Below are 72,089 nucleotides of genomic sequence, written 5' to 3' on the forward strand. Positions count from 1 at the left end.
GTATCTGAAGAAAGTTTTGATTGTTACAAGTGGGCTGGAGTGTTACTGGCATCCAGTGGGCATGGGATGGCCCCCACAGGAGAGAATTAGCTGGCCTAAAATGTCCAGAGCATCGAGACTGATAAAATGTGGGATAAGGTGTGGATGTGGAGAGAAGGAAATGCTTTTACACCGCTGGCGAGACTGTAAACTAATACAATCCTTTTGGAAGGAAGCATGGAGAATCCTCAAAGAACTCAATGATCCTGCAATCTCATTACTAGGCATCTACCCAGAAGAAAAAAAAATTCTATCATAAGGACATTTACACTAGACTGTTTATCACAGCTCAATTTACAATCGCCAGAATGTGGAAACAACCCAAATGCCCATCAACCCAGGAATGGATTAACAAGCTGTGGTATATGTATACCATGGCATACTATTCAGCCATCCAAAAGACGGAGACTTTAAATCTTTTGTATTAAACTGGATAGAGTTGGAACACATTCTTCTTAGTAAAATATTGCAAGAATCCAATATGCTCAATTCTAATGTGAAGCCAGTAGACGATCTAATACGTACATAAGAGAAAAACTAAAATCAATTCAAGGTGGGGGCTGGGAGAACAAGAGAGCAGGGAGAGGGGAGGACAGAGGGGGACAGGGGTGCTGCCACTTAAGGGGCACAATGTTAGGGTGGATGGCACACCTCTTGGGGGCAGGACACAATTATAAGTGGGACTCTACCTAACAAATGCAAACAGTGTAATCTAATTCTTTGTACCCTCAACCTGGGGAAAAAAAAACTGAGATAAACCAACATTGTGTCAACATTGTCACTGAACAACTGCACTGGGCTCTGCACTGGTCCCCAGAGTCTGCCCTTCCTCCATGCAGGCCGTTCTCCAGATGGCGGCCAGACGGCATCTATAAAATACAAACCAGATTGTGCCACTTTCTCCTTAAAACCCACCATGGCTCTCCTCTCCTCTCACCTGCTTGGCAGTGGCGCTCTGATTTAATAGCCTCCTGCCCCCTTCTCACACTCTGACCCAGCCAGGCAGTCTCGCTGCAAGCGGGGCCTTTGAACTTGCTTCCCTGCCCGGGGTGCTCTTCGCCATCCATTTCGCTCCCACCCCTGCACAAACACCTCAGCTGCAGAAAGGAGAAAAAGAGTCCCCCCCAAGTGCTACACTAGACAGCGCTTGGCACAAAGTAAGTATTTGTTGAAGGAATAAATAAATGAAATGAAGCCCTGCGCCCTTCAACTTCCCGCTAACTCACCATGGTCTCGATTTTAAAGAAAAGAAGTTGTCAGAAAGCCTCACGATAGCGGAAAAGGGATGAGCCCTTTTCTGAAAAGGGAGCCAGTACGGGACGGGATGTTGGAGCTCTGGGTTCTAGTCCAGCTGGATCAGGAGCTCTCAGAAGTGTCTGAAAGTCTAAGTCTCAGATTATTTGTCAAATGGGCAACGAAGTCATTCATTCAGTCCCTCATTCATTCAACAAAACATGTACCGAGCAACCACTATGAGCTACACACTGACATGGGTGATGGAGAGTCGGCAGGAAACGAGGCAGTTGCTGCTGTCATGAATTTCCGCACATTGACCGGCACACGTGCACACACACAACCACACTGCTCTGTCGGTCAGGGGTCATTACAGCCTGGCTGCCTTTTCCACGCAGAATCCCACTGGCCTAGAATCAAGGTGTCGGCTAAGGGATGTGGTCCGTGTCCAGGGCTCAGGGCCTCTTCCAAGCTCACTGATGTTGGCAGAACTTACTTCCTCCTCACACTCTCCACGTGGCCCCACAAAGGCCCTTAGAATCCTTCCAGAGCTTCCCATCTGACGTCTTTTAACTTCCTTTTCTGCTATTAAAGGCTTCTGTGATTCCACTGGATCCTCCCACAATCTCGCCATGTTTCCATGTTCCAGGAATTGGGACATCTTTGGGGGGCCGTTATTCCATTTATTCCCACGTGGATGAAGACGGAGTGAGCATTCCAGATGGAGGGAGCAGCAGAAGCAACGTGCCAATGTGCTATTTGGTTCTAGGAGCTGCAAGTGGCCACTGTGGCTGTGGCAGCTGCGCCCGGGGGAGAGGATCAGGTGAGGAGGATGACGGGGAGGACAGCGGGGAGGTAGTAGCTTCTAGTTCATGTGAGGCAGGAGACAGCAAGAACAATTCCGGGTCTGCTCTAAGCACCTATGGAAGCTATTGGAGCATTGTAAGCAGGGTCGTAAAAATATCTTCCTCATTCTGTTGTAAGAGGATGACGTTGACTTCTTCATAGCAAAGAGCAACAGTGGAGGCAGGAAGACCAGTGGTGAGGCCATCACGGTGGGGACAATGGCTTGATCCAGGGGTTGGGGTGTATGTTGTGAGAAGTGACTGGGCTCTGGGTATCTTTAAATGATTTCTTTTTTCAGAGCAGCATTTTCTGATGAAGTACAAGATCTCTCAGTTCCCTTCTAGCTAACAACAGAAGGGGTGGCTTCGGAGGACTTCCATCCCCTTCCCCTGGAATAAAAATGAAATCTAAACAAACGCCACATTTCTCCACAAACACAGCACCCAGACTAGTCCCCCTGGCTTCCCACAAACCCTCGCCACACTGAGATGTAGATATAGACATTGGCAGGAAAACAAAACAGACACAAACCCCACCCCCTAAATTTTATACAAAATCAAAAGGTAGAAAACAATGAGAATACCCAGAAAGCGGAGAACCATTTCACTGGGACCTGGAATGATATCTCTGAGTATGCAGTGTGAAATGCTACTCGAAGGTGGAGATTGGAGGATTTGGGTGGCGACTTCCTCACATCACTGGCGTGCTGGGCAGCACGTGGGCCTGGTAAGTTCACACACGAGCCCCTGCAGCTGCCTCTGCAGCTCTGTCTGCTTGTTATGAGATCAAACCAGGCGGCCTTCAGCTGTGGCTTTGATTAGCTATGCCTGACCCGACTGCCTGAAACTCACACAGTAGAAATGAATGGAAAATGAGGCTTGTACTTATTTTCCGTAGATGCATGGTCTGGATTCAGCCCATGAAGGGTTACAGGCCCCTGGACACAGGGCTGGCTTCACGGCCACGCTGTCTATGCAGACTCACAGCACCTTGGTTTAGAAGGGCCCTCCATTCAGTTTAGTGCTCTACACACTCTTGAAATTTCTCTTAAGTTTTCAATAAGGGGCCCATGTTTTAATTCCGTGCTGGGCCCTGCTTGGAAACTGCCTAGAAACCATCTTTCTCATTTTCATTTCAGTTGCTCAAACTCATTTCTCAAACCTTTGAGAGGAGAGGATGACCTGGGGACGTTCCTGGGATTGTGGTGTGGAGGGGGGTAGGTTCTCATGGCAGGTCCTGGATGGCCAAGAGTGAGGACACTGGGACATTAACAGGGCCTCAGCTGAGTGAGACGTCAGGGCAAGCCAACCTGGAGGTCCATCCCTCAAGGAAAGACACATTGTTCCACCCAAGTACAGATAATGTGGGGCACAGATCAGAAACTGCTCTAGCCCCAAACCTATCAACAGGGTAGTCAGGGGTCAGTGACACCCTGATCAAACCTATCCTGAAGCAGGAAGGTAGGGCCACATAATCTGAGAGGAAGAAACTAACCAGGAACCCCTTGGCCATCCCTGGTGATGTTACACCTCTGTCCAGGCTGGCCATGATCTGGCTTTCACAGTGTGAGTTGAGCAGTGATGAGACCTGTGCTGTTCAGCAGACACCATGGTACTCCTGAATCCTAATGAGCACCATCCTCTCTGAGGGGGACCCTCCAGTGATGCACCCACTGACCAAACAACTGCAGATTCCTTTTGAGGAGGGAGTCACCCATGAACTAGAGCCTCTGCTTCTCAACACCTGAGAAAAGATTCACTCCCTGGGTGGCATTATGACCAGCCACATGATTTTTAGAGCCCGGTGCAAAATAAAAATGTAGGGCCCTTTGTCTAGAAATGTTTAAGAATTTCAAGTCCATGATAGCAGGGCATTGCGCCAATGCAGGCCCTTCTGAGCATGGGGCTCTGTGCATCTGTGCAGGTCACACACCCATCCAGCCTGCCCTGGAAGTGAGCTTGGTACCTGGGGATGTCCAGAGATGATTCAGATTCAAAGTCAGAGAGAGGAAATGTGCTCCAGCTCAGGGTTCCCTTAGAGGCCCAGGCAAGATGGGACTGCAATAAAGGGACAGATCTCTGAGCAGCCCAGAGGAGGCCACAGTTGTCTCGACAGCGACTCCATTGTTAGAATAAGACTCCTTCTGGAGAACACTCTGTGGGGACCAAGACTGATTAGATGCATAACATGTTCTAGGCTATTTGTTTAAAAAGGAAAAAGGCTTTAAGGTCACAGCTCCCCAGGATCTGGTAGCAAGTGAGGGACCATCACTAAGCTTCAAAGGAAGGACTTGGGGGACTGGGAATAGTGGAGAGGAAATCTGGGAAGTGTACGTCAGTTCCCCCACTTGTGAAACCTACAGAATGGCAGTACCTGTGCCACCGGGAGGGGTAATAAGTCAATGCGTTTGCTTTGGCCCCTCTCCTCCGGGAGTTGGCTGCGGAGCTGCGCTGGCCTCTCTCTGAATGCATCTGACCCCCTCAAGGCTCTGAATTTCCCATAATGCTCTGCACAGACTCATCTTTTTTTTTTTTATTGTTGGGGATTCATTGAGGGTACAATAAGCCAGGTTACACTGATTGCAATTGTTAGGTAAAGTCCCTCTTGCAATCATGTCTTGCCCCCATAAAGTGTGACACACACCAAGGCCCCACCCCCCTCCCACCGTCCCTCTTTGGGGAAAGCAAAAAGAGGCACAGACTCATCTTTAGGGAAAGAAATGCCTGGACACCTATGAAATCAGTGTTACAAATGCCATCTAGGTCACCCAAGATGAGCTTGGGCTTACCAGTGAGGTCCCCCCAGAGGTGGAAACATCTGGATGTCTTACAGCCCATTGTGGGTGGAGCCAAGACTTGGGTCTGGCCGCGGGCACCAAGGCCACTGCTCTCTCCATCCTGCTTGACTGTGCAAATGTGTGGTTGCTCTTTCTGGAACGACCCCAGGTGAGTGCTAGGAGGGAGGAGTTAGGATTTTCCCCAGGACGGAGACCAGGGCTGGGGGATGTCTGCTCAGAGGCCTCCTGTGACTTCAGCAGAGAGAAGTAGGAAGACAATGACATCTGCGTGTCGTGAGGAAGCACAGCGTGGGGACGGCCTGCCCAGGACTCTGGTCGCACCCTGCACATCGTGTCTGTCCTGTGGTGCCCAGCGTGTGGCCCTGCCAGCAAGTACAACCTTTTCCTGTCAAGATGTCCTTTCCCATCAAGCTCTTCATTTGCATTTGGCTGCACTCTGGCCGCTCCCAGAAAATACCAGGTTTCTTCCTCTTTGTCTATGCCTTCAATGAAAGCTGAGTCCAGCGTGAGATGTTAAGTCCTGGGGACACACACAGGCTTGGGCCACCAAGCTTTTCTGCTGGGCAGGATATTTTATTGCTGAATTTGAGCCAGTTTTATCACGGATTTTAAACTGTCCACAGCTAATGCACCCCTTGCTGCCTACAGCAGTGGGGGACAGACTGCTCCCGCCACGCCCTTGCTCACTTCCTATGCCCCTCAATGAAGGCGGGCAGGAGGAACACAGGCAGCCATTTGCTGTTCCCCCAACATGGGAGACAGTCCTGTCTCAGGGCCTTTGCACTTGCTGTGTCCTCGACCTGGCGCTCTGCTCTCTTTCTTCAGTTAGGCTCACTCTTTCACTTTCTTCAGGTCTATACTTGGCTGTCACTTCCCTGACAACCTTAAAAACAAACAAGTAAAAGGACTCCCAACAATATGCACTTTACTCGGTTTTACTTTCCCCACAGCCCTGATCACCCTGTGATGGATGGTGTGCTGTTCCTTGTCTGACTTCCTCAGCACAGCCCAGTAGGGCAGGGGCTTTGTCAGCTCTGTTCATTGCTCTGTCTCCAGCGTCTGTCCCCTGAAAGGAGCTCACACACTTGGAATGGATGAGCGAATGGTAGAGGATTCTTGCGTGTGAATCTTGCTCCTATGCCAGCTGTGTGACCTGGAGCGAATTATTGCCCTCTCTGAGCCTCCCTCTCTTTATCTGGAAACAGAAACAAGGCTGATCACAAAGTGGCTGAGCCAATGAACACAGACAAAAGATGCAAACACCTGCCCCAGCAGGGGAGCTATGAGGCACCCCCTTCCTCGTCCTCTCTCCCTGACAGCCTCTCCTCTAAGGCAGGGGGGGAGGCAGGGGGACCATCTGAGCCTGTCCAGACAGCAGCAGGATCTCTCTCCATCACCCCACGCCCAGCCTAGTCTCAGAGGATCCCACAGCAAATGGAGCAGGAGAAACGGGCTGGGAGATGGGGTGGATTTATCTCCTGTCACCCTAGCAAAGTACTCTGAGGTGTGCACATCTATAACCTCATTGCTTTCATGAAGACCACTGACAGCCCAGATGGATAGAGACAGACGGGCCGCTCTGCAAGTGTGAAAACCCAATCCCAGGGCTTGGCAGGGGAAGCAGACGCCACAGTCAAGGGCAGGTGCACCCCAGAGCACCGGCTCTGCAGGGACGCCCTCACCCCTCATACCCCGCCATTACTTGACCTGAGGACAAATCCAAAGTGCTCCCTCACCTCCATGACAACCTGAGAGGCGTAAAGAGGAAGAGGGAGAAAGATGAGGAGAAGGTGAAAGACAGGAAGGAAAAGAAAGGAGTGAGGGAGAAAAAGAAACAAGGAAAGAAGAAGGGAAGAAAAATGTAAAAGAAAGATGTATTTTAAACTAGAATCAAACCCACGTATTTTCTTAAATGACTGAGCAGGAACCAAATCAGAGCTTTCAAAGAGAAACTAACCAAACTGTTATTATGATTTATCCCAGCGTCTGATGTGCCGTCAAGAAGTTGGTCTGCTTTTCTCCACTAAGCCTTGCTCGAATGGGCTGCAATATTCTAGAAGGTTCTTCTGGAACCTAATCACACCCCGCAGGTGTGTGTTAATGGCCAGCTTTCCTGAGAGTGAGGAAGACACCTGGGGGCAAAGCTCCAGTGCTGAAACTGACAAAGTCTTGGTGAACAAGGACCAAATAGTCACCCTAATGACAGTGGCCCCCCCAAAATGATGTCTGTCCAAATCCTTGAAACATGGGAATGTGACCTAATTTGTAACAGGATCTTTGCAGATATGATTAAGTTAAGGATTTTGAGACGTGATCCCCCTGGATTACCCAGACAGGCTCTAAATCTAATGACAAGTGACCTTAGAAGAGACGACACACACAGAAGAGAAGCCCAGGTGAGGACAGAGGCAGGGATCGGAGTGACGTGGCCTCTGCCAAGGAACGCCCAGGGCCACCAGATGCTGGGAAGGGCAAGAAGGATCCTCCCCTGGAGCCCCCAGAGAGAGTGTGGCCCTGCCAACCGTGGTCTTGGAGGTGTGGCCTCAACAACCCCGACAGAATGAATTTCAGTTGTTTTCAGCCATCTGCTTCATGGTAATCTGTTACGACAGCCCTAGAAAACAGGGGTAGTAAAGAAATAAAAGGCAAGGCGGACTCCCCAGGAACTCTTGGGACGCATTCTGACTTGTCCTCTCTCTAAAAAAGTTTCTAGTCTCAGCGTCCATAGCTCAGTGGGGAGGGCATCAGCCTTGTACACCGAAGCTGGCGGGTTCAAGCCCAGCCCGGGCCTGCTAAACAACAATGACATCTGCAACCAAAAAATAGCCGGGCGTCATGGCAGCGCCTGTAGTCCCAGCTACTTTGGAGGCTGAGGCAAGAGAATCGCTTAGCCCAAGAGTTTGAGGTTGCGGTGAGCTGTGACATCACAGTGACATAGTGAGACTCTGTCTCAAAAAAAATAAAAAAGTTTCTAGAATAAATTTATGGAAAGGTAGGAATAACAAGTATAATTTTCTAAAATTCCAGCATCACCCCCACTTGCGTACTTAACGTCTGTGGGCAAAGTGGCACGTGGCCCCACTGCCTCATGGGAGATGTCCACTCCCAGCCTCCCTCAGCTCCCTTCCCCCTGCTCCCAGGTCTTTCCACCTTGCTAATGGGCATCTGCATGTCACGGTCCCAGATCTGGGGTCGGGAAGGGAACATCCTCAGCATGGAGATTGATGGGAGATGTGAGGACAGGTTGGGCATCGCGTCTCTGCTGACACTCAGCAGTCATAGGCAACATCCCACCTACGTTTTCTTGGATTCTGCAGTCACCTTTTGGCATCCATTAATCTCAGGGCCAAACTAACAGCCAAAGTGGTTAATCCCACCCCCACAGCCCAGCTTTGAAGTGTGCTCAGAAATCATATTACAAACCCTCCAGCACTCCAGAATACATGCCCCCACTATCATGTTCTTATCCAGCTGCCACACACCAGGCCGACATTTTCCCCTGCCCCATGTTGCCCAGAACCAGGGACCAGACAACCAGAGACCACCCCTGTAGCCCAGAGCCTGCCGCATCGTTCAGGCTCACCAGACGTAAGCTGTCTCCCCTGCCTGGCCTTGTCTTCCTGTGGGAAACACCATGAAGGCTCTGGCTCAGGCTGTCCCAGGCTCCTGTCTTTGCCTCCTGACCAAACCTGCCACTTCCCCACGTGGCCCTCCATGGCCGGCAGGCCCCTTTCTCTTGGGAAAAGTAAGTCACACATTCTTCTTTCAGTGGCATTCACCTCTCTCTGCCTTGCTTCCATAAATTAAAATCCCATAGGTACAACTGGTGCAATTATCACCACGAGCAGGGTGACTCGGGGTTCTGAACAGGGGCACGCCTCTGTGCTTCTGGACTGCTCTTGCCTCTCGAACTTGTACTCTAGGCTCTGTCCCTATGCCACGCCCACCACATGCTGCCATGATGCTCCACTCTAAATGGTAAGACAACTCCAAAGTCATGTGCCTCTATGGTGGACCATATTTCATGTCGTTTAGTTTTCAGAAAGGATCAGCCACCATCTGGGATATGCAACTAGATCCCCTGGGTCCCTTTGATGCCCTAACCAGCCCCCAGCAAGGGAGGATTAAGCTGATGGGCTAGCACACAAGACCTCTCTGAAGGGAGTAAGGAGAGGATTCTCCCAGAAATACTGAGTTGGGTCTGATCCACTAGCCCAACACCACCAAGATCAGTGAAGGCTCATCACACTGACTGGGTTCCTTTCTTCCTGTCAGTGAATGATTGCACTGACCTGTCCTTTTAGAGGGGGGCAAGAATCCAGGTATGGTGTCTTCCCATGAGCTACAGGGAGACAACATGGGTGCTCCCCTTATGGAAGCTGGGACACCCAAAAAGCTTCAAGGGCAAATCTCTTTATTGTTGGTCAGCCCAGAATTACAGCCATATTGGGTCACTATTTCTAAAGACTGTGTATATTTTAAAATCATCTTATATCATTCTCTGGCTTAAGCCCTTCACCTGTGTTCCCCTAGCTTGTAGAATCAAATCCAACCCTTCCCCTGGGCCCACGAGGCCCTGTGTTTCTGCAGGTGCACCCAGGTCCACAGGAAGACTCCTCTCCTTTCTCTCTGTGTCCCGCCTCCTTTCTGTTCCCAGACTTAACTGGACTCTTCCCTGCTTCACACCTCCGCACCTATTCATTCTCACTTCCTGAAATGCTTTGGTTGTCTCCTATAGTGCCAACTTAAACGTCTCCTCCTCAGAGAGTCCCACCGTGACCTCCAGTCTGAAGTGGCCACACCTACCGCCACTCCAGTTCACTTTCTTGTTTTCTCCCAATCCTATCACATATCGAACCTGTCTGGTTTGGGCCTTTACCAAAAAGACCATACGGCAAAGGGATGCCTCACTCAGGGTCATCCCCCAGCGCCTAGCACAGTCCCTAAAACGTAAGAGGTCAAACAAGTGCTGTGTTGATTAAATAAGTGAATTAATAGATAAATGCAAGGATGAATGTACTCTGGGTTTGAGAAGAGGAAATTTTTAAAGACTGCTGCTCTGGGATTCTGCAAAGCAGAATTTAAAAGCTCAGTGATATGTCCATTGTCCACCCAGCTCAGAGGTTTGCAGTAAGGACTAATTGTCATGCTCACAGATGCACAGGTCACCAGGGACTTGCCTGATTCAGGCCGGGTTCTGCTTGGGTGTGACTGCAGGCTGCGGGCTGGGCTCAGATCCGCTCCGTATGTGTTTATCTTGGGCTCAGTCTGAAGAGACAACAGCTCGTCTCTGGATATGCTCTTCTCATGGCGGGTCCCTGAGAAAAAGAGCCAGCCATATTTCAGGAGCACATTTAATGACATTAGCCTTGTCACTTCCACTGACATCCAACCAAAGTAAGTCACACAGCCAGACCCACATCAATGTGGCAGAAAGGGAAGATTCTCAGTATTTGCTAAACAATAATGCAAACTGTCGCAAAACTCACAACCACAAACGGTGGCTCAAGAAACCGGAAGTTTATGGGTGGCACCTGTGGCTCAAAGGAGTACGGTGCTGGCCCCATATGCTGGATGTAGCAGGTTCAAACCCAGCCCTGGCCAAAAAAAGAAAGAAAAGAAAAAAAGAAAGAAACCGAGGTTTAAAACAGGACTGTTTATGATTTAAGAGGCTGTCTGAATATGAAGGCTAGATTGTTAGAAAAAGAGACGGGGGTGTGGAAAGAGAAATTCTTGCATCTGAATTACTCTGAGGGATAAGCCCACGTAGCCAGTGCCAGACCCCTCCAGTCTCCATGCAGAGGGAGACACCTTAGACAACTGACCTTGGAGCTTTCTAGCCCCACTCAGGGATGAGAAGCAAGAGATCCTTCTCCCATCCCCATTCCCTGCTGCACCCCGCCCTGAAACTGCAGCTGCTGTGATTGCCTGAGGACCCCTATCTTTTACATGTTATTATAGACAGCTCGCCTGCTGCTGCAATAAAGAACTCTCAATGGGTTGCCTGGAATTTCTAAATCAGCACCGTAGAGGGCCTGGTGGATAAACAAGACAGACTGCCCTTCACTGGTGATAAGTGCTAGATTCAAGTAGGTGACAGTGGGGTCCTGGCCACCTCAGATCATCAGCTGATCCGAATGTCAGCTCCGGGAGGAAACCTGCTTCCCTTACTATGAAGACCGTGGGGACACTCACTGTAGCTGTAGGAGTACCCCGGCATCATATAGCTTTGAAGGTAAAACAGTCATTAGCTTTCTCTAAAGACCTTTTGGTTCCCAGCCTTGTTCTTGCAATTATGAGATGGAGGAGGAGGGGGATGGATGGTCAGGTATTAGACTGAGTAAATCAAATCGGAGTCTTCACTCCCTGGGGATACCCTCCACGAGCTCACAGGCATGAACAGTTACAATAAAGAGGATGGGTTTTCAGTTCCTCAAATGGCATGTGCATGCTATGGGCAATGCCCTTCCCTGTCTTCTTGTTAGTAATAGTCTTGTCCCACCTGTAAAACAAAGATTGCTCAATGTCCTGGTAAGAGACAGATGTCACATTCATAATGGTTAATTTGAGTAGAGACATATGCTGCGGTTCCATTGATGATCAATAGTTCCATAAAGACATTATTTAAAACTGGTGAGCAGGATGAAGAGAAATCACAAAGCATAGTGCAGGGTCCGGATGGCAAGAGGGGGTCCCGGACAGGACAGGAGGAGGGAGGTTTCTGGAATCTGGAGACAAAAGAGGTTCTATTGAGGAGGCTGCCAGACAGGGGCTGTGTGACCTCCTGGAGTGGGTGCAGGCAGCCTGGGCTCCACCACAGTGGGATCTCATGGGATAAAGACCTCCGTCTCTCAGCCTGTCATCTCCGCTGGTTCTCCCCAAACTATTTACTTCATTACTTCATTAGCTGGGACTACAGGCGCCTGCCAAAACCAGCCCAAAGCCAGAGATCAAGGGGACCCATTTTGCCGGAAGGTGTTCAAAGCATTCAGCGACATATAGAAGTTCAATTGCCACCTTCAATTCCAAGGTTCACTGTGTTTCCGTCATTCAACCCAAAATTAAAAAGAAGAGGGGAATAGTGCTGATGCTGAAAATATCCATCTATGAATATCTGAATTAACCGAAAAAATAGCCCCGTGATGGTTATGCATGCACGGTCTCCATCAGTCGTGTGCTACTCGCTATGGTAATGATAACTGAAGTCCGAATCACATATTTAGCATTTAAAGCTTTATGGTCACAAAAATCCTTTTTAATTCACATATGCTGCGGTTCCATTGATGATCAATAAAAGACTTCCAAGCACAAAAATATGATACGCTCCCATCCAAGTCTGTCAGGGGAGTATGAGCTCAAGGAGAAAAATGCCAAATTTCTGATAATCAGAGCTGAGCTTACTGTGCATGTTTTAAATCAATGACAGTGGATACTGGCCACTATGGTATTAAGTTTCCACCGGACACACTTTAAAGATGAGACGAGTTTTCTTCTAGAATATAATTTTTTTTTCTTTTTTAAGAGACAGAGTCTCACTTTGTCACCCTCAGTAAAGTGCTGTGACATCGCAGCTCACAGCAACCTCCAGCTCTTGGGCTTAGGTGAGTCTCTTGCCTTGGCCTCCCAAGTAGCTGGGACTACAGGTGCCCATCACAGTGCTCAGCTATTTTTTGTTGCAGTTTGGCCGAGGCCAGATTCGAACCCTCTACCCTTGGTATTTGGGACTGGTGACCTACTCACTGAGCCACAGGCACCGCCCTAGAATATAAATTTTAAGTATTACTGGTACAATGACTTAAACTTATCATAAAAAATTAGAAATTAGGTGTGCAGTGTGAGAGGAGTAGAAACATTTTCTGTTTTTTGAGACAGAGCCTCAATCTGTTGCTCTGAGTAGAGTGCTGTGGCATCACAGCTCACAGCAACCTTCAACTCCTGAGCTTAAGCAATTCTCTTGCCTCCACCTCCCAAGTAGCTGGGACTACAGGTGCCCACCACAACGCTTGGCTATTTTTTGCTTGCAGCCATCATTGTTTGGCAGGCCTGGGCTAGATTCAAACCCACCAGCTCTGGTGTATGTGGCTGGCGCCTTAGTGTGAGCTACAGGCGGCGAGCCAAGGTGTAGAAGTATTTTCAACTGTGAAAGGAGATGGGACAGTCAGAAGGGTCTGCCAGAGGAGCCAGTCCCTGCTGTTCACTTTGCCCTGACATTTCACCCAGTCCCCAACCCTCTGCTCCCCCACTTCTCACAGGGTTCAGGGACCGGAGACAAAGTCTTCCTGTCTACAAGTTGTCCCCTTCCACTCCTCCCCAGCTCCAGGAAAAGTCCATCTTAGCAGTTTCTAATATCAATACTGTGTATTTTCCAGGGACTTCTTGTCCTCCAACTTGTAACATTTGGAATTGGTAAGAACATTTTCACAGATGGACTCGCCATTGATTTACAATCCAATTCTCCTATTTTGAGGCAAAAATGACTGCTTTCTGTTCAGTCTGTCAGCTGCTGCAGGTTGGTGGTAAGGAGAGGATCTTCCCTGTCAACCCTCGAGTGGCAGCTACACAGCACCCACCAGCTGTTCTGAAACAGAAAGGCAAAGCGACATGTGTCAGGGTTCTCTGTTGCTAGGGCCCACTCGCACTATTGAAGGAGAAAAGAATTTAGGAAATGAGTTGGGAAGTTCACAGACTCTCTGGGACAGACAGCAAATCAGGCTTTTCTGGGTCTGCATGGCAGTGAATAATATCTGGATTACAGGATGGAACTTTCCAGTGGAGACACCACAGCCTGCTGCGTGGACCCTGGGCACTGGATTGCAGACACCAGTCACGGCTGCCTCTGGAAACAACAGGCCATTATGCCCAGAATAGATTCCTTACAAAGCCTTCATTACCTCAACAGCTCTGTAATGGGCATCTCCCCATGGATGCTGATTGGCCAAGTCCAGGTCACAAGACTGTACTCTCCCTACAGAAGATATTGACAAAGCAAGTTTCTGGCCTCCATATTTGGAGATCAGATGGTGCCTAAGATGGGAAATTACCCAAAACACAGGGCTGTGTTTAGATGTGCGGGGCAGCCAAAACCATGCCAAAGGTCTCCTATAAATACAAAAGGATTTATTCTCTCTCACTTGGTGTTCTAATTTAAATTTTATTTCCAATGTGTCTGAGGACAGTCTTTAGGAAGAATTCCTGATTAATCCTCAAGCACTCTCCATGACTGTATATACTGGATTCTTTGCTTACAAACAGGAGAAAGCGACTCTAGTTAATGTAAGCCAAGAAAAGGAGTTTTGTTGGAAAACTTTGTGTGAGATCTAAGTGAATTAAATCTGGTGAATTGGGTTTTAGGAATGATGAGAGCCACGGAAGTTTCTGGACTCTGGCCCACAAAGCCGAACAGGTATTCTCTCCCCCCACTTACTCTGTGGCGCATATCACTGCCTAAAACTATCATGTGTTTGCTACTCTTGTTTTATTTTTTGTAATTTTTTCCTCTGTCTCTCCAACTAGACTGGGTAGAGACCACATCTACCCTCTTCTTCATCGTACGCCCAAGCCCATATCAAGGGCAGGCATAAGGAAAGCTCTCAGCAAATGCTTGATGAAATGCCTGCATGATGCTTGAATGAATGAAAAGTGGAGCTCTGGAATCTCTAATTCTCTCCTAACTTTAGAATTCTATGACCTCTTCAACCAGAACATGGAGACCTAGAAGACATAGATTTGGAAGCTGGAGAAATAACCAACCTTCCAATTTCCTTTTGTGTTCAGACTCCATCCAACCATCCATCCCCCCAGGAGATAGTCCCAGTCCTTCTTGAAGAATGTGCCTCCTGCTTACAATCAGGTATTTTCAAAGTGCCAAAAGGAGATTAGTCGATGGGGAGTCTCAGGTCCCAATATAGGATATTGGGCTGCATCTGTCACTCCACAGGGGAACTGTCATTTCTACCCAGTTCCAAGAAGCTATGATCTGGGGGCAGAAAGCCCTAAGAAATTATAAACTTAAAACACAGGGAGCTTAAGTGATGGTATGGGAATAGAACAAACTTTGCCTCTGGAGTCCAGGTTGGAAGCATTGATGAGCTGCCCAATTTTCTAAGGGTCTCAAATACTTAGTTAAAGGAAAGTATAAATACCCATATTAAAGCCAACTGCTGTCACTATTTAAAATGTCAGAAGATTATTTGTTTCTATTGCTTGTTCAGAAAACAACCCATGCTTAACAAATGCCCAGTGAGATATTTGTAAGAAGATTCACAGAAATGAACACTATTAAATTCGGTGCCCATTTATTCCTGCAAGCTACACATACACCCTGCTTTACTCTGAATTCTTTCCCAGTGTTTATCCACGTTGTTTCTTTCCAAGTAAAACTTATTACACAGATTCCTCAGGGCATTTTTTCTTTTCTTTACCTTTGCTTGACTCTGGTTAAATAAACTATTGATTTTGTTTTCAAGGTAATTTACGGGGGTAATAGAGATCTGATTTGATAAGTACGACCATAATGTATTCAGAATAAACACACTTTAGAGGTTCGATTAGGATTTATTATTTTTTTTAAATCAAATCAACTAAACAATACTGGCCACCATAGTGATTTCCGGGTGGTTTCGATGGGCATGAAGTTGCACATGACATTAATAATGCAGAGACAAATTGTCAAAAGGAAAATTGACATTAGGGGCAAGGGATGCTCTTTCAAACACATGTGTTCTTCAAGAATAAATTAACATAGAGGCCATCAAAGTAAACTGCAATTTTTTTTTTCTTAACATGGAAAAAATGTTTATATGTTAAGTACAAAAGGGACACAAAATTGTACATTCAGTAGGATGACAACTGTGTAAACACACCAAAAATCTATGCCCAGAAATGTCTAGAGGCACATTTAACACCAGAAGATTAACAGTGGTAGCATTTGGGTGGCAAACTGATTCTTTGTAAAATTCCCAAATTTTCATTAATAAGCAGGAATTACAATTGTAAAAGGAAATAAAAAAGAAAAAAAAAAAACTCTTCTGGCTGGTAGTTAAGCAGTGCAGTGTTGCTATCAAATATAAATCAGTGGCTTTGGCCCTGACTCTTAAGAAGGTAGTGAGCAGCCCCTCCCCACAGGAGAGCTTAAGTACCTAGGGTCTCTACTGAGGCACCTAAGCAGCCTCAGCACTCAGCTTCTCTTGGATCTTATTCTGTGTCATTCCCATCACCGTATCATCTCCAGTCACTTCTAACTGCATCTTTTTCCTTTCCTTCCCATCTCAGGACGGCTTTGCAGCCACAGGGCCCAGAATTAGAGGTCATAAAGTGGCATGTTTTCAAAGAAATGGTGTCTCAGTTTTGGACAAACAGGCACTCAAATACAAATCATTTATTTTCCTGCTGCTGGGCAAGTCAGGCTTGGTGGCTGCTCTGGTTGCAGATATGTTAAGTTATGCAGCCTTTTTTGTTAACCTAAAGTTCCAAGCACTGTGAACAATTACTCCTATCATGAATTTTCTGCCCTAAAAAGCCAGCAGTGTGCAATAACAGCTCAGATCATTTGGTTTCTAGAAGTCCCTCCACTCCTAAGAAGGCAGAACTACACAGTAAGTGGCATCATGGCAGCTACAGATTTGAGTCTACATTTGGGAAATATGTATACCTCTTGCACTTTCAGTTTGAGAAATAAGTCAAAAAGCAATTGCTTGGGCGGCACCTGTGGCTAAAAGGAGTGGGCGCCGGCCGCATATACCAGAGGTGGCGGGTTCAAACCCAGCCCCGGCAAAAAAAAAAAGCAATTGCTTAAAAAAGAAAGTGCTAGCAATTCATAGCCAATTCCTACTGCTAAATAGAAGCAGTGATGGCCTGATTTACTTCTAGCAGCTATATGTTTATGGGCAAGTCAAACTTTGTTGAGCCTGTTTGTGGATCTACAGGGAGTACTGCTTGCATAAATGTTTGTTTGGGAACTTAGTAAACTAACACACCACTCATTCTGCTCTAAGGCTATGCAGGGGAAAAGGCCATGAGCCTGCTGCAACTGACCTCAACCCGGGCCTGGCTAGAGCCCCATCCTCTCCCAAGAGAAAGCAAGGAAAAACAGCAAGAAAGCAGATGTACCAATGGGAGTGAAACATAAGTGGCAAAGCAGCTTCAGATAAACTGAAAATAGTCTGGGGCCAGCATCCTGTCCCAAATGCTGCAAGCCAGACACAGAAGCCACCTAAAGAGTAACTGTCACATAACAGGTGCACACAGATCATCAAGGGGCAAAAAAGGGGCTAACACTACAGAGAGGGCCCCAAAGGGCAGCTTGAGGAAGCCAGGGACTCATCCCAAGACCCTCACTTAGCTGCCATGGAAATAGCAAACACTAGAAGCTTTGCTTCTTCATTCAGTCTCCCGAAGAGCAAATGGTAATAAGGAAGACTCACTAACACTCTAACACTGTGGCAAACACTATTAGCAAGGATGCAATCTTTCTCCTGGGCTGTAGGACTCTCATCTCCTTTAGCAAAACCCTCGGAAACTACAGATGAGATATATATATATACACACACACATATGTATATGAATATATATGCATACATACACCTATATGCATGTGCGTATGCAGATATATTTAAATGAAGGTGCCCACACCTTTTAAAATTACAAACAACAGAAATCAAAGGTCATATATAAAAAGGCTAAATATAACATATAACACAGGCCTAGAACCAGCTCATGGTTGGGAGCTGGGAAAAAGGGTGGTATCATCTGGAGACTATGTACACAACTTGTGGTCGGCAGGGAAGGCATCGGTGTAAACAACTCAGACTCACTTCACAGTACTGGCCCACAGGAAAGCGTGATGTATCTCATGTACAAAAAAAGACTCCCACCTGCTTTTGTATAAACCAAGCTCAGCAGGCACCCAGGAGAACCATGGGTCTGTCTTGATGACAGGGTACTGCACAAGAACTCACCTGCTACCTCCTTCCTCCCTTTCAGGCTCATGAGCTCTTTTCCACCCAACACCCAGAGCCTGATGCCTGCCCAGATCACCTACCTACCCTCACAGAACTAACTGCATGGCTTCCTGACAAGCAAGGTCCTTCTCTATCTGTCCCTTTCTCTGACCCCAAAATATATGAAGACTTATTTCTGTACATGTTTAGCATCTAAGACACATAATGGCTGGGGAACAATGCCACAATTGCACAGGGAGACCCAGTACAACACATGCAGGGTGAGGGCAGGGGGCCCTAAGCTGCCCTAGCATCCCAAAACCAAGACTGTGGCTCCCCATGCATTTATGGGAGTGGAGAAGAGACGTGCAGAACAGATGACTTCACTGGCTCTTCAGCAGCAAATACATTCAAAATTGAAGGTGTCTTGAGAGTCCCACTATACCCTAATCGCAAGTCTGGGAGAAGCTTGGTGCAGTGACGGCTAAAAATCTTAAGTTCCAATTGAGTCTGCTGCATCAAGAATCCTTCCGAAGGTCAGCAAAGTCACTTTTTTTGAGCAGATGCACAGCACATCCATGGGAAGGCCATGTAAAAGGATGTTCTCCAACCCAATCAAACAATCCAATCCCACTATTATCTCAGTCCCCTCTGACTTTTCTTCTGCTGAGAAGAAAATAGCTGTACAGAAACAGCTGAGAAGCATCAGGGTCAGTCATCAATGGTGGGCAACCAGAAGGCCATGTTGGAACATGCACTGGCAAAGGTCATGTACTTGGGGTTGAACTGCAAACAGGTAATGGGTCCTGTGTGTTTACCATCCAAAACAGCTACTTTTATACCGCTCTCTACATTCCATACATGGATCTTGCCGTCGTCTGAACCAATCATAATAAACTGAGAGTTTGGAGTAAATGAAGCCTCCAGTGTGACAGCTTTGCTGTTAGCATAACCCCCAAGCGTGTGCACCACCACTCCCTTAAATGCATCAATAAGACGAATAAAGCTGCCATTGGTGGAGATGAGGATGAGCTTGCCATCATTGCTGAACTTAAGCCCTGTCCACTCACAAGTCCGATCATACTGCATCTTAAAGGTTGCAAATGGCCCCTTATCAAAAGAACGAAGGTCATAAAGTTTGACCATTTCAGAGTTGACACCTGCGGCAAAAATTAACCCTTCTGGATCAAAAGAAAAAACGGGCTTGCCCTGTTGATGTATGAGGCCCTGGCAGTTAGGAGACCGGAGATCCCAGCGTCGAATGGTCTTATCGAGAGACCCAGAAAGGAAAGTGTCATCCACAGGTGACATGGACAAGGCCACCACCCTTTTGTTATGTCCAGGAAAGTATCTGATGTATTTGTTGTCGTGTAAAGACAGGTAACGAATAGTATCGTCTATTTTGTTGGAGCTGTAAACAACGGTGCTCGCAGCATGAGTGTATCTGATGAGGTCCGCACCGTATTTCTTACTGTACAGGGTCCTCTTTGGTTTGCCCTCCTGACAGTCATAGAGCACGATGGAGTCGTCGTCGCTGCTCGAGATAACCGTCTCGCCGTTAGGGCTGAAATCCAAGGAGTTAATCTTATCTGAGTTCTCACGGAACACCTTGGCGACACGGAAGCTCCGCAGCACGCCGTCGGTGAGCCTCATGGCGGCGGCGGCTGGAGGCCGCGGCGGGCGGCGCAGGCCGGGTGGGGCCCCGCGGCACAGGCAGCGGGCGGGCGGGCTGCGAGGGGCCGACCCCGGGGGGCGGGCAGGCGCCGCAGGGGCGGGAGGGCGGCCGATAGCTCGAGGGCTTCCTTCTCCTCCCGCTTGGGCAACGCTCTCCTGCCGGGACTGCCGGCCGAGCTGACGGTTCGCCCTCAGAGACGCCTCAGGGGCAACCGGCGCGGCGCCGGCTCGTTGTGTCCGTCATCTGGAAGCGACGGGCTGACGCCGTAAACCGCAGTTTTTAAGACGCCCTCAGACCTTATTCTCGGTGGACCAGGGAAGTCCAGGGGCGTATTTGTAGGGCGGCGAGTCTATTTGTCCACCCTCAGACAATGAAGGTCAGTTTTCAAAGAGGTATATTCTGTCTATTGGATACATTGGTTGTAAGTGACAAGAATTCCAAGTCTAACTGGCTTAAGATGAAAAAAATATATATATATATATACTTATACTGCTATGTGCCAAGGAAAAGCCGGTAATAGAGCTGGCCTTGGGCACGTCCGATTCCAGAGGCTGACTGTCTCTTCCTGTGTCTATTTCAGAACAACTCTGTGGACATCACACCTAGGAACCTGCCATTCCCACAGTGGTTCCAGAAGCTTCAGTCTTACGCCTTCCATTCCCGCGTTTCTCAAACAAAGGCCCAGAATGAGCTCTGATTGGCTCTGACTAGATCACGTGCATTCCTGAGCCAATCACTGTGGCCAGAGTCATGTGGACCCTCATTGGCCAAGCCTGAGTCACGTGATCTAGTGACTCAGCCGGACTGAGACCAGCAAAGCCGTGGAAAAGATGGAGCCCAGAGGATTGTTCTGGAAGTACAGGGATGAATGCTGGGGAGGCACAAGACATCTGCCCACCACATGCTCATCCAAATAGGTTGTTCTTCTGGGTCAGCCGAAAGTTCGTTTTCCTTGTCCCCGGCTGGCCTTTGGTGCCTGGGCCTCATTTCCCCCAGCCTCAGCCCTCCACAAGACCACAGGCTCTTCCCTGAGTCTGACCTTCATAAACAGGACTTCTGCTCGCTTCCTTCCCTTCTCCACTCTTCAGCTCCAATTCCCAGGAATATCTCTTGTGCCCTCTCTGCCCGCAGCTCACTCTGCTTTCCTTACTGATGCCCTGACTCTAGGTTTCCAGCTGTGTCAACGTTCAATCACCTGAGCTCTCTCTTCCTGCTATCTCTGACATCAGGTTGGCAAGGGGTGAGCCCACTGAAGACAGCCCTTCTCTCTTGTTCACAGAGGAAATACTAAATGTGAACCCACTGTTTACTCTATAAATTGTTCTGTGACCTCAGGCTAAATGTAGTAAAACAGTGTCCCAATTAGTTTTCCTGGAAACAGAAGAAAGCAAGTGGCTTGCATAGATTAGATTAGATAGATAGCTGCTCTTTAACTCACAGTGGGGTTAGGTCCTGATAAATCCATTTTAAATTGTAAGTATCATAGGTCAAAAATTCATTTAATACACCTAACCTACCAAACAGCACAGCTTAGCCAAATGTACTTTAAAAGTGTTCAGAACACTTAGTTTTGCAAAATTATCTAACACTAAGCCTACTTTATAATAAAGTGTTGACTAGGTCATGTAATTTATTGATTTTACTGACGGAAACAACAGAATGGTTGTATGGCTACTCAAAGTAGTTTCTACTGAGTATCACATTCACAGCACCTTAACGTTGAAAAACTTAAGTTGAACCATCATAGATTGGGGACCATTTACACATTATAAATGTGTGTATATATGTGAATATATAGATAGATAGATATAGATATAAATACATGCACATACCCTAAAATTATAGAATATACGGAAAGATTCTTCTTTTTATAAGTATTGAAAATTTACCACTTACACATTGTAGAACAATAGTACATTATAATATTATTCTTAAACACACACAATAATTTATGTATGGTTGTAAAACTTCACAATCACTAGCATTTATTGAGTAATATTCTAAGCTGTTTACACTATTAATGTCATTTACTTCTCTTAATCAGGAAACTGAGGCAGAGAGAAATTCAATGAGTTTCCAATGATCACACAGCCAGTAAATGATAGAGTCAAGGGCATGCATGATAGCATTGACCTTCATCCTGTCAAGTTAAGAGTGGTTATGTGACTAGTTCTGGCCAATAGAATGTGATGGGAAATGTGTATGTCATCTGGGAAAGATGCCATTACTACCTGGTACTGTAAATGTTTTGATTTCTTGCACTAGTGATACATTCTAGATGGTGAAGAGCTGCCATCATAGGTATATAAATGAGAGTGTTGTGGCGTAGAGATCTCCACTGTCCTGAGATGCAACCTTGTTGCCTTAAGCTGCTGAGATTCGGGAATTTTTCCTTTTGTGTTACTGCCCAGTAACACCAGATGTCAAAGGGGACTTTAGCCTCATGTAAACGTTTTTATTATTTTTAATAAGGGAAATCTATTCATGTATCACATGTGTAATTAAAATGGCACTTAATAAAAGGAAACCGCAGGTGTTATAATGACAGTAGAATAATTAATCCTGACCCTGTGTCCTTAATTTCTTAGTCCATTTTGTGTTGCTATAAAGGGATACCTGAGGCTGTGTAATTTATAAATAAAAAAGGTTCATGTGGCTCATGATACTAATGGCTGGAAAGTTCAAGGTTTGGCATCTGCACCTGATGATGACCTTGGGCTGCTTATAGTCATGGGGGATTGTGAAGGGGAGCCAGCATGTGCAGGTATCTTCTAGAGAGAGGGAAGGAGGGAGCGTGGGAGGAAGGGAGGAAAGGAAGGAGTGAAGGGCGGTGCCAGGCTCTAACAACCAGCTCTCTCAAAAACTAAGAGAGAAAGAATTCACTCACACCATGCAGGGCAATAATCTATTCATGAGTGGTCTACCCCACCCCCACCCCATGGGGATCAAATTTCAACATGAGGTTTATCTGAGCCAAACAGCCAAACCATAATACCTAATAAATTAAGATACATAGTGATTTGTGTGTTCTCAATGGTTAATGATTAATAAACAAAACTTCATTTTTGGTTGTAAATCTTTCTAAAAGGTTATACTGGTGTTCATCTCTCTATTCTTCTAACTCTTCTGGTATTTTTTTAAGGTAAGCTATGTCACCTCAAAGTGTTATTTAACTTCTCAGCTGTTCACATCAAAAGAAATGATCTTTTCTTATCAAAGGCTTCTATAGCAACTCCTCTGTGCCAGGCATGTTATGCTTTATAAATATTAACTCTTTTAAACTTGACAATTACCCTTTTAAGTCACATATCATTATTAATTAATCCCATTGTGAATGAGTGAGAGAGCCAGGATTTGGTCCAAGGCAGTCTGGCCCAGAGTCCCTAACTTTCATAATCATATGATTCTGTTTTTGTATACCCCAAGGATCTAAAAGAGTGTTAATTCCATAAGTCCATCAATAATTATTTGAGTGAGTAAATGAATGAGTAAATAAATTGCACTTCCCCAAGTCCTTTCATTTACATTATTTCAAATGAATGGTGCAGCAGTCCATTGGCCATTGGCTATGATTATATCCCCAGGTTACAAGTGAGGAAACTGAGGACATGCCCCTTCCCTCCCCTGGGGGCTTCAACTGCTCTGGAGCTTCCTCCCTGACCCTCCTTTTCCTTTTTACTCCCTTTTTGGTGTTTTCTTTGGGCCTCCCTGTATTTCTCCCTGTCTGTGGCTCTCTCATCCTCTTTCTCTGTCTCTGCACTTCCCTCTCTGTCCAGCAGCCCATAAAAACATGCCCAAGTGGCCAGCCTCAGGGGTGCCTAAGGCACTAACAGAAATGACTGAAGTCTGACAATCTGTCCATTCCATCTCATCATTCACAGATGCTGCCGAAGTTCCTAGCATGTGCCAGTCCCTGGGAGTGTAAGGCCAGTCTGTCTTTTCAGGAAGCTGACAGCCTATGGGAGAGAAACATGTGTACCATTTGACCAGAGCTCTAAGAGAGGCGTGAGGGTGCCCAAGATCCCCTATCTCCCAAGGGTTTCCTGAACTCTGCCTGGAAGGTCATGAGTGTCTGCACAGAGGTCATGACATTTGATTTAGGGTAGAGTGTGGTAGTCAGAGTGTGGGTTCTAGAGTGAGGTGCCAGCCATTCAAAAGGGGACCCATGTGTGTAACCAATGGACACACCTCTCTATGACTCGGTTTCACATCTGTAAAATGGCAGACACTAAACTCAGGGCACCCACATCCCGGAGTTGCTATGAAAATTATGAGTTGGGACGTGTTATGTTTACAACAGTACTTGGCAATCATAAGTCCTCAATAAATACTGTGGCAGGAGAAAACACACAAATGGATGAGTTGAAAGCACCTTCCGTGTCTGTACAGCAGGTAAGACCAGAGGAGGACAAAATTGTTTTTTTTTCCCCCCTTAACAACCTCCAAATGCCAATGACTCCCCTGATACACCCCTTTCATGTTGGAATTCCAATATTGGCATGATGAGATACAAGTTTTATTTCATTTTAGCCAAAAGCCACACAGTCAGAATTGACATGTGCCTTCTGGGGTGGCTTCTACTAACCATGTGATCTGGGACAAAATACCCACCTGCCTGCCTCATTTGTCAGATGTGAGTAGTCATGGGGACCTGAGTAAATGTATGGAAGTTGTTCAGGGGACCTCCAGTGGACCTTCAGTATGAAAAAGAAAAAAAACACCCAACCATGTGAATTAGTACACAAACAAATGTTTGGTGTGATTACCACTGAGATCTGGGGGAAATTGCTGTTATAGCATATACCTTTCTCATATGTCTAATAAGGGGTCATGATGTTGAGTGCCCAACACTTGTCTTAAAGCAATCTTGGCAGGAACACTCACTGTTCCTACTTGGAGTGCATGTCTTTAAAAAGATTCCGGGAGTGGGATGTGGAGTCACGGTGCATGCTACACCTCTTGGAGGTGGGACACAATTATAAGAGAGACTTTACCTAAAAATGCAATCCGTGTAACCTAATTCTTTGTACCCTCAAATGAATCCCAAATGATAAACAAAAATTCATAATGATTATTTAATTTTTACTATATATATATATATCTTCTTGGGGGGCCCTAATGGAGAGGGGTAGCTAAACTTTTTTTTTTTTTTTTTCAGTTTTTGGCCAGGGCTGGGTTTGAACCCACCACCTCCGAAAAATGGGGCCAGCACCCTACTCCTTTGAGCCACAGGCGCCGACCAAGGGGTAGCTAAACGTCTCTTTCTAAGCCGTTTCTTTGCACCACCACTAGTAAAGAACATTAAACGAAGAACTCAGGTGTTAGGGGATTTCTTAAGGGCTGACTCTTATTGCGACTTAATTAAGAAGCTCAGCTGAGAAGCATCAGGCTATTAAACAGAGGCTGCGGAGCCGGGTTGATTCAGGGCTGTGCAGAGACACAGCCTTTATTAGTCTTCCCGCCTCCATGAAAGCAAAGTAGGTTTGTGTTCACTCGGGGACTAATCCATTAGTCACTGTAAAATCTCAGAGGACAGGCAGGTCCATTTCAAAGCTAATTTGCAGTTGGCTTTTCATTTTAGTGGTTCTGGAATGGAATTCATCTACCTAAACCCCAGAGCGTTTTGGTTACTTCATGCAAATATTTAGTACCCACAGAATAATTTCTCAGTAACACTAACAATTTGTTTTCTTTGATATCAGCTTCATTTGTCAATGCTATTGACCCAGGCCCATAAAGCAATGTCACACTTGGCCCCTTTGTATTGGTTTTATGCAAATGACGTTTGAGATTTAATTCTGTGGAAATGTTTAGGGAGAAAAAAGATAAGGAGAGAAGTTAGACCAAGACTGGAGATGAACAGAAAAGTGGAAGCAAGGGAAGGGGGAAGAGGAAGAGGAGGTGGGGTCTTGACGAGAAGGGAGACAGAGGGGAGGGGCAGGAAAGAGTGTCCTGAGAGTATTAAAGTGGAATTTCTGGGCGGCGCCCATAGCTCAGTGGAGAGGAAGTCGGCCACATAGACCCAGGCTGGCAGGTTCGAACCCAGCCCCAACAACTAAACAACAATGACAACTGCAACAAAAAATAGCCAGGCGCTGTGGCGGGACACCTGTAGTCCCAGCTACTTGGGGGGCTGAGGCAAGAGAATCACTTAGACCCAAGAGTTTGAGGTTGCTGTGAGCTGTGACGCCATGGCACTTTACCAAGGGTGACATAGTGAGACTCTGTCTCAAAATAAATAAACAAACAAACAAACTGGAATTTCTTTGCAGATGGAGGGGGATGGGTGCTTAAGGGAGGAGGGATCCACACCACCCCATGCACCTGGTGGTCCAGGAGGATGCAAATCAGACAATGAATGACTTTCAAGGGGTCACACTAGACCCACATGATTTGGTTCTTATAAAATGAACACAGAAAGAAAAGCCAGAACAACAATTTCATGTGTGAAGCAAAGGTGGCCTGACAGAGGAAGATTACCAGGGAACGCAAGACGTTTTACAAGGGTAGCAGGGCGAGGACAGTTCATAATCTTCCAACTCCCCTAGTCCCCAGAGTGACCTGCCAGACAGCCTGCTTGCTGGGTGTCAGCATGTCTATTCTCTTCCCACATTCCCTTTTTCAATCTTCCATCTCTCATTTTACAAAAGATAGAGTTTTCCACTCATCCAAACCCTTCCCATGGTGGTCTAACTCAAGGGGTACACATCTCCTGGGCCTCAAACAAAGGGGTGACTCAACATGTTGGGATGGACCTGGAACCAGGGCCCCTTTGCTCAAGATTCCACAGGGCTCACCATCAGCACTTAGAGAGATGCATGTCCAATATAAATATTCTGTGTGTGTTGTAAGATCATCACGCATCGCTTCTAATGTTTATTGTTTTCATTAGTGGGCTCCTGCTGATAATGCCAATCATAACTCAGTACAAAATACATTTTTTAGCCCTTGGAGTCCTATGTTCACTGTAAATTTACAAATTACATATATATACAGCATATATGTGTTGGAGGGTGGTGTATATATACGGTCAGCCCTCTGTATTCATGGATTCTAGATCTGTGAACTCAACATCAGATGGAAAATATTCAAAAAATTGTCTGTACTGAATACCTACAGACCTTTTCCTTGTCATTATTTCCTAAGCAATACAGTATAAAAACTATTTTGATACCATCTACATTATGCATTAGGTATCAAAAGTGATCAAGAGATGATTTAAAGTATAGAGATGTGTGTAGGCTATGCCCCAATACTACAGCATTTTATATGAAGGACTCCAGCATTCATTGACTTTGGTCTCCTTGGGAGGTCCTGGAGCCAATGTCCCATGGATACTGAGGGATGAGTGTCTACATACACACAGATACACGTGGTTCAAAGGCCACAGGAGCAGGGTGTTCACCAGACATTTCATGTCACATCCAGGCCTTCTGACAGTGCATTTTTTTCCCAGTGCATCTGGATCCTGACTCCAGGGACCCACTGGAAACTGCCATTTTTGCAAACAGTTCTGTGGCCTAGATGCCATCCTGCCTGAAGTGCAGCTACTTCACAGCCTAGCTCCCTACTGAAACGCTTTCATGAATGTTTCTTTAAGCTTCCATTCAGCATCCAATGTGGTCTCATCCGTTTCATTCATCTTGGTTACATTCGAATTTCACTGTTTCATTTCTTCCAAAAGAGCCCTTCATTGGTCACCACCATTGATATGTTTAGACTTCTCCACTTCTAATGGCGAAAGTTGGATTTCTGTTCGGAGATGGTTATTCATCACAAATCTGAATTTTTTAATCAGTGTATTATTTATTTGAAGACAAGGTGGATGGGAAACAAGCCCAGCCCTTTCTGGTTTCCAAACGCCAGGTGGAGTCCAGTCTGGAGCACAGCTCTTGTCCTACCCCCCAGCTTTGCCACAGGGCAGTCGGATTCTCATCTTGGCAAAGCTTCATATTCTTGTGCGTGATGGGGTGTGGTGGCCATCAGTGAGATTTGCTAAATATGTTAAAGGCCTCCTGCCTACTTTTTGGGAGAACTGCACTTCCTCGGCACTTCTGATGTTTGGTGTTGTCATGCAACTGGTTTTGCCAATGACATGTGAGTAAAAGGGGTCCATGTCATTCTTGAGCCAGTGTTCATTAAACTCCTTGACACATGGTCCTAGATACATGTTTCAAGAGGAAGACCAGGGCTCTGTGTGAATACAATGTGCAACCCCCCTGTCATAATAGAGGGGAAATTCAGCATTTGTGAGAATGAATTGTTTCTTATTTTAAGCCACTGAGATTTGGCGAATCTTTTGTTACTGAAGCATAAGCTAGCTATCCTGATTGCTACACAGAGTCACTCACAACTCATTAAAGCTTCAGATGTTAAATCTTTTAATTGAAATGTTCAACTATATGCAAATCACTTTGGTAGCTATATTTTTTCCACCTACAGAAACCCAGTCCTTCACCAGGTCTGAATTTCACATCTGCCTTTTGGAATAAATTCCGTGAAGTTCCAAGCTTGCATTCTCTCCTCTCCGACAGGACCTGCCATAGTCCTTTGAGCACTGGGTCTGTGCTCACTATGCCAGTCCTGACAACTGAGACCTCTGTGACACTTCTCAGAAATCCTATTTTCTGCTTTGACCCAGGGTCAGAGACACTAGTCCATAAGCAAGCCTGGTGTCCATCAACAATTGCTTTAAATAAGAATGTGAAAGAAAGGGCTTCACAGGAGAAATGCCAGGTGCAGTGAATGGAGACCAGAGAAAGAGAGTCATTAGCCCAGGAAATCAGGAAAACCGATTAGCAAGACCAAAGGACATGGCCTGAAATCCAGCCAAGCAGTGACAGGCTCAGATGTCACCCTGCAGTGTCAGTTCATTCTGCGTCAACAGTGAACCCCGAAGGGTGGTGGGAACCTTCCCTCCTTTAAGTCAGCAACAGCAAAGACAAAAAAAAAAAAAAAAACACCATAATTGCAGAACAATTAAAAATCTTTTTGTGACCAGGAAGATACTTTTCTCCCCAAGCATGTCATTCTGTCCCCACTGTCTGAGTCCTTAGCAGATCAGGGATCCAGCATTTTTAAATGTTCAGTGGAACCAGAGCCCCCAATCCAGCATCAAAATCCTAAATGAGGTTGGGTCCTCTTGGGAAATTCTTAAGAGTACGCATCATCACATGCCAAGCGAACTGTAGGCCTAATTGAAACCACCTAAAGCTACTTGGGTGCTCTGCCTTAAAGGTACAGAAGGACACCTGCAGGAGAAATAAAGGTGAGAACTGATGACTTGGTGACTCTGCTTAGAGAGCCAGCTGAGTGCAGGTGCTGAGTAGTAGTAACCAGCTACCCCGGATGATCTCAGACACCCTCTCTGAACCGTTACCTCTCTCCTGGTCTGCCCCGTGCCTTCCAGCCTACTCTTACAGATTCTTCCAGACCAAGTAAAACCCTCATATAATTGGATTTTATAAGTCAGCACTCTTGGTTTTTTGAGTTAAATAGATTTAAAAGAAAGAAATTTACAATATCAGATACCTAAAACGTGCAAGGAATAGTTTGTTGGCTTAGACACAGCTGAATCCAGAGGCTCAGATGCTGTCCTCAGGTCCCAGCAGGTGCCTACTGGCTCCTCAGCTCCTCTCTTTGCCTCTCAGGGCCATTCTTAGAGGGCACCTCCTGCCATGGCTGAAGGACAAACTAAGCCCAGGAGAAAAGGGCCTCTGTCAATCCAGATGCCCCAACAAAAAGTCCCGTTGCATCTCATTGGCTCTGAGTGTGTCACATGCCCATCCCTGGACCAATCAGAGTTGTCAGAAAAGGAGCTCAAATGGTCTTCGTGCACCTGACACAGAGTGTCGGTACAGCCGTTTGGTGAGAGGGTGAGAGAGGAGAATGGCTTCCTAGGGAAAGTAAGATTTGGTTCTCCAAAGATGGCACAATGGCGTCTCTGTAGAGAAAAGAGTCTCTGTAAAGGAGAAGACAGTCATGACACTACAAAGATCATATTCATTAAAGATATTTATAAACTGAGGTAAGATGCGCAGAAGTGAAGTTTCACTCTGCCCTGTCTGAAGGTGAAATGTATTCACCTATCACCTGAGTTGACTTCTCAGATTAGGTAACTATGACCTTGGAGAGAGAACTCTTGAGAGTGTTGGGACACAGAGCAAGAAAGTCTAGTCTGTGGAAAGTAGTAAAAAGTGGAGAATGGACTGGGGCTGAGGTTGGGAGCATGGGTTTTCTAGAAGAGAATGTGGAGGGGGTGCTGTTTCCCAGACAAGGGAAAGTAAGGCAAGAGGCAAAGAGCCGAGGCCAACTGTGCCCCTCTCCCGTGGGACCAAATGACAGCCTCTCTCCACCAGCTCCAAGTGACCCTATAGTCTGGGATCCTAGTTACAAGCAACATAAGGCAGCTCTGGTGAGGCCTAAATAAAAACAAATTGACAGAAGGGCCACAGTGTGGAAGGAAAGTTGAGGGAACATTCTCTAGAACAGGCGTCCTCAAACTTTTTAAACAAGGGGTCAATTCACTGTCCCTCAGACCATTGGAGGGCCGGACTATAGTTTAAAAAAAAAAAAACAACTATGAACAAATTCCTATGCACACTGCCCATATCTTATTTTGAAGTAAAGAACAAAACGGGAATAAATACAATTCACACCGCTTCATGTGGCCCGCAGGCCGCAGTTTGAGGACGCCTGGTCTTGAAGAACAAGCACTGAGTCGGCCCTGAAAGCAGCTGACAATCTTGTCAGGGTTCCAGCCAGGACCAGAAGGTGTGTCTATCCTCCACTGATCCAAACACCCAGGTGAGAGGGTGCCCGATTTCCTCTGTGGGGTTGAATGCCCACCCATGGCCATGGTGGAAGAGGGAAAAGCTGCACTGGTCCACGGGTCCACCAAGGCAAGACCCAATTTGTGTAGAAGCCATTCCTCAAAGCGAAATCAAGGTGCTGGTATTAAGAACCTGGTGAGGGGAGATAAGAGAGTCAGGGCATAGATGCTGGCCTTCAAAAAAAGTTCTAGATATAAAGCACAATTGACCATTGACTGTTTGGGCCCCAGACCCTTGTGTCTAGTTGCTATTTCTTCTTGGATTTTAGGCAAAGCCTGAAAAAGCCACCCCGTTCCTCTCACCCATACATACCTGACAGCTAGTCTGACCCAGGCTCTGGAACATGCATTACAACCTCGTCTGGGACAGCAGAAAGCATGTAGCCAGCCTGGACATCCATCAGCTGGAGGCACTGATGTGAAATCCTTTGCAGAGGCTGAAATGTAACAGCAGAAAAGCATGGTAAATACCAAATCCTGGGGGTGGTTTTCTGCAGGAAGGAGGTAACTGTGATGATGGGGAGTTACACAGAACCTTTGATGGTACTTGTAAACTCGGCTGCCTCCCATGGAGTAGTTTGTTGCCTAAAACTTTTCTGTATGTTTTCAAACCAGGCCACAAGTACCCAGCCCATGCCCAACCTGTCATCTTCTTGGCCCTGAAATGATTTCTGTCCCAGCGAGTCTGTGTACCCTGCTTAGGTGACCTCAGCAGAGTGAGGACCCTGGACTCATGCTCCTCAGTGGCAGGCTCAGGCCAGCTCCCTCCTCCCGACCCCTCTGGGTCTTTTTGAGGGGTGGACACGTCCTCCTCCCTGCAGCGCCTCAAGGCATTATGTCTTGTCTGCTGACCATCAGCCAGGACTGGGGCTGTGCCGTCTTCCTGCTGGGGCCTAGATGTCCTCCATCTGCCCAGAACCAGGAGCTGACCCAGTGCCAGATGTGATCTGTGCTCCAGTCTGAGCAGAAGCCCCTGACTCCACAGAGAGAGGGATGTACCCTTGGGGCAGGGGCCAGTCCAGGCCCCACCAGTGTCCAGCATGGTGTGAGGCTGCCCTTGGCCCCACCAGCCCGTCCTGGTTCTGGATTCCAACAGCCGAGCTCCTCCCTTGTGCTTTTCTACCTTTTCTTTCCTAACTGCAGCATCTCCCAGGTAGATGGTTGATGGAGCCATTTCTGTCCCTTGGAGCAGGGGTGGAACAGAGCTCAGAGTGGGGTCAGGACAGGGGGAGCTGGGAGGAAGGAGACAGGCCCTACAGCAGGTGCTGCCCAGTTGTCCACACGCCTTGCCCTACCTGATGGCTCCCAGGAGTCAGAAGTGGTGGCGGGGGCAGGGGAAGAATTGGTTTATCTAAAAGTGAGTGGTTTGTGTCACCTGCTATCACTGAGTGTTCTTGGGATAAGCCTGCCCCAACCAGCTAGACAAGTGGTTCCTATTGAGCGTCTGAGGTGAACAAGAGGATCCTTGAGTGGGGCGGCTATAAATTGGAGCCGAGTCTCAAATGAGTCTTCATCCCTGGTCCAGCCAGAGCAGCTCTGTTTTTCCTCTTTTGAACAAATTGAGTTTTCCCATAAGATTTCATTTGAAGAAAGTCTTCACACCCCAAAATTTTGAGAATAGATGCTTTGGTCTGAGCGGGCATGATTTGATTTCAAAGCTGCCAACAATTTTTCAGCAGGAAAATTCATTGTCCTGGTTGGATTCACGTGCCCACTAGTTTTAGCCATGTGCGTAGTTATCTATCATCGCATAGCAAAATACCCCACATTTTAGTGGCTCAAAGCAACACATTTACTACCTCACAGTTTCATGTGGCTTAGCTGGGTCCTCTGGCTCTGGACCTCTCAAGACTATAACCAGGGCTGTGGTTTCATCTCAAGGCTCGCCAGGGGCTGGAGGACCTGCTTTCAGGCTAATTCAAGTGGTCATTGGCAGGATTTAGTTCCTTAAAGAGTGTGGATCTGAGGGCCTTGGTTCTTCACTGGCTGTTGGCTAGAGGCCTCCTTTGGTTCCTTGCCCCAAGGGGAGCTCAAAACATGAGCTGGCTCCCTCAGAGCAAGCAGATGAGGGGGCAAAAGAGTGTGAACAAGACATTGAGTCACAACCTTTTGTTCTATGCAAATCTCAGAAGTGACACCCCATCACTTTTCTTGTATTCTATTTGTTAGAAGAAAGTCCCCGGGTCCAGGCCACACCCAAGGGGAAGGAATTATGAAAGGACATAAATGGCAGGGGATGGGACTGTGGGGAGCCCTTCTAGAATCTCCCACCACACTCTATCGGACCATTTCTTAAATCGTGAATGATCGACAAACTGCATTTCTATTTCCCTATTTTAGGAGGTATCTCTTCCTGGAAATAGCCTGTGTTCACACCATAGTTGTGAACAGAATTTTTTTTTTTGCTTTGCTGGCCTGAAACTCCTAGAAAAATGTAACAGATCAGGCAAAACATTCCTCATTTGCTGGCTGGATCCTGTCTCTGTTTTATCTTAACTCACGCTTTTATGGCTTGTTGCAGAGAATGGGAGAATTGGGGTTGGGTTGTCTTACTCCCGCCAGCTTCTTCAGGGAGAAAAAAACTTGGCTCCAGCGGAGTCCCTCCTCCTAATCCCCAGTAGGAATTTGACATTTTCATTTTGCTTTTCTAATTCCCTCCAGTCTTCACGTGGCCTGAGGTGGGGGTGGGGTCCTTCTAGCAGAGGGTTACGATAATCCAGCCCAGTAATAACAAAGACGTGCCCGAGGGTTTCAGTGGAGAGTGAAGTGTCCCAAGCCCATCTCTCTTCTAAGGTGATGAAAAGCCGATCTGGGCATGGTACCAAGTGTTACTTACCAGATTCCCAGTGGCATCTTCCCTGGCGCCTGGCCTGCTGGTGGCGCTTGCTGAGGGGGGCTCCGTGCAGAGAGCAGAAAGGGTGTCTGGGCACCAGTCTAGGTGGGTTCAGGACCCCCGGCGCCATTCCTGGCTGGGACCCCTGTTTGGTTCTGGCAAAGACTGGGGCACCATGGAGACAGAAAAACAGGCAAAGAAAATGACTCATCTGGCTGAGAGCCCAGAAAATGTATGCTAATGTCTTCATATAGACAAAAATAAGATTACAAAGAGACTGATAGCCAAAAAAAGCCAAACCACAAATGATACTTCTCTTTAATCCAACCACTTAGAAACCCAATAATTTGGGGAAACACAAAGTATCAAAGACAGAACCATCGCATTAGTGAAGCTGCTTTTTCAAGTCAATTTTTTCTTTTCCATAACCGAAACTCCAGTGTGCTAGACATCACCAGCGCTCGCCGATGTTCCAGGGTTGCCTCTCCTCCTGTCTCACAGGAGGGCCACACTTCCATCCCCACGCGTGAAATTACATACGGACATGTAATCTCACTTGGCCAAAAAATCCGAGGAAGTGGCATGCTGTTTTGGTAGAATTATTGAAGAGCTGGTATATGATTCCGTGTGGTTTCCTGCCCTGCTGTGATGGTCACAGGGTATGTACTAAGGCGATGACATTGAGATGGTGACACCTTGGTCAGTCTAGATCTCTGAGAGATTAAAATGAATGAGGCCTCCCACCCTGTCAAATGTGTAGAATGAATGAGTTTTGTTATTTCCAACCAAGGGATTTGGGTGGTGTTCTTTGTTACAACATAACCTTGCCAATCCTACCTCCCAAATCCACCATCTTGCACACTAATAGACTGTCTATAGATACATTAAAAGCTTACAACTTCCCCTCCAATGAAGACTGGTTCTCAGGCCCTCCTACCAAAAACATAGAATTGATACAGACCAGACAGCAGTGGACTTCAGCAAACAGGAATTGCTGCCCCCAAACTTAGACAGAATAAGGGGAAAAGAGCAATTAAAAGCTCTGACATTGGGGACAGACACTTTAATGGTTCTGTCAATGGAGATTTAAACTTGAAAATACCCAAGGGTACACTTTCCAAGGTCTATATTTCAAATGAAATGACAAGAGGAATGAACCCGTGGGACTTAGGTGCTTGGTACCATTTGGGAATTATTTGAGCTAAATAATTCTGTCATACACAGCGTGATGTATATTTTATTTCAATCTTATGAGAAATAGGAAGGAGAAGCTGAAGAAAAATATGTTCTACACAAGAGACTAGACAATTGATCATTAACCACAGCCTCAGAAATCAAAGGAGCTCAGATTGCTTTTGTTCCCATAATGGGCTATCAAGAGGCATGAGAAGGTTAGAAAATTACAGGTATAAAGCATTAAAACTGTCCTTATATTAGAAAATAAAAGCATAAGCTCAGAGTAGTAGGCAAGTGTTGCTTTTGTCGCACAGCATATATTCGTACTACTTTCAATAAAATTAAATTCCTCTTTTATTTTCCTGGGACCAATCCCCAGCCCCTACTAGAAAGCTCTGCTTGTCCCCTCTGCCCCTAACATGAATCTTATGGGCTTAGATTGGAAACCTATTTCATTCTCCCAACCTGAGTGATTGGTTCAGAGAGTGACGTGTAGCCAACAGAGGTCTATAACCTACAGCCCCAGAAACCTGGTGGATTATTAAAAACAAATACAGTAGAACCTCCATAATTGACCATCTCTCTACATTGACCACCTCCTTAAGTTGACCTAATTTTCATAGATGGACACACGCCACCTGTACTCACTGGAAGTTCCTTATGTTGACCACCTCTCTAAGCTGGCCAGATGGTGGGTGATCAACTTGCAGAGAGGGTGTTCCTCCTACTCACAAGTCTGCAGGTCAACAGGTGCATCTCTGCTCCAGGGTTCAGGTCAGATTCAGCACCACGTCTCTATACTGAGCTTACAGGATGCTTAGAGCTGACTCCACTCATCCTTGTACCACGAGAGCAAGAGCCTCAACACCCCACACAAGCGTAGCTAAAGCTGCTTCTCTTGTCACATCCACTATTGGCCCAAGACCAAAGTCCTTGGAAGGAGGATGTCACTCTGTTGGCTCTCCAGGGAAGCAGTGAGAACAGAGGGAAGGGTTTAGGAACAACAATCCAGTCTACTGCACCCACGTGGCTCAGAAATGTTCAGTTATATGAGTCGATGTTAATATATCCCTTTATTGTTGAGCTGGGCTTTTGTGTTATTTGAAGTGCAGGGGATGCTGGCTGAGACTCCAACACACTTTTTAATTTCTCTTTGAGAAGAACCTCAAAAATTCCCTAGTGAAGCTGTATTTGGTGACAGATCCATGACAGAGACAAGGATGAAATTCTAGGGCTCAACCCCTTCTTATTTCTGAAGTGGTATTTGGGCACTGGCTTCCCGCTATGAGCAACCACATCAGAAAAATTCAGTCCAAGGCCAAGGCCACCCTGAATTAAAGGAGCAACTGAACCAAAGCTTTGCAACATCAAGTGAGCTTTTTCCTTTTAGACATCTATTGTCACTAACACACGTAGTCCTCTTGTCCTTGTGTTGAGTCTGTTATATTCATGCATGGATTTAGACCAGATAGTTGCACCCTACCTCCAAAAGGAAGGACTCTGTAACTGTATTTGATCCTCTCTTCCCATCCCTCAAAACATCTTGAATTTGAATCGGAGTCGATCCAATTGCTAAATATCGGCCAACATCCTTCAGGGCCAGGACCTCTACAACACAGGGGTCAGAGGACACCTCTTGGGGCTGGCCCAGTAGGGGCTGACCTTAGATCCTTCTCTTCCAGGCTGTGAGATCTAGGCAAAGGGCTTCATCTCTCTGAGCCTCAGCCTCCTCATCTGTAAGATGGGCCCATCACCCTCCATCTCATGCAATGTGACTGATAGCACAGACCCCAGAACCAAAGTGACAGCACTTCCATCAACACAGAAATGGATTAACAAACTGTGGCATATATACTATTAGCCATAAGGAAAGATGGAGACTTTCCATCTTTTATGTTTACCTGGATGAAGCTGAAACACATTTTTCTTAATAAAGTATCTAAAGAATGGGGGGAAATATATCTAATGTATTCAATACTAATATGAAAACAGTATATAAAAAATTACACACTCACGTGAACAGTAAAACACAAATATAGTCTAGCAAGGGGGAGAGGTGAAGGGGGAAGGGCAATTGGCAGGTTCTCACCTGGTGTGCACTATGTGAAGGTATTCAGCACACCCCCCACCCCAAGGGCTCATCTACAACTTGAACTTTACCTTGGAAATGAGAACAATGTAATCTAAAAATTTGTAGCCCCATATTAATTCAAAATTTAAAAAAAAAAGTGAATGGCTGGAATCCAGGCACCTCCATTTCCCAGCCTTGTGAGCTGGACACGTGACTTCACCTCTCCACTCCTCAGTTTCCTCATCTGTAAAATGGAGATGATAAAAGTCTCCACCTTACAAGGTTAATGTGAGAATGAAATAGGTTAATAAGTTGAAGCCCTTAGAAAAGTTTCTGACATGTTGATCGCTCAATGTGTGTTCCTGTTATTGTCAAAATTGGTAGTAGTAATTCCCTTCCCCTAAAGAGCTTAGAAATAATCATCTTATCATAAGTACAGTGACAATTCACATGGTTCAAATGAATAGTAATCTTTATTAAGTGAGTGTGTTCTGTGCACCTGGCTCTCTGCTAAGCAGCTTACATGCATTCTTTAATTCATTCTGACATGGTGTTGGTGGTGAGGACGCACTCGCCACCATGCTGATGAGAACACTGAGGCTCAGAGATATCTAGTGACTTCAATGATTATGTTCATGCAACAAATTATATTTAAACAGGATTTAAACACAGGCCATCCTGATGATTATCCTGTTTTTGCAGGAAAGTTCGAAAGATAAAACATATCCTCATTGATATGTTTGTTCTTTCATTCATTAGTATTTATTGGGTCCCTCCCATGTGCCAGGGCTATAAGGCAGAGGTGAACTCACCTCTGTCTACCCATCCATCACCCACCTGCCCATCTATCCATTCTTCACTCCCCATCCCATCATCCTCCCATCTGCACATAACACCTGATGGTTCCGGGATCTGGTGTCTCTATTACTAGCCCACTCTTCACCATTCATGTGAGTCACTGAAAACTACTGTGTCCAGACTCTATTTTTCAGGCCACTAGGCTAGTCTCAAAAGATCCTAAGACTCACACCCTCTCCAAAACATGAACACCACCCCTGGATTCCCAGTTGGCCACTGCTTGGGGTTTTGATGCATCCTCTTGCTGCTCAGAGATGGACCATGACCTGGCGGCACAGCTGGTCCATTATCAGGTTCACCTGGCTGCCTCCAACGGGTCAAGTTGTTTTCACATCCCAGGATATCATAAATGCAAGCTGGGCAGCTGGAGTCTCACAGTATTTACATCTCAGCTCAGGCGTTTAATCACAGGCATCTGCATTTTTTTGAAATGCCATGAATTGATAGTGGCTTAAATTTCAAGATGTATTTAGTTTGGGCTTCTGGGTTCAGAAACATATTTAACCCATAAGCTCCTTCGAGAATATTTAAGCGATCTTATCTTGTTAAAGTTGGGCCTTTAAAGAAAATATGCTGGGGGTACTAAAAATATGTTTACACATTTTAAGAGATCTTGTTGGAAGTAAAATGGATCATTCCTCCAAAGTGTACTAATTACAGGTAAAATGGATGTGCACCGCATTACCCTTGACCAGTAAGGGTTCCTTCGATTTAACTTACAAGAGTAATAAACACACAGATAACATCTCTCTTAAAATGTGTATACATTTTTGGCACCCTCTGTATATATTCAATTCCTTAGTGAGCTGGATCCTGAGGATTTTTGTTGTGTAAATAAAGTCTAGCACTTAGTTTTGATTCTGTGGTTGCCATTCCAGTTGATTAGCATGGTTCATATGGGTATTTTGTTCAATTCAGGTGATGAAAAATGCCGAGATAGCTAGCTGGATGGATAGATAGATAGATGTACAGTAGTCATATTTAGAAAATTTTAGAAAATAGCACTTTAGAAAACAATGAAGGTGTTTGATGTATAATGCAGGTTTTCTCCTTGCGGAACTCTGAGGCTTCAAGTTCTCTCAGTAGCTGTGATTACCCCACTGTGCTTCTTAGGGACAGGATTGTGGGTCTCTGTCACCCAGATCCCATTTAATACATTCTGAGAAGAAAGGAAGAGGAAGAGGAGGAAGTCTGGGACAAATTCTGCTGCTCGCTTTCTTTTAATGGAAGATGGGAGATGTAAAAGAAAAAAAACGTGAAAAGAGGAAGAAGGATGGAGCGTAGGGAAGAGGGAAGGAGGAGGTCAAAGCCGATTCTAAAGAAAACTCTGGGTTCAGAAAACAGTTAGATTGTGTCAGAGACTCCTAGTGCCTGTTCAATATCCTTTCTATCCTCCTTCCTTTGTAACTGAACACTATTTTGACCTCATATTCACAGCTAAAACCACTTCCCAGGTGCTCTGTCCTCCTGGGGTGGTGCACAGATCTGGCTGGAGGTTATCGGACATAAGTGAGTGGGCGGAAGGTCCAGCTCTTTCAAAAGGAGCTGACAAAGTGCTCTTTTTCCTTGTCTGTCTTCTGAAACTTGGTCATGTTGGCTGAACTCTGGCAGCCACATTGAGACCATGAGGACAGAACTCACAGGGACAGGGGAGTAGGGAGCCAGTAGAAGTTTGGGTGGCGGATGTCATCATGGCACCATCATCCCACCCCTGGACCAGCTGTCTCTAGATTTATTTCACATGAGGAAAAGTAAACATCCAACACCAGGGGGTTTCTCTGAGTGGGAGGAAAGGAGGGTCCCTGTCTCTGGCAGCCAAAGCAAGACTCATGAAACCGTATCCCTATTTTTCAGCTCTAACAGGCCACCTCCTGACACGACAACGCGGACACTTCTCTTCTTTTCAGGTGGGCTCTCTTTTGAATGGAGATGACAGATATTTCTGATACTTTTCCATTTGCATGGGAAATGTCAAATTATGATGTATAATTTTCATTTCCCCATGCTACACAATCCTCCCTTGAAGTCAGTAACTAGAGAGCTCACCTCAGAAGTAATTTCCTGATCATCAAATGTTTTAATATATATATTTTTTTATTTGCTACCGCTGCTGGGACACCTATCGGCATCGATGCCAAACCCTGGAGATTTTCTTTTTCTAAGATTAATACCAGTCAGCCCTCAGACTGACTTCACACATATGCATTTATCAAGCGGCATCATAGAACTCAAGAGGTGGAAGGATCTTAAAAAATCGTTAGAGCAGAGATTTGCTTATGTAGTAGGATGACAGTTTAAAAAAGTTGTCAGGCATTAGGACACATCAGAGTCTTGTTCAGTCCTAGAGAAAACTAGAGATATTCCAGAATATACCCAGGGGAGTAGGCTTCCTGCCTCTCTACCCAAATCCTTCTGACCCAAGCATCTCTGAGGTTCCATTCTTCCCAATTATTTAGTTTGGATTAGCCTTGGGTCTACGTGAAGGGAGTCTAGTCAGAATCAGCTCCAGATCTCTTGTGGGAACTATTGGAAAACAAGCCTTCTCCCCCTATGAGAATCTCAGCAGAGGTGAGGATGCAGGCGCTGAGGCCACTTTCTCCTAGGAGGTCTCTGAGAGTGACACCAACACCAAGATATTCTGATGGCCTCATTTGAGCTCTGAATCTAGCTGGGCTTGATGTCTGACTACAGTCACCACACAACTGATGTTCAACCCAAAACACTTGTGGAAATAAACTTCATGATCCATTCAATCATCAAGTAACGGGCATGGATCAGAACTGTCCCAGGCAAACTCCTGACTGTCTTCTCACTCACTGAGACAAGAAATCCCTGGCCTGGTAAAGCCAGGCCGTATTTACGGCAGTATTCTTATCATATATTTCTTCTGCTTACATTAGCGACAGCGCAGGTCTGAGACTCGCTGATAGGATGATAAAATAATTTGTTGATCAGATAAGTCATGAAATGGGACTGCTATTGATAATTGGTAATTATTGATAATTCAGGAGGCACACACAGGGACACCCCCACTCAGCCCAGGACACGTCCTCACTGCTCACTCTACACATTTGGTGTCTGCTTGGTGTGTGGAGGATTCCAGGATGAATGAGGCACATGTCACTTCCTCAAGGAGCTCACTATCTTAGCAAGAGGCATCAGTGCCTAAAACCACACTTGCAGCCCAAGACGCCGAAAGGAGAACCATGGGTGGAGCCCACCTGCTCAGCTGCCCTTTGAATTGTGATCACGTTTTCAGAGTTTGCGTTTGTTCAGTAAAACCCAGTGATGGCGAAGGTGCTGGGCAGAGGCACTGGCTGGACCTCCTCCCTCTTCCCGTACTGACTGAAATTCCAGCCCTTCTAGGAAAAATGGCCTTAGAGACGGAAACCCCCCATCTTTGGGTCAAGAAGACAGCAGGGACGGAGTGAAGAGCAGGCTTAGCCCCCTCTCTATCCTTCCTGCTGTGCCCCCCTGGACCAGATCCGCTCCTGACGCAGGTGGGTCACCTCCTGCTCTCCTGCTCAGCGACTTTCCTTCTGACATTGAAATGTAGCATGACGTTCCTCCCCAGGAACCTTTTTTTTTTGAGCTCTGAATCTAGCTGGGAATTATTTCCTGAGCACAATCAAACCAGATGCATATGGCCCACTATTCCCACGTGATCCCAGGCTGCCTGGGCCACGCCACTGGGCATCATTGGGGCACAGTGGGATAGGATGGTCTCTTACAAAAGCACAAGGGCTTCTTTGGTCCTTCCCTCTAGATTTGTGGTCCTAACATTACTTTGAACTACCACATAGGAAAGGCCTGTTTATAAGCCACCTTTCTCCGTTTTTACGAGGCAAGACGCTCACGTGGCTCAACATAGTAAGACAAAAGGACACGTGTACTGGGCTCTCTTCTCTCCCCCAGAGGGAACCATTTCAACACTTTACTAGCTTCTACTGGGTCCTTCATTGCTTCCTCATGCAAATAGAAGCAATAGAAACATGTGAAGTTACATTCCCTCCTTCCACACACAAAGCAACAGCCTCTGTGCACTGCTACGCACCAGATCTTGCAGGTATTTGGCAATAATTGCTCCATGAGTCAATTGCTTTATTTTATCCATTTCAGTATATATTGTACAAAGTCCATAGGTGTTGCTTGTCCCTGTTTGTTTTGTTTTTAAGCAGTCTCCCACGGAGGGATGCTGAATTGTTTTCTATCTTTGGTTCTCTTGATCCCAAGTATTTGCACCCAAATGCCTACAGCATAAATTCACAGGAGGGGGACTGCTAACTCAAGACTAACTGTGAAGCAGGACCACCTCACCCCCACCAGCAGTGTCTGGGAATGCCTCTGTCCCCACAGCCTTGTCAACATAGGGTACTATCGAATGCTGGAATGTTTTGCTAATAAGACAAAAGAGAAATGGTATCATCAATCCAATTGGTTATGGTCAAAACCATCTATATTTTTTAAAAATCTAGGAATCCATCAATCAAGTAGGCTCCCCTGGTGTCACTGGTCACATGTGCGAGGAGGAGAGAAGGGGCGGATGCTGCTGGCCTCTGCCACACGAAGCTACCCACACGGAGGCAGTAGGGATGACCTGCTCCATGTGTGACCCAGGCTTCCTCCAGGACCACTGCCTGCTGAGGGAGGGGGCCCTGGACGTCAGCATGTTTTAATTGGTTTTATTAGCTGCCGTGTTGGGTTTGTTTGAAAAGATTGCGCCGATCGCCTGCCCCATATCAAATGGCCACACGCGCTTCAACCAGCACATCCATGCTGGTATCTCTTCCAAAACTCTGCATGAGGAAAGTGGAGGCATTTCTCTCAGCTTCCCAAGTGCTACAAGCACGTGTCAAGTTACCAAGGGCACTTGATGAAGTGTATTATACCCTGCCATCTGACAGGGAGTGGCCTTGCTTCCTTTCCCCGGGATCATATTGAATTTCATACCCACAGCATCAACAAGAGACAGGCTCACACCTATCAGCTAATATCTGCAGAACATGTGTTTCTGCTCAATTTCTGCACCTTTAATGCTCCATCTGACACTGCAGTTCTTTCTGTGGCATAACAGCCTGATTCGACTCATCTGTCTTGTGTCTAATTCAAGTTGAAGTCTATTAGGCAAGCCAATTCCTGGCCTATTTGTGTCTTTTCTCACAAATTATTGTAGCTGATTCTCTTGCCCTGCAGTTTTGTTCTTATTTTCCCCCCCCCCCAGGAACCAATAGCTGAAAAAACTCTGATGATGTTAAAGGAGCTCTCATGTTCTTTTTGGTGATCTTTTAAATGAAAGATGCCAATTTAGAATCCTCACAGGACAAGTATCCACTTGACATAAATAGCGAACTGTAATTTTTTTTCTTTTTTTTAAGAAACCACAAAGAAGGAGACAGTGTCTACCTTTACCTTCTCAAACACAAAACTAATTCTTTGGAGATCTGTACATTTCCTGATAAATTCATGCCAGGCTCTTATCACTCAAAAGTCAAGTTGATCAGAGCAACATCCCAGGTAACATCCTGAGACCTGTGTTGTTTTGTTTTCCATACATGCCAGGCCTGATCCATTTGCCAAAAACTGTTGGCTCGACTTTAAAAGTATACCTTACTTCTCCACCCACTTGGTTCCCACTGCTGTTAAGACTGGGTGTCCACTGATCTCCTGGCCCTGCATTTGGCCCCATCCTGACCCCTTCCCTGAGTCTATTCTTAACAAAATGGTCAGAGTGGTCCTTCTAAATCAGATCATGTCACAGCTCTGCTCAAAACCTAGCAGAGTCCTCCCACTTCACACAGATAAATCCCAAATCCTCTCAGTGATCTACCAGGTCATGATCTACCAGGTCTGGCCACCCCACCTCTCAGGCCTTCTCTATACACACATCTTCACTCTGCTGCAGCCACTTGTCCCTCTGTTATGTGCAGAAAGAATTACAGTGTCAGATGAAGCTGCTCAGACAAGCCAGACGCGGTCCTGCCTCAAGGCCTTCGCACTTGCTACTCTCTCTGCCTGCAGCATTTCCCCCCAGATATTAGCCTGTCTCTCCCCTTCCTGTGCTTCTGCTCCAAGTCAATGTCCTCTGAGGAGCCCCGCTTGCACTCCAGCCCCCCATTCCTGGCTTCACTTTCCTTCTCAGCACCAGCCTCTCCCGATACACACTGGATAAACTTTGCCTTCATGTTGATCATCCTTGACCAGACCGTGAGCTCCACAGTGTCAGACCTTCACCTTCGATGCCCTGCTCTGTACTATGAACGCACAACAGAGCCCAGTGCATGACAGACACACAATCACTTCTCAAGTGAATGGATGAATGAGGGTTTAGGTGGGAAACCAACCAAAACAGAGCATTCCCTAGAGTCCCAAACTCTAGTAAAGTGTGACACCCGAACCTTAGGGTGTCCCCATGTAGAAAAAGCCAAAGGCACAGAGTTCCACGAACATTTTTTCTCTTTTAAATGTTAGCACCTCCCAATCTTTGTGCTTTCCGAACAAACCAATTAAACCCAGGATCTCAGCTGGGCGCAGCGGCATTTGAAACTCCTGAAATACCTGAACTTAAATATTTAATGTACCCATCCTCATTTAACATATACTTCCAGGTAACAGCCACCCCTTCTCCCCATCCAATATTTTTGTTGAATTTGGCACATAGTTTGCGGTTGGTTTGGGGATGATGAGTTTCAAGTAAGTTGCCCTTGAAAGAACTTACAAAGACCCTCTTGCCGAGAAGAGATATTGAGAGTCCTCTGCCGCTCCTCCTCCACCCATCCACCCCCCCACCCCCGCTGTATTTGCTCTGACCATAAACGTGGACCCTCTGTTGTGTAATGATTTGCAGCAGCGGGAAAGGGAAGAAGTCACCTTGCAGGGTGCCCCCTGGTGTCAGAACCTCCATGTCTTGCATTTTGCTCCCTTGTATTTAGCCCAGGAGGGAGTTAGAGAAAGTCACAAACTGCCAGTGCAATGCCATCTTCAACCTTGCAAACCCTTATCCAGGACCATCTGCGCGTTCCCTGCATTTATAGCTAAAGCCCCCTTCCCTTTCCGCCAAAATTTCTCCTCCCCAGGGTTCCTGAGATGGCGCAGGCCTGTGGACTAGGCAGGATTCTTCCCGGCTGGTTTGATTGCTCAGGTCTGAGCCATGCTTTCAATTTGGCTGCAAAGGTTAACTAAGCTCCATCAGCAGATCAATGAATCACTAACAAATGCGGGCAGCACCTTTCAGGCCACAGGACATGTTACAGACAGGCTGCCAAGTGATTTGAAATCTGTGAACATTCAAATTGCTTTTGAGCGGAGTCTATTATAGACCATGGCAATTTTGTACCTTTGTTCAGCTCTGATTCTTCATAAGCTGGTAATGGGTATGCAGGGAGAGTAAAGTGAGATTGGATGGCTTCCATGTAGAACGGCAGAGATGGACATTTGAACAGAAGTAGCAGAATCATCATTAACCTTCACAATGACCCCCGCACCCCCAGAGGTGGGAAGGAAGATCTTAAATGACAAGTAAGACACTTACAAGTGTCTGTGTTGTTTACTAGGCACTCAACTTGGCCAGAGTAAGGCTTAAGGCTGAATTCTCACATCGATCGTTTCCAAATGGGCGATTACAGGCCTGGCTAGGAGGCAGGGAGACTTGGGCAGAGAGGGAGAAAAATAGCTCATTTACAAGTTCCTCTCACCACTCTCTGATGAGAAGGATGAGAGAATGGCGAAAGCCAGCGTTTGCTGGTTATCAGCCAGAAATTCACTCTCAGAAATTGACATGACCACCAATAAAGATTATTACACGTTCACGGGGCCGCTCTAGTGTAAATTTTTGACTTTATGGCGCCCATTTCCCCACCTTCTAGCAACCGACCCTGATAAACGCGCCTCCACTCTCCCTTGGCCTATCCCGAGTTCAGGTTGAGCTCCAGGCCAGGGGCTGGGGGCGGAGCATGTGACCTGGTCTGGCCAATCAGTTGGTAAATCCCCAGACCCGGCAGTGGTTCCGGCTAATAGTTGATCCTGCCCCCTAGCGGCGACTGGGAGAGATGCTCCAGGGGCAGGTACTACTGGGCGCCCACCCCACAGCTCCCCACCCCTCGCGACACCAATCCAGAGGCTGAGAAAGCCAGTTCCTGTTCCCCATCCCCCTTTGCAGGAAGGGCAGTCATATGCCCCAGCCCAGCGCAGCCCGGAGTGTCTGAGGCAGGGTGTGGGTGGGAGGTGGGTCCTGGAAGATTCGCCCATCTGATAAAAGACAGGTGCGCTTGGCGCTGGGATTCCTTCTCCACCTCCCCTGCGTGCTGTTGGCTGAACACAGTCTTAGAGATGCAGCCGCTGTTTTTTTAGCAGAGCTCTTATATTTAGAGTTACTGAATCAGTCTCCGAGCTAACTATCTTCAGGCTCCTTGTGTAGAAAAAAAAGAGCCTTATAATTAAGCTACTTTTGGACAAGATTTTGTTACTTATATTCAGTCTCATAAATAGAGCTACTGGGAGCTGCGTTGCTACCCTACTGAGGCCTTGGAATGACACTATCAAAAGGAAGAACAGCTGAAACTGTCGGGGTGGCTTTGTTTGAGTACTACATCACTGTTTTTCAACCTATTTTTTATTTCATGGCACACTTTAACCTATAGTTAAACTTCTATAGCATACTTAAATTATGTTGATCAAAAAACAGTACAACAAAAACAAACAAACAAAAAGAATATACTTACTCTGCTGTGAAGGTCTTTCAAAAATAATTTAATGATCTTTAAAAGTTTTTGCAGCACACCTAAGAACCTCTCACAGCACTCCTGTTGAACATCAGTGCCCTAGATGCACCTGAACCTGAAGTCTTCTCTCTGAGCTGTTCAGTTACATGGACGAATGCCTTTGTTTTCTAATTGTGTCAGGGTTAAGGTTTCTCTCAGAATTGAACACATCCAAACTTACAACTTTTCAGTAATAAAAGATGGCATAAATAAAGACAAGAAAGATCTGGCTGGGGCATAACAAAGGATTAATTTAATATGCTGTAAAGCAGTAAGAAAAATACAAATAATTCGGTAAAGTGGATAAAGGAAATGAGTGGATAGTTTACAGAAGAGAAATGCAAATAACCAATAACATAAAAAATGAGAATTTGACCTTTAATTAGACAAATGAGAATGGCTATTAAATTCACTTATCAGATTGGCAAAGTTTGCAAGGCTGTGGGTAAACATGGTGATAGCTATCACATTAGAATAAGAATGCTCATACCTTTTGTGGAAATCTGGGTTCAGGCAGAAAAAAAGAAAGCATTCTAATCTGCAAAACAAATAGAAAGAATCATTTTCACAGGCAACAGAAAAGCTAGAGGCAAACCAAAAGGAAGACATTAGCAGCTCTAGGGATAAAGAGAAAATGAAGAATATAATTTCTAGAACCCAGAGCTGCAGTCACCTAGAAGAAGATACAGCCACACAGGGCCTCTTCTTCAGAGGCTGGGGCACGGACAAGGCAAGAAAAGGACCAAAAAAAAGGGAAGAAAAACAAAATAAAAACCAATGTTGAGACTTTCACTTCCAGCAAGATGGAATAGGTGCACACTTCCTCTCTTCCTGCTAAGTATGGTTAAATCCCCTGGCAAGATATATAAAACAAATATAAAACTCTGAAAAGTGGAGAAAAGAAGGCAGACCGATCAGGAACTCCCAGAGAGGAGAAATGATAGGATGGTGAGTTCCTGAAGTTTCCTTTTTGCCTCATTTAGCCTGGACAGAGTACTGGAGAAGCTGGAAACCCAGAAACGCCAATAGACACAGACAAAAAGAAAAACCTCAAGAAAAGCTTGCTTCCTCTAGCTTACCAGCCAGAAATGGGGCACCCTAGCTAGACAGAAAACATTTAGACAGCAACCACTCCACTCCAAACACACAGACGAACCTCAGCTCCACCCCCAGCCATAACAGCCAAGACCAAGTGAGGAAGTTCAATTTCCACCTCCACCCAGGAGTAGCCAGGTATCCAAGCCCACAGAGAAGTCCGGGTGGGAGCCCAGATTGCCACCCTTGCCTGGCATAACAATCCTCCCACAGCCATGGTGCCAGTGGAGGCCAGCTGAGGACCTCTAATGAGATGCTCCTCATCTTTAAGCCAGGATGCTGGAAGTGGAAACTCACTGGGAAGCTGAGCCCCCATCTCCAGTTAGTAGTAACAAGGTACCCTCCCGCCCAGGGATTGTAGACCAAGGCAGGAGGGGGCCAGCTCTCACATCCCATGTTCAGGTATAAACGGAGCCAAGTGGGAACCTTTACCATCCTACCCTGTCAGTAAGAGGCAACGTCACCCCTTCCCCCACCTGCTGGGACCAGGAATTCAGGTAAGATTTGGAGTCTCCTAGCATGATACCAAATACATCAAGGATTTCATCGAAAATCTCTCCTCTCAAGGGAAGAAAAACTCAGTGGAAATTGAGCAGAGGGAAGGGAAAGGAGGGGGGTGGACAAAACTTACCTATCCAGTAAACACTATCTGGGTGGTGGGCACCTTACAGCCCTGAGTCAGGCATTACAAAAGCAACCCATGGAACCAAAACATGTGTAGGGCCATAATAGTTTGAAATTAAAAACAATTTTCTTTAAAAAAAAAAGAAAGAAAGAAAAAGAAAATCTCTCCTCTCCGCAAGCAGACCCAGGATTGTCTTAACTTGAATGGGAAGAGGCAATCAACAGATGCCACCATCAAGATAGACAGATGTTGGAATTATCTCAGTTATTTTAAAGCAGCCATTGTAAAAATCCTTCCACGAGCAATTACGAATGCACTAGAAATGGGTGAAAATATACAGAGTCTCAGCAAATAAATGTAAAGTTTCAATAAAGAAATAGAAAATATAACAGAGAACCAAGTAGACATTTTAGAACCAAGAAAACACAATAACCAACATTTGGAAATATTAAATAGTTGGACTCAACAGAAGCATGGAAAGGACAGAGGAAAGTATCAGATAACTGGAAATAAAACAGTAGAAATGACCTATTCTGAACAACAGAAGGAAAACAGAAAAACAATCCAACAAACAGCACACAGCGGCTCATTAAGAAAACTGCACACCCTGGCTCTCCGGTTCCCGCCACCAGTCTCTCCAGAAAGGACCATTTTTATCTCTTAGCTGTTTATCATTCAGTCTCTCTCTTTCTAAAGTATGTGTTTATGTTGCTACTAGTTCATTTCTGTACCTTAAAAATTAACCTATTGCCTATCTGTTATAGAACAATGAATATTTAGTTCTCAGACCAGCGCCTCTCACATTCCCCCTGCCTGTCATTCTGGTGGCGTTTCCAAGACTTCATGCAGTGTTCACACTCCCGTAATTGGGTAAAAAGCATTCACAGTCGACACATGTGGGGTAGATTTTAATTGCCTTGCTTCTGCAGCTGTATTGTTCTCCCTAGAAATCACTAATCTTCCACTTCCTTAGTGTTCTAAGGGGCTATGACCAATCCATCACTAAATTCTCTGCCCTGACTGTAACCCACCTTTCGTTGTGATCACATGCCAGGTAAGCAGACGTTTTATTTTTTCCTGGCAACACCCCTCAGGAGAATGGCTGCTTTCTGGATCTGCTTCAGAACCGAGATCTGGATGTCTCCCTGGTGATACACATCTGTCTTGGGATCGGCTGTCACCTCCCATGTCTGGGATCCCACAGCACCTCTGTTCTTGATCCATTCCTCCTTCTGGTGGAGAAAGTCCTCCTCCCCCAACTTCCTAAGAAAGGACACCAAAGAGATGATTCTCAGAGATCTGGCAAGTCAGAACGTCTTCGTAAGATCCTTGTCCGTGATCTTTAACCTGACTGTGTTTTACACTTTAAGGTGGAAGTAAATTCCCCAAGTCGGAAGGCACTGTGCCATTCTCACTTCCAGAGTTGCATTCTCAATTCTGATCCTATTTAAGATCTGCTTCTTCTTTCCAGAGGCTTTTAGGGTTTTCTCTTCCTCAGGTTTTTATGAATTCATGATGCCGTTCACAGTGCCAAGTCTTTTAATTACTCTGGCACTGCAGGGGGCCGGAAAACACATCTGTCTATTAGTTGTGTCATTACAATCTCAATGTAAAATTCCAAAAAGGACAAAAGAGGAAAGTCTCTCATATCACACTACTTCCTTTTTCATAAAATTATGTAAAATTAGCAGGGCCAAATTCACTGCCACCAAAGCCTTCCCAGATTGGACCTGTGAGGTTGGGTCACTATGCCAGGACCCTCTCCATGCTCCTCCAAACCCGTCAGGTGCTCCAGGGAAAACTCAGACCCATAGGCATGTCCCAGGAGCCTCACACAAAGCAGGCTAGTGCTCCCCACCCTGGCCACCCAGCACCTGAGGTGGCCCCTAGCAAAGCAGCTTTGTGGTCTGGAAGCAGAGCCAGCCCTAAAGGGCTGTCACTAAAGAACCTTCCAAACACCTGGAGGCTGGCAGGCGACTCCTCCTGCCTCAGGCTACAGTCTTTCTATTGCTGATGGCAGGGATCTTCCAGGAGACCAGGAGTGGGAAAATAGCCAGCCACCAAGGCCTCTGAAACCACAGCCCTCCCTGTGCAGCCCCCACCACCTGCACTGTGTCCACCAGGGCCTCGCCCAGTGCCCAGACAGACCTCAGGGGAGTCCAGCGTCCTGGACGAGACCAAGCCTCCAGACCAGCATGCAGCATCAGGCCCCTGCTCCCTGCTGGGCTCCAGCTCTGTTTTTAACTTTCTTTGCTGGAGCTACATGAATAAATAAACCATGACTGTGTGGATGAATCCTGCCCTGCTTTGGGTTCCTAACCCCAGCTGGTCTGCTCCCGAGTTGCCAGGATGTAAATAATTAAGATGAGGAAGACCTCTGACTCCTATGATCTGGGCTGTTGCAGAAGGGCAAAGGTCCCTCAGTTGAGACAGTTACATTACAATTTCTTACATTGCATTGACTTGTGTACCGGATTGGTCCCTTGCTAAGCTCTAAGCTCCACACACCTAAACTAATATGTTAACAATTTATCCCTTGTTCCTATCCCCTTGTTTCCTTATAAGATGTCATTGTTTCCTCCAAGAGTGGTCTGGGGCTTATTAAAAATGCATTAAAAATGCAGGTTTCTCAAATTCCCACCACCCCTTAAACTATTCAAGTTGTTTCAATAATTGTTTCAAACCCAGAATAATAAATATCTTTGCTAGGTCTTCAAATGATTTATACACACATCTAGCTTTGGAACATTTTGCAGGGCAGGCAGTGCTCTCTCCCCCCACCCCCGTTATGTAACACCCCTGTCCTGTGATAATAAGTTACAGAAATGATGGTGTTCTTTCTTTTAACTGAAACGAATAGAACATAAAAACAAACTCATACAGAAAGTTTAGATGGTCCTGCCCCTGCACTATGACAAAACTGCTCGATAGAAATATAACAGCAGCCACACACGTAATTTGAAACTGTACTATAGTCACATTTTAAAAACTAAAACTAGGAGGTGGAGCCAGCTTATACCAACTCTTAGAAGTCAACAAGGGTTTGAAAATTTTGGCAGTTGGTTGTTGAACATAGCCATTTTTAAAAAAATGAAATATTATGCTTATAATAATTAAATTATGCTAGAAATAAGGTAAAAAAAAAAGTTTAGATGGGAGGTAGGAGAAATTTCAGAAAAGAATATGAAAGTGGCTCAGTGAGTAGGGCGCCGGCCCCATATGCCGAGGGTGGCGGGTTCAAACCCAGCCGCGGCCAAACTGCAACCAAAAAATAGCCAGGCCTTGTGGCGGGCGCCTGTAGTCCCAGCTGCTCGGGAGGCTGAGGCAGGAGAATCACGTAAACCCAAGAGTTAAGAGGTTGCTGTGAGCTGTGTGACATCATGGCACTCTACCCGAGTGCAGTACAGTGAGACTCTGTCTCAAAAAAAAAAGAATATGAAAGGTTTCATCAATGTCTTGCTTACTGGAAAGGGTATTTCTGAGCCAATAAGGGAGGCTGACATTAATCAGAAGATGATGATGGAGATGGTGCTGGTGAGGATGGAGTGGGTGCTGGAGAATCAGGACTTGATCCCATTGCTGGAGGAGGGAGCTTACCACTGAAGGCAGTTTCCTAAAAAAACGTTGTCTAGGGTTGTTGGCACAGGCTTTTTCTTTTGTTCATCATAATTAGCTTTGCAGCAGCTGATGTTCTCACTAACTGCATGGTAAACCTTTGTAAACTGCTCAATGTTGGGATCTTGCTCCTTGAGCTTAGCAAATCCTGTTTCAATGAGATGAAAGGCTTCAGCTGAGTCTTTCATTATAAACTTTCTTGGCTCTTGTGATTCTATGTGTTCTTGTGTTTCTGTCAGCTGCTTCTCTATCAATGAGACTAGCTACTAGGGTCAAGCTGCTACACCAATAAACTGCTTATGCCATGTGGGTTTGTTTACCTGCATGGTGGAAACTAGTACCAGAATTATTAATTTAATTATTTAATCATAAATTGACTTTATGGGAAGTCTTGGGAGCCCATTTATAAGTATGGAATGTCATTAAGTCAGGTCATCCATCCATAATCTGGGACTGTCTATGGGTGAGAAAGAGACCTCTACAGATAAAAAGTAATACTGACCCTTATCTTTTGGAATTTAATCTGTTTACATTTATTGTAAATATTTTTAGGATTTAAGATTGTCTTCTTATTGTTTATTTTCTATTTGTATTGCTTTTTCTTTCCTTTCCTGTTTTATTTTGTATTAATCAAGTGGTTTTTTAAAAATTATACTATTTTATAATTTTCCATTAGGTCAGCAGTTTTCTTCTGTTACTCTTAATGTAAACCCTACAATATCTCTGATTTATTAGTGTCTATCTAAACTATAACTTTACACTTGGACAAGGAAAGAGCTTCAGAACTCTTTAAAATTATTTAACCTCTTTCTGGCTGTTGTATTATTCCTGTTAAGTAATTTAAATCTTTCTCTCTTTCTCTCTCTCCATACATATGAACATATGCCCGCCCCCCAGACACACACACATGCAATAAACCTCCAGCGCTGCTTTCTATTGCTGTTCTGTACACTGTGGTTAATTTAAATTTCTCTTTTCTATTGCTTCTCATTCTTCCTTTACAAATCCATTTAAAATCACTTTTCCTCCTGCCTGCAGAACTCCACTTAGTATTTATTTTAACACAGATCTGTTGACAATGAATTACCTGTTTTGCTTTGATGAAACCATTTATTTTTCATTCACTTTCAAATGATTTTTTTAATAGAATAAAATTTTAGATCGACAGTTGTTTCCTTTCAGCATTTAAATATGTCCTTTCATTCTTTCCTGGTTCAGTTGTTTCTGTTGCCAAGTTAGCTGCTTTCTTATTGTTTCTCCTTCAAAGGCAATGTCTTTCGTTCTCCGCAATTTTACTATCATATGAGTAGGTTTTGTATTTCTTCATCTCACCAGAGGTTCTTGGTTGTGCGTTTCTGTGACTTCATGTCTCTTATCAACCTTGAAGAATCCTGTTGTGTATCTTCATATAATATTTCTTCCTGGTTTTCTCTTTCCTCTCTTTGTAGGATTTAAGATACACATATGTTAGACCTTTTTGTCACACTCTCTGTGGAATGATCCTTCTGGTGTCTGCAAGTTCAGACATCTGGTCTCCATGCTTCAGTGCCGACAATGTTAACAAACCTGTCTCCTGCTTTGTCTGACCTGCTATTTTATCAGAGTGTTGTACCTTCAATAAGGGATTACATTTTTCAGTTAGCAGCTATTCATATAGTTTTTTAATTTTTTATAATTTATTTATTTATTTTGATACAGAGTCTCACTATGTCACCCTTGGTAGAGTGCTGTGGTGTCACAGCTCACAGCAACCTCAAACTCTTGGGCTTAAGCAATTCTCTTGCCTCAGCCTCCCAAGGAGCTAGGACTACAGGTGCCCGCCACAACACCCGGCTATTTTTCTGTTGCAGTTATCATTGTTGCTTAGCTGGCCCGGGCTGAATTCGAACCCACCAGCCTCGGTATATGTGGCCAGTGCCGTAACCACCGTACTACAGGTGCCAAGACTCGTGTAGTTTTTTTTGATACCCCATTTCGCTAATAAAATTCTCCATCTTTTTTTATCAAACACGTTATTAATAGATATTTTAAAGTTTACCTCTGGTAGCCTCATTAACTAATCATCAGTGAGTTTTTTTGTTCTTATTGACAGTTTTTTTTCTCCTGGTTTTTGGTTATTTGCTCTTTCTGATATGCTTCAATATTTTTTAGAAATGCTTGGACTATTTTTTTAAATATTGTTTCTCCAATGATGCCATCTTTCTCCAGGGAAGATGTATTTATAGGTATAGACATATTTTTTTCCAAAAGCCATGATAGTAAGCAAATTATAATACCATGACTATAATAATTCAAAGCTGATTTTTCATCTTTCTGAGATCTGGTTTATTTTGGTTTGTTGTTCTTTCCTGAGATCAAGTACTTTGAGAGACTCAACAGAAGCCATTTTTTCTTTCCCATGCTCCAACAGTTCAGGATCAATCCCTGAGCTCTTAAGTTTTCCTGTTGTGGCATCATAATATTGGGGGAAACTTAGTTTAGTTTCTTAGCATCTCAGCTGCACATTCTCTACTTGGCTTCAGATCCCATCACTGTGCAGTTTAGAAAAAAGTAAATGCCTTAAATATTTAAGCGAGGAAGGTGGAGCAGAAAACTGGACTCACTTCTAGAGGTTCTACTTTCTTTTGTGTGTGTGTGTGTGTGTGTGTGTAGAGACAGAGTCTCACTTTATGGCCCTCCGTAGAGTGCCGTGGCCTCACACAGCTCACAGCAACCTCCAACTCCTGGGCCTAAGCGATTCTCCTGCCTCAGCCTCCCGAGTAGCTGGGACTACAGGCGCCCGCCACAACGCCCAGCTATTTTTTGGTTGCAGTTCAGCTGGGGCCGGGCTTGAACCCGCCACCCTCGGCATATGGGGCCAGCGCCTTACCGACTGAGCCACAGGCGCCGCCTAGAGGTTCTACTTTCTATAACATCTTGGTGTCTCAGATCCTGGCTTGCTTGGTATCCCCAAACATCAAATTTTGTGATTTGTGATCTTGCTGAAAAGGTCTCAGTCCCTGTGACTCTTGGCCCTTCTACCCTTACAAATTGGCAAATTTTTGAAAAGGAAAATAAATGGAGAATATAAGCCTTGTTTCGATTCATTTTCCTTCTCCCGGAGATCTTGGCCTCTCAAGTCCTGGTAGCCTAAGTTCCTCTCTGATGCTTTCAAATGCACCTTTTCCTAAATATAGTGATAGTTGTTCCACTGGTCTTTATGGAAGATGTGATTATTTTTTTTGAAAGCTGTCGTCTCTCATAACAGATAAATGCTAAATCACCTTAGTTATTAGGGCCTCCTAGTAGCACAGAATGCAATAGTCCAGGGATGGACCAACCATTACAGAGAACCTCTGCACAATTTTTTAATATGTAAGTTCTATTTTTACAGAAAAATTAAAATGTTTAAAATTAATTTTGAAACATGGTGCTTGAAAACAAAGTAAAAGTTAAGAAATTTGAGAAATTATAGTACAGATGTTAAAGCATTGATTTTAAAGTCTTACCACCACAGCGCTAATCCTGCTTTACTCCTGCTGAGCAGGTGGCCTATCGTAAGTGATTTAAACTTTCTTGGTCAGAGTTTCCCCAATCTATAAAGTGGGTGTGATAAGAGTATCTCTTTCTTGGGATAGTAGGGAGAATTAGACAAGTTAACATACATGAAACACATAGATCCCCAAATCCCGAGTGCTAGGTAAGTTCACCAAAAAAATGAACGAAACAGTCTGCAGGACCGAGTCTGTCTTTAAGTCGATTTCAGCCCACAGGCCACCATGTTTAAGTACCCACCCTGTTCCAACTCCTTACCCTACACTTAGGGGCAAGTTTGAGGTACAGGAAGTAGAGGGGACCCGCTCAGGCATAAGTACAGCTTGTTAGTTGTAAAACCGAGTCTAGGACTACAATTATCTTTTGATGCATTTTATCAATTAAATTGTGTGTCCTGGGAGCTGAGCAGCTAATATCCCTGGAAAGCAGCGGGGTTGAATCTCTCTCAAACTATAGATAATTCTCTAATTGCTGCGTCTGCCCTGAGTCGTGGCAGTCATTAGCAGAGCCCCTTGTGCTCAGGCTGAGAGAGGAGAAGGAGGTGCCGACATATCATTGCTCATCTAAATGTTTAATAATGCTCCAGTCTTCAGATCATCGGGGCAATCAAACCCAAATTAGCGTGATACTCAAAGCCACAGAATAACAAGGGGAGTGAAAGGAATAATGTTTCTTTAATGAAAATTTCATCAATGCGATTTCTCATTGAATATTAAGGTCTTGGCTTGAAGGCAGCATCAGAGGAGACTCTGCTGTGACATTGACCTTTAATGCCTCAGAGACACAAGTGCAAAGTCAGGCCAGTTTTGCTTGCTAGGTGACAAGATAGTGGATTCTCCTAGCAGCAAAAATTAAGTACGGAATGCCCTGAGCCTGGGGAAGTGGCTCAGGCTCCCTGCTCCTTCCAGGTTTCTCTACAGGTCGGGGCACCTCTCCCCATTCTGCTCCTCCCTGACCCCCACACCTGTCAGTAGCGCCCCCTTCTTCCAGCCAAGTCCTGGGTGTCCTCCCTGGTCTGTGCTTTCTTTCAGTCCACTCCCAACCCCTCAGCCCAACCTGCACCCAGAGCAAAGCTGTGCTCCTGTCCAGCCACTTACCCTATACAGGCCTGAGGGGTCTCCTAACAAAATGAGAACCGTCCCTCCCCTGCAGACCCGTCCAAAGGCTCTGTCGTTTCTGTGTCTGCAAGGCCACACACAGAGCCTGTCCTGTCTCTGCCAACGTCAGTCCCAGGGTTCCCTTGCCAATCTCCCCCAGCCTCACTGGCCCTGCTCCTCAGACACGTGTCACTGGTCCTGCCCCAGGAACACCCCACCTGTTCCTCTGCTCCAGACTGTCTCCCCATGAGGCCTCCCCCAACCCTGGTTCCTTAGGATCCTAGCCCATGCCATGTCCCAGAGGCCTCCCTGAGAGACCTATTTATACACTCCTGCCCGCCTTCCCATCCAGCTGTAGTGCTCCTCCTAGAGTCACCACCGGATCCTGCGTTGTCCCTTCTTGGCTAACTGTGAGCTCTGGAGAACATGGCTCTGTTTCCGCTCCCTCCGCAGGAAGAGGGCTGGGCACGCGCGTGCTGAGCAGCGGCCGCAGGATGGGCCCGGCCGGGGTGCAGGTCAGAGTGTTTCTAGCAGCGAATCCACCACTGGCAGGGCGACCCCTACTCTGTGTCAGGCCTGGCGAGGTCCTGAGACCAGAGAACAAAAGAGCACAAGTCCCTCACCTCATGGACGGGACAGGCCCTAACAGCCGGCAGGGACGGGAGGGACTTCGCCTGGGACAGAGCTCTCAGGAAAGCTCTTTGGCAAAGGGGCCATTTGAGTTGAGCTCTAAGGAAAAGAAGAATCCAGCCAAGTGAAGCCTCAGTGCAGGTTGCCAAGGTTCAGAGTTTTCTAGAAACTGGGAGGAGGCCTTTGCCTTCAGCCTTAGTGGCCAAGGGGGACAGTGTGAGATAGCAGGGTCACGTGCGGCCTTGTGATAATGCTGGGAGCTGATGCTCACTGCTCCATGCGCCATTTTACCTATTTTATCTCATTTAATCCTCACAGCAGCCTGATGATCTGTTGTCAGCCCCATTTTACAGATAGGGAAGGTGAGGGGTTAGCCTGTGCCCCGTGCCACATTTCTGTATTACTCAGACACTGTCACGGTAATGTTCATAGCAACCGCCCATCCCAGTGACGTCTGGTTGTGGAGCAGGTTCGAGCCCACCCTGCACAGTCTCAGCAGCCCCTCAGGACAGGACCAAGAACCAAGTTCTCAGCCTTTGCTGGAGCCGCACCAGGAGGGTCCATCAGCCAGAGCAGGAGGCCTGGCCCCACCCATGTCCCTGGGAGGCCCTGTGGTGTCACATGGCAAAGATGGGGAGGGAAGAGCTAGGACCAGGAGCCCCTGCCCACAGCCCCTGGGGTGGTGACCCAGCTGGCTCACCTGGGCAGCCCCGTGCCTGTGTCTTCACTCTCAGGTTGTACTGTCTCAGGGACACCAGGAGGTGTAGAGGCTAATCTGGGAGTACTGGGAAGCTGGGCCAAATAGTGTCCCCCCAAATCCATGTCCTCCTGAGACCTCAGAATGTGACCTCCTTGGAACTAGGGCCTCACAGACGTGATTGAAGTAAAAGTGAAGCCCCACTGGACAGTGCTGGGCCCTAAACACAGGGGCTCATGTCTTCACGAGAAGACCATGTGAAGCCCCAGGAAGGACACACTGTGAGCACAGAGGCAGAGATGGGAGCCAGGGGTCTGCAGCCAAGGATGCCAGGGACCCCCCAGGGCTGGGGAGGAGAGGGGAGCAGATCAGCCCTCGGAGCCTCCGGAGGGAGCTGGCCCTGCCAGCAGCTCAGCTCAGGCTTCTGGGCTCCTGAGCACTAAGGAGAAGGCTCTGTTTAAGCCCCCAGGTCTTGGTAATTTGTCATAGTGACCTGGGAAAGGGGTCAGAGGCCATTAGCAGGTTCTGGCAGGGACACAGCATCTGATCAACACTTTGAAGGCTCCTCAGGCTGCGATAGATCCTAGTAAATGTTTCTGGGGAATGAATTCCCGAGGGCTGTGCCCCAGCCCTGTCCGGTCTGTGGCCCTCCCGTGAGCTGAACATCAGATTTAGGGCTTGGCCCTATCCAAGGCCCTTCATCCCTCCTCACCCTCAGGAGAGCCCTCCCGCTGCACTGTCGCCCAAATAGCCGCTGTCTCTGCTGGACCATGTTGCCTTCAGTCATTTGCCTCCAGACATATTTTTGTCCTTATTTTCCTCACAATGAGTCAAAGGGTAGAAGAAGCCCTGTCACCCTCACAGTCACTTGTCCCTAAGACACACGGCAGTGCTGCCTGGGTGCCCTCCTGTCAGGGCAGGGAGGAGGCCCTCAGCGTTGGGACCTGGAGCAAATCACTTTGACCTCCCAAGCTCACTTACCCGTTGACAAATGATGGGGTTTGGCTAAATGACTCGAAGGCTTCTTCCAATTGCAACACTCAGTAAATCAAATGTTATTTTAGAATCTGCACATTCCACTCCAGGATTCTTCTCACTCATTCAATTATTCAGCACATACTTATCCAGAGCTTACTCTGCGGCAGGCCCTGTTCTTAGAACAGGGATCCAACAGCGAGCAGATGAGATTCCTGCCCCACGCGGTTGACATTCCTGTGGACAGTAGGGGGACAGGAAGAGTGAATCGATTCCAGATGGTGGCAGTTCTGTGGACAACATGGAGACGTGACATGGGAGTGCAGAGGGCCTCCTTGGGCAGGATGGTCAGGAAGTCCTCTGAGTAGGTGACACCAGAGCTGAGGACAGAGGGGCAGGAGGGAGCAGGTCACACAGTGAGCTGCAGGAAGAGCATCCCAGGAAGAAGGAACAGCATATGCAAAGGCCCTGGGGCAGGAGGACTTGGGATACTGGAGGGAGAGCCAGAGCTATGAAATGGGATGGAGGGAGTGGGGTAGGTGGGGCAGATGAGTGTGGACCAGCAGGAACTGGCCATGCCTGTAGGAGGTGGAGCTGGCTCTTCCTCATGCAGCAGGAGCCTCTGAAATGTCTTCTCAGGTGAGACATGATCCTGTCTGCATTTTAAGTAGCTCCCTCTGGGTGCTACAGAGAGTAGATTTTGGGAGTGGGAGGATAAGTGAGGACAGGAGAACAGATGGGGCAGTTGTAATGACCCAAGCAAGGACAGAGGCACAGACTCAGGGACAGTAGCAGGGGTGGAGAGGACAGGCAGGGATGTGTTCTTAATTGAACCAAGTCTGTGGAAGCTGGAGGAAGAGGGAAGACCCAAGGATTCCATGTGGGTCATTGGCATGAGGAACTGGGAGCTTGGTGACACCACTCACTGGGAAGGGGACACAGGTCTGTCAGAGCAGAAAGCTTACAAGGCTCCAACAACTGAGCCTCTGGCCTCCCTCCGAAGGGCCTTGAGGACAGGGGCTGTGGGCACAGAGGGCCCCACGTGCAGGTCTCCAGACTTCAGCCCTGGCCAAGGACTGACCCCTCGGCAGACCGCGGCGTAGCACAAGGCCCAGCATCTGGTGTTGCCGGGCAGCACTGAACCCAGGATTTATGGAGGAAGCTGGGAACAGCTGAGCCATACTTCAAAAAGAACAGTGCTCTCATCACAGTACCTCCTGCCACCCTAAGCCATGGGACGAGGAATGCAGGATTCTGTAGAGGATGACATCCCAACAGAATCCTGCAAGATCGCCATTTGGATCTGAAGGAGGGGGCTTTCTTAGCTCCAGCCCCCTGCATAAGCCAGGGCCATAAACTGGAAATAAATTTCACTGCAGAAAAATGTCAAGATTTCAGATACTTGGCCTAATCAAGGACACGTTTTTCATTTGTCTGTCTATTGTAGCTCTCAGAAGACGCTGGGACCCTCATTAGACACTGAGTCATTTTCTAAGTGCAATTTGAAGTATGAAACGGGGGAAGGGGGGGAAGGAGCAAGGAAAAAGAGAACTTTGTGCAACCAAATAACGAACAAAAGACACACAGATCTGTTCAGATGTTTGGTGACAGGGTACTAAACATTCAGCTAGCCTTGCCTATTTAAGTTTTCGGAGACATTTTCACTCCTTGATGTTGGATGTTGAGCTCGAGAATCTCCTCCTAAGAACCAAGCCTTTATCTACATTTCCACTGGGCAGCACTGGTAACTTTCTCAAATCGGCACCAGAAACTCCCCTTCAACTATATAGTCACTATATTATAGTAACTCAGGTACAGGTGGCCCTACTATGTGCAGGGTTGAAATGCTTAGCACACACCCATGTTGTCCTTCCAGGGACCTGTGAAGACAGAGCTGCTCTCAGCCTGCTCCCCTTGGGGATAACAAAACATATAAGGTACAGAACTGTCCCAAGGTCAGAGGTGGTCCTGCAGGGTGGCAAGTCTCCCCAGCTCCTCCTCCCACAGGTCTGCCTCTTTCTTTAAAGAGGCAGGCAGCAGGAGCCCCAGCTTTATTTCCTGGACTTTGAGGTCCTGCCCTGTATGCCAATACTGGGTTTACAAGGAGGGCAGGACTAGGTGTTCTTGCTGAGCTCCTGGTGAGTCCTGGGTAGAGCCAGAGCAGTGACAACCTGGCAGAGCAACTCTCAGACTCACCTTTGTGGGTGGGGGCAGAGACACCCACCCACCCACCCTGCTGGGGTTGCGCCCACCAGTCCCCAGACAACTGCCCACCCTGGGCATCCTAAAGTCAGAGAGAGGCAGAAAGTCTACACGGCATTCTGTGTGGTGCCACAAGTCAAGGGGGCTTCAGAATGCATTCCAGCAAAATCTAGAAATAAACACAGGCCTGTGTGCAAGAATCTCAGCCCTCTTGCTGCGGGGGTAATTGTACATTTTATCTGGCTAAAAAGAATGGGGGGAAATGTATTATATATTGATACTGGAACAGGGCTTCTTTTATTTTTCCCCCCTGCACATACAATTACACAAAGCAGTAAGTCATCATCATTCACTTTCAGCAAAGTTCCAGCTTCAGTGGAGAAGTCATTTTATTACCTTGTCTGAGATGCTGCCTTAAGGTATCTTTTTCTCTCCTGTGAAGGTCACAGTCCTGGTTCTCACAATTACAGCTCCTGACAGCCCTGAATAGAAAGGTGTGAATGCCTGAAGGCCTTTTCTTCCCCTGTGATAGACATGTTGTGATACGGATTTTCAAGGTCCGTTTTATTTCTTCATGAAAAAAGAGCTTTCATAAACTAATAGCAGATTTGTCATTTATATATTTAGAGGTCATTGGGGAAGGAGACCTGGAGTCTTCTTCCTTTTAAACATGTTCTTGTTCTGTGACAGCAAAAGGTGAGGTGAACAGCAAAGGGCACAAATGTCACTCTAGCACAGAAGGACAGTTTTTTAAGGAAATCTGTAAACAGCAGGAGCATGCATATCAAGCCGTGCTTACGGATTTTGAATCTTACTAAAATTGTTTTTAAGAAAAATTGTCAAGCCTTCTCATAAACCCTGAATTCATCACGTTCAAATGTCTCGTGGACATGGGATCATCCAAAACTTACTGTCTTATTCCATCTTTAGGAAGGAATGGAAATCTAGTCTAGAATTGGTTTTTGATCCCACAAGGAGTAAGAAGAAAGTAATTTGGATTATAAAAAGGAAGGCCAGACAAAACAAGATCCATTTTGAAGATTAAAAAAACTGAAGTTAAGATATTTTTATGTGATGGATTATTTTTTGGCTGAACATGAATAATTACTACACATAGCACATTTGTTTTTCTTTGTCTCACGGTAAATGATAAATGATGAAAACGTCGGTGAGTTTCAGGCATGGTTCGTCCGATGAGGTTACCATAGCCATAGAAAGTCACTATTAGACACACACAGCCTCAGAGAATCCTCCGGCACACCATGCTCCAAATTGAGGCCAGCAGAAAAATGAGAACAACAGGAAGATGAAAGCCCCAATCAGCCCCACTTAAAAGACAACATTTTCTTCTGTGTTCTGCAGGGTCTTATGGTTGAAATCTCCAACCAGTAAGTTAGCAGCTGTCAGTGAATCTCATATCTTTCTTTCCTAAGTTGGTCTCTGTTTTAATCAGACCATCCTGATTGCAACTAACAAAATATAAATAGAAATTTCTTTTTTAAAAAAAAAAAAGTGGAAGGCAGGATTATTAGCTCATGCCATTAATAAATCCAAGGACAACAGCTTCAGGCATGGCTGCATCCAGGGGCTCAAGTGATGTTATTGGGAAGTTATTGCCTTCCACCTGGCTCTTCTTTGCCTGCTGAGGGTCCTATTCTGAGGCAGACTCTTCTGTCTTAATGCCTATTCACATCCTCAGGAGCCACAAAGATGATTTGTCTGTTCTACAGTTCTGACAGAAGTACTAGATAGAGTCTCAAATGTTCCTTTGCAATCCACTCTCTGTAGCCAAAGGCATAGAATTTCGAATGGTTCCAGCTCACTGCTGTTGCAGAAAAAGAATTCCAGCTCAATTTCTGAAACAAGGCTTGCTGTTTAGAAAAGCTGTGCTGCAAAAAGGAAGAGAGAGCTCACTAGTTCCTTGGAGGTAACTGAGCAAACCAAGCCCACTCAGTTAGAAGGAGGGGTGACAGAGACCCATTTTTCACAGGAGGAGTGTCTAAAACTGTGCAGCCATGTTTGAAAAACACTATATTTGATACTGAGCTCAAAACACATTCCAGACTGGCTTTTCCCTCTTTCCCCATTTTCTTCTTTCCAGGGATGGGGATCACTTCCATAAATAACCCCCCTGCCTCCCAAGCCCTTGTCTCAGGTTCTGCTGGAGGAGGATCCCAAGTGAAGTCGCTGCCCGTAGCTTCAACCTTGAGCACCGTGGGACCCTCCAGGCTTATCCGACATGCCTTCCTCTAGGGAAGTGAGCTTTACACCAAACCTGCTTCCCTTGGAATCTGTGATCATCCCTAAGAAAAAAAGAAACTCTCCTGGGGTAAATTCCAAGATGAACACATACTTCGCTTTCTTTCATAACATTATTTTATCTTCCACTTTTGAGATCTTTCCCATTAGTGGCTGCCTGCATTCCCTGAGCCTTGCATAACTTAGAAAAGCCTTTTAATTATCTTTTAATTCTTTCTCAGTTTTTCTGATCCATCAGCATGCATAAAAGGGAGATGAAATGTCACCCCCCCCCCATTCTTTTGGGGCTTCTAATCCCTTTGTTACAACATGGCAGGGTCTGGTTTGACTCAAACGTAGCCACATCTGAGTAGCCCCATTAAAAAGACACCCCTGGGAGTTCGGATTTGCCTTCTCTACTGCTGGGTCACATTATTGCCAACCACCCGGAATACAAAGTTCAGAACTGGAGATCACACACATGCTGGTTTATTTCAAAGCATTCATCGTTGATCTGGGTCATTCTTAGGCCCTGATTTTCCTCCTTTTCCTAAGGGAAGCTATCTTATAGCTTTTGAGCCCTAAAGAGCAGCTAGCATGCTTAAAAATCTTCTCTCATTTAGAAATTATTTCAAAGACATCCTCTGGTTGAACTTCTTTAGCTTACTTAGGAAAAGTTATCTTGAAAATATTTTTTTCATAAGTTGATGATATTCCTAGGGTACCCCAAGTCATGGAGATCCCCACGGCTCCTCAAATAGGAGGGTCAGGGTCAGGGTTAGGGTTAGGCACAGATAGGCTGTTGTCGCACTGGTTGAATTCTCATCTGGTCACCAAACATGGGTTGAGAGGATGTCTCCTGGTCTGAATAGCTGAAAACTTGACCTTTATCAACCACATCAAGGTGAGTGTTTATGCCCAGAAACTCTAAGTGTTTGTCAGGCATTAAATCTTTTCAACACCCTCTGAGGAAGATAAGAGTATTGTTTACCCTCAACATAAACAGGAGAACACTGAGGCCCAGGGAGCTCGTATCACTAGCTTGAAGGTATGAGTTTTGCCCTGGACCCAGAACTCCAGAGCTGAGACCAAAAGCCGTCCATCTCCTGTGTGGGCACATTGAAAGGGACTCTGTTAGGGTGAACAGATTTAGCAACTAAAAGCACAGGCTGCCTGCCCAGTTCAATAATGAGTATTTAAATATTGCATGGCCCTGAATGTTACCTAGCAACTTTGATCTCTGTTAGCAAGAAAGATGGGGTAGTGGCTGTGGACCACACACATACACCTGATTTCCAGCGCTGAGAACGTGGCACGTGGTCGTCCAGAAAGGACCCCAGACAAAGCAGTAAGTGTGGCCCACAGAACTGAAATGGTCACCCTGAGACCTACAAAGAGATGACGAGCAAGACCAAGAGGAGAGCGGAATGGCTTGAAACACGTGGCTACTTCTAGAAGGAAAATGGTAACCAGTATCCTTGTAGGATGTTTGTCATCTAAATCCATGTCGCACCTGCACAGAGTTTAGGAAAATGTTTCTAAAACGTCCCCAAATTTTTATCTTGTCTCTGTCCCACTTGCACTGTGATTTACTTAATTTTTTAAAATTTGATTCACTTTTTTACATAAGAGAGTATATTCAGACAAAAAATTTGATATCACCATTGTAAAAGTAAAACCATTATCACTTGCTAGAAATGGAAGGTAACTATGAGGACATACATGTAATTTAAAACAAAATCTTTCTGTACAATGTCTGAAGCTGCTGCCTTGCCTGTCACAGTGGGTGGGCAGCACCCAGGAGGGAAACACTGGTTGCAATAAAAAATATTATGCACATCAATTTATACTAATGGATACAAAATATTCATTTCACATTCTAATTTGACTCCTTGGGAAATCTGTTTATAATTTTAACTCCGTTGAATTATTCTTGAGTAACCACTTAAAAATCTTAGAGAAACTTTACCAACCAGTAACTCCTCCCAGATGATCCCTGATAAACTGATGTGACAGTCACTTCCCAGGCTGGGTTCTCTTTAGGTTTACACGGAGGTCCCATAGCCTCCGTTTAAAGAGAATCACTTGGAACGTCGTTGCTGAGCTGAATCAGTGATGAAGTTACTTTGGGAAAGGAATTCCTTGTTGAAGACACAGTGGGGGAAGGTTGTGGTGATGTAGCTGGTAATGGATCCCACGTGCCTCTGTAGTGGACTCTCTGCCACATCCCCCATAGGCCCTTCTACATGCACAGAGGGGACTTGTCACCCCACTCACTTTGAGCTCGGTTATATAACTTGCTTTGGCCAATGGGAGAAGACTTCAGGTAGAACACATCTGAGTACAGCTTCTATACCTGCACAGCTGTCAATAAACGACCTATTATACTCTGGCCTTCCACGTACATGTGTGCTCCAGGCTGCTGCTCCTTTTTCAGGAAGCATCTCAGAACAACAGACCCTTAAAGCTGAACTGAGACCATCCCATAACTTGTAACCAAGCCCACCTGGTCTGCAGCCTGAGACACGGATGGCCCACCAACATCAGCCAGACCGCAGTCTACACTACATACCCTTGAGTTGAAAATAAATGTTTATTGTTGTGGGTCACTGATTCTGAGCCGGCATGCTACACATCACCATTGTGGCAAAAACTAACTAATATATCTCTCTACTTGGAAACTGAGCCCTTCCTTGTCTGCCCTTTTTGGAGACAGGCTCCTAAGAAGCCTCCCATGAATAAGCAAAAGCTCTGTGTCATAGCCACACGGAGAGTAGGGTGTCTCTTGTCATCAACAGGGGAAACCACAGACGTGGGAGTTCTCAGTTCCTCTACCTCAAAGCAGATGAGCCAAGTTCACAAACTGCCTCGCTTGAGCCCCAACCGTGTCCAACAACCTGCCACAAGTCTGGATGACCCAGCAAGAAGAGGAGGAGGAAGAAAAACCGTTGGTCACTCCTGGGTCACTCCTTCCATCTGCCTGCTCTTTGAGCTCAAAATAAATAACTCACGAACATTTTCACCCTGATCATCCGAGACAAGACTGAGATGGGTCTAGAAACGCATGTATTGATCAGGCCCCGTTCACAGACCTGCTTCCTTTTTTGTAAAGAGGCTATAATTTGAGTGCTGTGATTTTCAAGTCAGTGAGATGCTAAATGGAAGCACTGTCAGCCAATATAAAAGAGAGTCCCAGAATAACATCACAGGGAATAGATCTTTTGATAATATATTCCTAAAGAGTTTTAAGCTCCATAACATCTTCTGCCCCCAAATTGGCAACTCTTGCCTTCTCAAGTTTCCAGATTTCTATTCCAGACATTTTTTTTTTTAATGTTGCAAAATGTGCTTACTGCTTACCTTGTCCCTCTGCCGAATGGTCTCTTTTGCATTTTGCAGTTAATTTTAAACCTCAGGTGGATGATTTCTTTAGTGCTGAGTCATTGGAAAGGTAATGGCCTAATTTTCAGCCGTATGTGGGCAGAGATAGGGGGCCTGTGACCAGTAGAAAAGCAACACTCAGCATATCCCTTTAGACACCAAAAAACAACTAACAAATGAATCTCCAGTGTGCTCCGAGAATGTTATTTTTGTAGCTTTTCCTGGTAACCGAAAAAAGGAGTCTTTCTGGCCACCTGTCAAAATCGAGACAAGTCAAGAAATATTTAACAAGTGTCCTGGGAACATTTTAGGGGTTATGAAAGAAACACAAAGAGAAATCTCTCTCTTTGGGGAACCCACAAGATTAGACAAATTAGATAAGATTTTAAAACACACAGGAAGAATGTGTGTGTGATGTCTCGCTGTCTGATGGGTATGTTAACAATTCTGATTCCTTGAGTTCTGGCTTCCAGAAAAATGTTCCCATTATAAATCGTGTGTAGTATTCTTGCTTCTTCAGCCAGGCCATAGATGTTTTTAATCGTGTTAGCATCATTTACCACCTCTTGAAGCAGAGAGTACAATGTCATCAGTCAGTTCTAGTGGACAGTGTAAGGACTCCAGGAAGCCTGAGAAGACAGATCTTACTTTGGACTGGGAGAGTGAAAAAAAAGGAAAGTCTTCATTTCATGAGGAATCGTGATGTTCCCTGGTACAGGGGTCCTATTTCCTCAGAAGCTGACATGGCTTTCAAAGCAGGAAGCCATGAGAGAAATATGATGCACGTTACATGTCAAAGCCGAGTGTGACCGGGATGTGAACTTGAGCTCAGCTCTCAACCTGTACCTGGAGACTGAGATGGAGCAGCTGGCACATGCCCGTCCCTAACAGTCTGAAATGGTCTGTTTTCTCGAATAGAATGGAAAGTGAAGAAATACTTCAATCGTAATACGTGGACCCCCCCACCTGCCCACCATCCACACTCTAAGGCTCTTACACGGGTCTCCATGCTGAATGGGTCCGAGCAGAAATCCCCTGCCCCAAAGGCAAACTGTCAGGCCAGAAGAGCTATTGGACAGTGGACACAGAGGAACCAGGCAGTTGATATTGTATGGACCTGGCAACAAGAGGTGTAAGGTGACCCCAAAATTAACAAATAGCAATTAGACTATTAGAATAACCCATAGTTAGTCCACGCTGAGCAGGTGCCGATTCAGTGTCCCTAAATCACTGCTTCCCTCTTTCTACCTTCCTGTTCAGAAAGCTCCGGGTTCCCTCGAGCCCCCTCCACTCCGCTGCAGGCTTTCCCAGCTCCCCAAACCGCCCTTCTCCTCCCCTGAGGTGCCTGCTTCCTTGCTTCCCTCGTGCTCCCAAGGCCGGGCTGGGCAGAGGGGACATTCTCCTCTGCAATCCCCTACGCTGACCCCTGGCAGACTGAGGCATGAGGGGGGAGAAGCTGTAGGTGTTCAGCTGACCCTTCTCCATCTCCCCTTCACCACACCCAGGCTCCTTCTCCCTCCTTCTCACCTGCTATCCATTAACTGGCTCCTGAGACTTGCATCTCGAGGGCTCCAGTTGGGCTCAGCCAAGGAGAGGCTCCACTGGAGGTCAAGGGCAGGCGAAGGGAAGGTGCCTGCCTGCATCACCTGGTGACCATTGCCCTGTGGGCAAACACCTTCCCCACAGCTACCTCCCACCCCGCCAACTGGTGCCCAACTGCTTCCAGCCCTTGTCCTTCCCTTTATTCTCTTGTTCTGCTTGGAAACCCCACGGAGTCTGCCTCTGTTTCTTGCTGGGGCTGTGTCTGATAGAAACCACTAGAACAGAGCCCAGAAGACAGCCAAGACTGAGTCTCTGACCCAAGGACCCTCAACACAGAGCAGGAGCCCACATCTGCAGCTCTGAGGTTTCGGGGAGACTCTGGTTCCCCCAGGTCCTCAGCCCTGCACCTCATCAGCCCTGCACAGACCTCACTGTAAAGCCACCCCTGGCTGGCCCCTTCCAAGCCCTGAGACTGTGAGGTCACTTGGCCTCTCTGGCCTCAGTCTCCTCCTTTGTAAAACGGGTGTCGTGCTGGGACCTACTGTGTGTGGTAGATGGGGCCTGAGTGAGATGCGGCCGGCTCAGTTATCAGGTCAGGACCTACGCCCGGACAGCCTCCATGACCCCGAGCTCTGGTGACCTCCGTGTGCCTGAGACTCACCCTGCCTGACTCGCCTCCCACCACCCAGGTCTCTTGGTAGGAGGAAGACGCTGTTCAGGCCTATCCCTTTCAGCGTCCACCCTCTGTATCCCCGAGTGGGATCCATGTCCATGGATTCAACCAACCGCTGATCAAAAATATTCAGGAAAAAACATTGTCTCTGTACTGAACTTGTACAGAAGGCTTTTCCTGTCATTATTCCCTGAACACCGCAGTCTGACAACTATTTACACAGCATTTACACTGTGTTGGGTATTACGAGTAATGCAGAGATGATTTACAGTGCGCAGAGGGAGATGTGTGGGTTCTATGCAAATACTCTGACATTTTATATCAGGGACGTGAGCATCCGTGGATTTTGGTATCTGCAGAGGGTCCTGGAACCAACCCCCCGTGGACAGGTGATAGCGGAGGAGGACTGCATATGTATTCTCCCCCAGTCCCCTCTAGTCCTCATCTCTCCCTCTAAGGAGATCCCTGTCCCTGAGTCAGTGACCACACCCCCTGCTGACCCCCAGCCATGTCCACTGGGCTTCACAGCCCCGCTCCACTGAACAGAGGCCCTTGTGCTCCAGGGCATGGACCCACCCAGTCCCTCCTGGGAATCCACAGAGGGTGGCCCTGAGCCCTCTTCCCTCCTGGATCCATCCTCTGCTATAGTCTGAATGTGTCCCCCAAATCCATTATGTTGAAGCTTCACCAACGTGCCCGTGTTAAGAGGTGGGGCCTGTAGGAGGTGACTGAGGCCCGAGAGCCCTTCTATCTATCTCAGAAGCAGAGAGCAGCTCTCACCAGACACTGAAACTGTCAGGCCTTGATCTTGGACTTCCTGGTCTCCAGAACTGATGAAATAATTTCTATGCTGTGTAAATCATCCAGCCTCAGGTAGTTCAAAGTAGCAGAACAGAGACTCTTTGCTCCCTGCCCCTCACCCAGCCAGACCGACTCAGCCCTATTTGTCATCTTGTCCTCCTGTCCCTAAAAGGGGGCCATCAGGTGCCATGGAGTCTGCCTCCTCGCCTCATTCTGCTCACCCTCATAGGGGGCTCAGCCTCCCCAACTTCAGGGGCCACATGCACACAGGTGACCCTCAGCCACACCCAGCCACGCTCTCCTGGGTTCAGACCTGTGTGTCCACGTGGGTGTCCCACAGATACCTCCAACTCAGTTCAGTGAGTATACCCCAAACATGGCCTCCCTGGGGGCCCCCACCCCACTCTTCAGGCCCACACCAGCACCCCGGGCACCCACACCAGCTCTCCTGTCCCCTTCCCTTCCCTCATGTCCCAAACCCAAGTCCCACTGAGTCAGCTCCTAAATGTCTCCTGACTCTGCTCCCTTGTCTCCTTCCCCTGCATCACCTGAGAGCTCAGGTGACCACCCTCTCCCATCCAAGGGCCACCCTGGTCCTGGTCAGTTCCCTCCTCATCCCCATAGCATGGACAGAGGGCTCCTTCCTGGTCGCACACACCCTCAAGCCCCACTGGGGCCCCCATCATGTCTAGAGTGCTGCCAGCTCCCTAACATAGAGACAGGCCAGTGCTGTCTGCCCCTCCAGCCCCACCCCTGCCTTCTGCCCTCATCATCTCCTCCCCAACACTCTGCTCTGACTACAGGGAATATCATTCATTGTCTCACCCTGCTGTCCGTCTCTGCTCCCAGGCCTTTGCCCCTCTCCCTTGGCCTCCTTTCCCTGGCTCTTCTCTCCTGCTGAGTTCCCAAATCCTCACAGCGAGGCTCCTGGGAGCCTTTCTGGGGTGGGGCTCCTCTTAGCTGCCCCCATAACGCTCTGGGCTGCCCACACACACACAGCCCTGAGGGACCACTACTGGTCACTTTCTTTATTTCCACAAGCAAAGGACAGTGACCACCCAGTCCCCTGCCCAGGACGGTGCTTGGCGTGTGGTGGGTGATCTCAGCACAGGTCTGCTGAGTGAATTAATGAGTTATTTTACCACCCCGTCTCCCCGGCTGGGTCCTGAGCTCCTAAGGAAGGAACTGGGAGTTACATTCTCCTGGCCCCCACCCCTAGCTCACAGTTCAGGGACATTTGATCTAGAGACCAAATCAGCCCAGCCCCTCACAGTCTCCGAGTGACCATTCCTTCCACGTGTGGTGAGAGTCAGTGTCCAGAGGCAGCCCTGGGACTGGACAGAAAGAGGCTCACACAGGTGCTCCAGGGCAGACGGCTCCTCCCAGCGCTGAGAGGATTGGGATCACAGCCCGATGTCAGATCGACTCTTGTGGAAATTGGAAGCAATTTAATGAGTTGGGGGCGTCTGGGCAAAGGCCACAGCCTGTGGGTGTTTCTTTCATGTCCACACTCCAGAAAGGGGAGACACTGTCTCTCTGAAGAGGGCCACGCCCAAGGCAGCCTCATCAGAGAAGATGCTCAGCACCTCCCTCTCCACGCCCCCCAGGCCTGGCTGGCTGATTAGGAGATGACTGTCTGTGCAGCAAGAGGGGCAGGAGGGGCCTGAAGTCCAGCTGAGCCTGGTCAAGACCGCATTCTGCATTTATGCCTCCGAGGGAATGGGTATTGATTTCTCATCCGCTGATGAGCAAGGGGACTTGGAATCACAACTCCAGGGAGATTAACACAAGCTGCTTCCAGTGCAGTGACGGGGCAGTTGGCTTCTCTATAACCTGCTAAAACCTGGGGCGGCCAGGGCCCTCCCCACAGATGGGGACAAGGCCAGCCCAGGAACCAGGTGGGTGGAGGCAGCCAATATTCCAGTCTTCCCGATGGTCAATGCACCCCATGGTTGACTGTGGCCATGGCCTTGGACTCCAGGGCTCCTGAGCAGTGCCTCAGCTCTGCCCACACTCTCTACACCCTGCCCTGCCTGGGGTGGGCTCAAGCCTTTTCCTTCCTCCACAACTCCATCTCCTTACCAGCCAAATGGGTAGATTAACACCTGTCATCTCAATTATCTCAGAGAACAGCAGAAGGCATCATGACAGGGCTGTGACAGCCATGATGAAGGTGCAAAGTGCTGAGCTCCCAGATCCCATATGTACCTGTGGGCTCAGAGTGCCACGGTGGCTTTTATTCATCCTAAAAATTAAGTTCATTGATCATAGGAAACAACTGAAGGAGCAGCTGCTGTTTCTGCCTACCCATCTTCCCATCTTCCAGACGTCCTTTTTTCCCCTATCATTCCCGTTTCATCCCGTTTTTCCTTTGGAAAGCCCTTCTCCCTATTCCCACCTGTTAGCTCGAGTGCCATGGGGAGATGGCTCTGGCTTTTTCTTTAGAATAGGCAGCCTAAGTTGAAAAACCAGGACCCTTTGTCCATCCTATAAATCTTAATTCCATGCTATTTCTAGTAAACCATTACTATCCATCGAACTTCAGGGTCGGGTCCCCTGGATCACCCCACTTCAAGTTGGACAGAGCTTCTGGATGGAGCTGGAACATATTCTTCTTAGCAAAGTATCTCAAGAATGGAAGAAAAAGTATTCAATGTACTCAGCCCTACTATGAAGCTAATTTATAGCTTTCATATGTAAGCTATAACCCAATTATAGCACAAGAATATGGGGAAAGGGCCAAGGGAGGGGAGGGGAGGAGGGAGGTTGGGGTGGAAGGAGGGTAATGGGTGGGGCCACACCTACGGTGCATCTTAGAATAGGTACAGGCGAAATTTACTAAATGCAGAATACAAATGTCAACATACAATAACTAAGAGAATGCCATGAAGGCTATATTAAACAGTTTGATGAAAATATTTCAGATTGTAT

At 46.5% G+C, this 72,089-nt stretch overlaps 1 protein-coding gene and 1 long non-coding RNA gene across 2 annotated transcripts; both read right to left on the minus strand.

Annotated features, from left to right (window-relative positions):
• Window positions 1-17,222: 17,222 nt before the first annotated feature.
• LOC128573733 (WD repeat-containing protein 82-like) lies at window positions 17,223-19,585 on the minus strand. The gene has a single exon (XM_053574098.1). The coding sequence runs from the start codon at window positions 19,504-19,506 to the stop codon at window positions 18,565-18,567; it is 942 nt and encodes a 313-aa protein (XP_053430073.1). The 5' UTR covers window positions 19,507-19,585; the 3' UTR covers window positions 17,223-18,564.
• A 5,421-nt stretch (window positions 19,586-25,006) lies between these two features.
• On the minus strand, window positions 25,007-50,106 carry LOC128573754 (uncharacterized). Its single transcript, XR_008376539.1, has 5 exons — window positions 49,922-50,106; window positions 48,805-49,036; window positions 33,196-33,357; window positions 30,673-30,796; window positions 25,007-30,492 (listed from the first exon to the last, which is right to left on the minus strand). It is a non-coding gene; the product is annotated as an uncharacterized LOC128573754 (long non-coding RNA).
• Window positions 50,107-72,089: the final 21,983 nt, after the last annotated feature.

Source organism: Nycticebus coucang, chromosome 21, assembly GCF_027406575.1.
Source record: "Nycticebus coucang isolate mNycCou1 chromosome 21, mNycCou1.pri, whole genome shotgun sequence".
In the NCBI taxonomy this organism is placed as follows: Eukaryota; Metazoa; Chordata; class Mammalia; order Primates; family Lorisidae; genus Nycticebus; species Nycticebus coucang.

Coding starts and splice junctions, on each gene's coding strand:
- LOC128573733 (XM_053574098.1), bottom strand. CDS start 19,506: ATGAGGCTCACCGACGGCGTGCTGCGGAGCTTCCGTGTCGCCAAGGTG.